The 72,089-nt window shown below is 31.4% G+C and overlaps 3 protein-coding genes across 3 annotated transcripts; 2 read left to right on the forward strand and 1 right to left on the reverse strand.

The window, feature by feature from the left end:
• The first annotated feature begins 7,180 nt into the window (after positions 1–7,180).
• Positions 7,181–38,406, forward strand: LOC145325804 (dnaJ homolog subfamily C member 27-like). The gene is made up of 13 exons (XM_080168763.1): positions 7,181–7,269; positions 7,821–7,886; positions 8,754–8,841; positions 9,874–9,919; positions 10,853–10,903; positions 11,684–11,745; positions 12,333–12,409; positions 12,954–13,059; positions 14,008–14,076; positions 14,261–14,329; positions 15,265–15,362; positions 16,791–16,827; positions 38,272–38,406. The coding sequence occupies exons 1-13, from the start codon at positions 7,190–7,192 to the stop codon at positions 38,341–38,343; spliced, it is 921 nt and encodes a 306-aa protein (XP_080024889.1). The 5' UTR covers positions 7,181–7,189; the 3' UTR covers positions 38,344–38,406.
• Positions 27,658–29,339, forward strand: LOC145325349 (uncharacterized). The gene is made up of 2 exons (XM_080168350.1): positions 27,658–29,117; positions 29,224–29,339. Exon 1 carries the CDS (start codon positions 27,810–27,812, stop codon positions 28,395–28,397), a length of 588 nt encoding a protein of 195 aa, XP_080024476.1. The 5' UTR covers positions 27,658–27,809; the 3' UTR covers positions 28,398–29,117; positions 29,224–29,339.
• Positions 30,347–33,173, reverse strand: LOC145325350 (uncharacterized). Its single transcript, XM_080168352.1, has 3 exons — positions 31,291–33,173; positions 31,011–31,085; positions 30,347–30,667 (listed from the first exon to the last, which is right to left on the reverse strand). Exons 1-3 carry the CDS (start codon positions 31,327–31,329, stop codon positions 30,446–30,448), a joined length of 336 nt encoding a protein of 111 aa, XP_080024478.1. The 5' UTR covers positions 31,330–33,173; the 3' UTR covers positions 30,347–30,445.
• Positions 38,407–72,089: the final 33,683 nt, after the last annotated feature.

The following is a 72,089-nucleotide window of genomic DNA, read 5'->3' on the forward strand; positions in this document are numbered from 1 at the left end:
ACGTTTTTCAGCTGTCGTTGGGGGGCAACACATCGTAAAGTTGACGACCGTTCTATTTGCCCCACAGATATTATTTTAGATTTATTTAGCTTGTTGGCTATATCTTATTATAGTGCCTATAAAAAAGGGAATAAAATTAAAAACTTTTGCCCGAAACATCCTGAATTACCTCATATTAATATAATGGACTATTATAATATGACGTCATTTCTTAGGAACTATAAAGAGGTTCCTAAAATGAAAATATGTCCTTTAACTATACCCTGTACTTTTGCAATTTTGCAACAAATTTATAAAACAACTTTGTTTAGACTTACAGATTAATATTCTGGTTATACTTTACAAAAGTATTCATTTGTTTTACGTCTGATTTTAGGCTTCGCTTTAAGGATGTTATTATCCTTGTTTTGGGAATCGAGTATGGGAAATATGTCGGATACCCATTGTTACATACTATTTTGACATTAGTAGCATATATGGTCAAAAGAAAACTTTCAATAAAAATGTGTGTTTATAAATGTGGGGTTATGGACATCAATAAATCTTAAATAAATCATTTTTAAAACACATCATTGTTTAATATCCTCAAATCTAATACATATTTTTCTGTTCTTGTAATTTTAATCTTTGCAATATTAGGAAATAAAATAATGATTTAATAAGTATTTTAAAAGCTAGTAAATTTTAGTCATATGATAAAAAGAAATTATTTTTTGTAGACATACAGTTTAAAAAGAAATATTTGATTATAGTTACCAAAAGAAAACATAACTGTTTGGCCATCAAAAAACCTTACAATTCATAGCCACATTTTAAGGCTTCATAAAGTTTAATCTTGTAACAAAATATTATTATTATTGCTTCATATTTATGCAATTCATTAAAACAAAACAAAAATATTGTTTTTTAACAAAAAGCATCTTAAAGTTAAAGGTATACTTATTTTCTTGTTATTTAATTTTTTGAAATAATATGAATCAAAATGATTATTTTGCAAGTATGCTCAAAGCCCTTACATTTTAGTGACGTGTCCAAAATAATTTCTAATGAAAATGAAGTAAACAAACAGCCAAACATAATTTGAAAAGAATTCTTGATTAAATTTACCAGATGCAATTCATAGTCACTTCATAAAGTTTAATCTTGTATCAGAAAATTATTTAGCTTGATAATATATATACAATTCAATTTTTAAAAAATTGTTATTTAACAAAAAGCCATAATAAAGTTTAACATTATAATTCTATCTGCTGCAATTTTACTTCTTTTCTTTATATTTATTTTATGAAATATGAATAAAGAATTATCATTTTTTTACTATGCTCAAAGCTTGTACTATACATTTTAGTCACATGTTAAAAATGATTCCTAGTGACAAGGAAGTAAACAAACAGTCAAACATAATTTCAATAGAAATCGTTGATTAAATTTACTTAAAGCAAACATGATTGTTTGCCCATCAAATAACCAAACAACTAAAAGACACACAATTAATTTTTAACCTTAATGTTAGAACTTAGGCTTGTGAAGAAATCTTAAACTCCAAATAATTTACTTCAAAAAGTTGTAAGGTTATAAATAAAAGAATAACTTGAATCTTTATCTGTTAGGTATATTCAAATAATAACAGACAATAAATCATATAGTTGGAAACACAAAAGGTGACAAACATGTTATATTCATATATTTAGATTTTATCTTAGCTTAGTGATTAAATTATATCCTATTATAATGCGTTTTGAGAAGCCTATGTGGTAAAGGTACAACAAGGTTATTAACTTCTATGTTTGTTTATTTAATAAAGTGCTAGGTATGTCAAATTTATTAAATTTGTTATAAGGATTTAGTATGAATGTAACCATACCATGAGAACCTTCACAATTTGAAGGTTCTAAAATCAATAACAATCTAAAATCATAAATTTTGATACAATAAGAATCATGGAGGTCCTAAAGATTTTTAAGATCATTGTCTTTGCACTTTCTTTTGCTATGTTCTGTTATCAGCTGAGGATTGCAACAAACAGTTTGATTAACCCACCTATGGTTGATTCAACATATGAAAGAGATATTACTGATGATGAAATCCCTCTCATAACTATGTGTCCTTCAAATCAGATAGATTATAAAAGGCTTAAAGAGTTTGAGTACAATGAATATGAATATTTGCTTGATGGACAGAATCAATGGGATTTCAGTTCTTACATGATCTCGTGGGGAGCACATCTAAATCAAACGTTTAAAAATGTTTTGAGATATGTAATGGATTTGGATAGAGATTTTGATGGAGCTTTTTTAACTGAAAGTGAAAAGGACGAATTGGTTTACATACCAAAATATGGCTTTTGTAAAGAAATGGACAAATTCACTAGCACACTTCTTTTTTCTTTGGATCGTATTGAATCATACAGGAATGGTGATGCCCGGATATTGATTACAAACAAAAACTACAGAAGCTTTTTTATGCCTGACATTTCTTCTCATGTTGGAAGCAAAGTTCTAATGAAACATTTCATTAGTCATGATATTGATGTCAAGATTCAAGTAAAATATTCTTGCCTAAATGATGAAGAACCAATGAAATCTGACGAATTTGAAAAGTGTGTAGATGATAAGATCCAAACTGAATTTGCCAAGTACAAAATTGAGTGTGTTCCACCTTGGCTATCAAGAAACAAACAATGCAACGAAACATATTCCAAAAGTTTTGTTGAATTCTATGGAAATTTAGATACAGACTTTATGCGCAAAATTCTGCAACTGAGAAATACTAGATTTGAAGAAGATTGCAGACAATCATGCAAAGAAACTATGTATATTGTCAGTGAATATGAAGAATCAGCTAGCGAAATCAGTGTAGCAACTATCTCAGTAGGCCAGAAAGTTGTGGTTACAGAAAAGGTGCCAAACTACAGTATGTTCCAGTACATCATTGATGTTGGCAGCAGCTTGGGACTCTGGTTAGGGTTATCTGTGTTTGGACTTCATGATCTGGTTGTTGATGCTGTTCAATTCATCAGAAACAGTTTCCTTATCAAAAAGTTTACTTCTGTAATGTCAAAATAAGGTATTGTATTTTAAATAGTAATATAAAGTCAGTTAATCAATCCCTTAAAATAAATTTATAAATAGGAACTTTCTGTGGGATCAATTCAACCACATTAGATGTAAACAAAGTGTATATATTTTATTTCCAAAGGGCTTTATAATATCATCCATACAAAAATGTGTATATATTTTATTTCCAAAGGGCTTTATAATATCATCCATACAAAAATTAGGTTTATATCATTGAATTTATCAGGATAAACTTAGCTTCAGGGAATTATGTTAAAAAATTGCATGGCTTATACAATGGGATTTTATAACATGTGACCTAATATAAACAAGTCTTTGTAAGTTAGAAATTAAAAAAAATGATGTCAAGTGACCTTCATTAATAAAATTATCTTATTATTTCATTGAGAAACAATCATAAGTGAAAAAAAAACATTTATTTCTGTTGATAAATTTATTTTTAGGCAATCTCTCAATAAAATGAAGTTTAACTGTCAACAGAATATCGATACTGCTTCAATAGTTTCTTCTGTTATTTTTGAAAATTTAATGTATAATTCATATAATGTATATCTTTTAATTAGATGTTTTAATCTTAAAAAGCTATATATCATACAAAGAATGAATACTATCAAATCTATCTAACCAAAATTCTCATTTTATCTAAGCAACTTAGCAAATTATAATATTTGATCTAAAAATAATTTCATTTATTTGCTGTAGTAATAAAAGTAAATTTTTAGTTATATTCAAAGTTGTACTTTAAAAATATTAATTAAGTTATAATAAAAGACATATAGGACACCTAAAATTTTTACATAAAATCTAATCGTAATTTCATATATTATATGTTTTTTTCTAGATGTAATAATCAATAAGGTTTAAGATTTTGCAAGTATAAGATTTGGAAAATTTTAATTAAAAGTAAATCTAAACTAGAAGAATTTGGAAAATATCTAATTTCTCGATTATTTTCTTTAAAGTTGTAAAAGATTTTTAAAAAAATATCTGTATTTAATATTTTTATCTTTTTCTTTCTTTTTGCTTTTTATTTCTAAATAATGCTACATGAAACAGACTAAAACATTAACTCAAGTTTTTAAAATTAATATTAAATAAGAAAATACTTTTTATATTGAATTTAGGTACTTTTTAAAGTAAAAAAAAAATTCCTTTGAAATTTACTTTTATCTGTTTAAAATTTTGTTTTATTAATGTTTTACAATTCTTTATATTTTGCTTCGGACATATTTCCTCAAAATGCTTAGTTGAGCACAGAAATCCCCCCCCCCCCCTCCTATTTTGAGTAAGGAGGAAATGTTATTTCATCTGTTTGCTTATAATCTAGATCAGGTTAGGTTAGGTTAGATTAGGGCATCAAATGTATAGGCCACTCACAAGATTAAGGCAATATAAAAAACCTTCTCTTTACCCCCTTAATTCAATATTCATGAAAAGATAAGGAGAGGGAGGGGGGGTCACTGTTTGTTGAATAGGCTAAGCAGTTGTAATCAAGATATATTATATTTAATGTATATTTTCTGAGAATTTAAAAATGAAATAGTCAAGAACTTATAATTGTATCAAATATGTATTTTTAAAAGCGAAGTTTTCTATAATTAGGGTCGGTCCGTCCGTCCGTAACGGATAGCTTTTTTCGTTAATTTATGGCATGTTAGAATTGTCCTATTGATTTCAAACTTTGCATGGTCATTCCTGTAGTAGTTAGGTACGATTTAGAAAGAGTAGCAACTCTATAATCATTACCAAAATGTCCGTAAGTCCATTTTAAACATGTTGATTTTATTACTTTTTTAACAACAAATTTTGATGTAATCTAATCATCCGATTGATCTGATTTTTTGTATACTGATTCCTGGGACAACAAAATACAATATTGTAAGCGAAGCAACTCTATAATCAAGTCCTAAAAATGTTAGTATGTCCATAAACATTATTCTGTATCAAGCATTTTTTCAACAAATTTACTTACATTTTTGCATCGACTCTTATACATTTATACTCTGTTTATTCAGTTCTGACACTATACAAGTGTTAATGTCCGTTTGTCCTACCGTTTCGGCGCTTCGCTTTTATGGATGTTTTCATCCTTGTTTTTTATTCATTTAAAATGTGCGATTTCTATATGTACTACTATGTGATTGCAACTGTTCATGAACTACCCCTAAGATTAGCTATTTAGGCAATTCCTGGCTAGGTTAAGTTAGTAAGGTTCATAATGGCTAGTTTAGGTTAGGTTTCTGTAAGTTTAGATATCATTGTTAGGTATGGGGCTTTTTATAAACAAATGCAATTTTATAAACGTTTTTTTTAGGTTTGAATTCAATTTATCTTTGTGAATTATTGTATTTAATGTTAACTTTTTAATAAATCCTTTCAATTTAGAATTCTATTAATTTTTAAACGGACAATACGCAATCGTGTCTGCACCGAAAGATCCTGATAACTGCTGGTCCAATATGGATCTTTTCTACATTATAGTATCTTATAGGTTTTTATGACCAAAAGTGTAACACCTAACTTTCTGTAACACAAACAAAACATTTTGATTAATACTCTATATTCATTGCGTAAATTATAAGTTACTTTTTTTCTGGAAGTCTTACAGTAACTCAACTTTAAATTTTCTAGAGTTTTCATTGACTAAATATAACAGAAGGATTTCTCATAATTTTAAATGTTAGTGTTAGCTGCGCTTGGTATTGTTATAATCGGCCTTGTTTTTATTTTCTTTTTCAAGGGACTAGGATTCTGACAAACAATTCTATGTGAAAGTTATTCAACAACCCACTTCTCTTTAGTTACACCACAAAACAAATTTTACGCCAATATTACGCAACTCAAATATAAAAACTTCTAGCAATTTCAAATCGCATTAATTTGCTGAATCATGGACCCTGAAAAACTTAGCAAAACGAAAGCTGTGCAAGTGTATATTTACAAGCCCATTTGTAGGCATGTGTTTGTGTGAGTGTTTTTGGGCGTGTGTAACTGTGACTGTGAGTGTTTGTGTGTGTGTGTGTGTGTGTGTGTGTGTGTGACTGAGAGTGTCTATAGCCAGTGCGGTCAACTTGCTAAATGAAAAGTTTGCTTTAAAATCAATAGAAAATGTTAAAAAGAATTTTTAATCTATTTTTGAGAATGTATAATATCAAATAGTCTGAGGCTAAATAACACCTAAATTGTTGGTTTAAATGGGTTTTATAGGAAAGTTTCATAAATATTTTAAAGTGGTTTTATAATATTCTTAAAGCGTTTAGTGTACACTTATATGTAGGGTTTTCATGAATATAATGCAGGGTTAAAAAATTATATTTTTAATATTAAACTCCACTCTAAATTACAAGTCAATTGTATTAAAAATGAATATTAGGCAAAATAAGGAAAAATGAAAAAAAAAAATTTAAAAAGAATGTTTATAAATTATATCCTTGTCTGTCATCCCTAAGATTAAGTTTTCTGAGTCAGTGACTTACTTTCACAGATAATTTTCCCTCAAAGACATAAAAATCAAAGAATAACAGTCGAATTACAAGCTTACCTGACTTTAACTGTTATGTAAGACAGGTATAATTGGGACTTTGGGACATTATTGAGTGTCCTTAAAATCAGCTGGGAGTGGAAAGTGAAAATAAGATTAATTTTCATATAAAGTTTGTTTTAGTTTCTTATTTTTCAGTTTATTAAAATCTATAAGTGCTGCCTGTGTAATTATTTATTTTTTGTTTCAATTACAACTACAGACAAAGATCTGTAGAAGTGCTTGACTGTTAATAACACTGATACCTAAAGTGCTCAATCATATTATCTTGTTAACGGGATCAAAAAGTTTGGGTATCTTTATTGATTCCTAATCAGTTATATATATATATAGGAGTATTTAATTTATCTCAATTGGGATATATTCTACATTCAATGTCTTTAAAAAGTGAAAAGTGTAGCTGGCTAAAATAACGATTAACCCCTTCCACCCCCCTTTACCCCATCCTCTTTCCTCCTACTGAATGAACAACAAATCAATATGATGCCCATATTACCAACCTGTATTAACGACAATTTTTCCCCCTGTCATAATATCCATGTTTATTCTACATCCATTGTTTCAGATGTGAATGGTAGAGATGGGTGAAATGCCAGTTTCCAGTTCTAAACAAAAGTCAAAACGACTGTCGGGCATCCGTTTTGATGAAAGGTCAAAATCTTATAGTCTATACCCGCCCATATTTTCATAGACTTATAAATGAGATCAGTTAAAAGCTTTTCCAGTTGTGTTGCAATCTGAATATTATATCATTTGCTTCAGATTTTTTTTTAGAAAAAGTGTTTGTTTCTCTCTGCATGTCGGTAAAGTTTGTGGCTATGCAGATGGGGGATGTATCAACCTCCCTGACAAAATTAAAAGGTCAATGTAAAAAAGCAATACCTCCTATATAAATGAGCGTGTTAATAAATTGCTCCGTTTGTGCATCTATTTAACATTTCAGGAACTTTTTCCTTTTTTGAGTGGAGGGTTAAAGAAACCTAGGGGGGGGGGGGGTAAAAATACCCATTTGACACAAATAAACACATTTTTTTCGCCTTTAATACACCTCCATCGGGTTTGATTTAAAGTTTTTATTTTTTTTCTCGTTTGTTAGAAATTTTAAAAATCACACTTTGTCATTTGTGCTTTTTTCCTTATAACTTAAAATAATATTGTGTGCTTCGTTCATAATCAAATTTGTCATCCTTGTTTATTTGTAGGCCTTTGCGAGTTCGAATAATGATAGTAGGAGATGAGGGAGCAGGAAAATCATGTATTATCAAAAGGTTAATCATTTTTATACATTTTCAGTATGACTTTGAAACCGATTAATATCCGGTGGATTAAAAACGATTTTCAGCCATATTGAAAAATCATGTATAGCATCGTATTATAGACAATTTTCGACTAATAACAAAAATAAAATCATAAAATACAAACTAGTTTTGTTAGCTCCAAAAAAAGTTGTCTATAATACTTTGCAATTAATATTAATTTATAGAAACGAAGATACTCTATAATTTAAGATGTTTTTAAAAGGTTTCGTGATTTTTTAGCCATCCAGGTACTTTGTTTATGCCACTAAACTATAAAACAATAAAAATTTTCTGAAAATAATAAAAAGATCATCATATTTGTTTTTGATATCTTAGCGGCCAAAAAAACAGATTAACAAACATCCCATTTATTTTAGTTCATAGAATGTATTTGAACTATAAACACGAAACCTCTGCTTGGAGCCTTATTAAATCAGATATATGGTCTAAACCCCAAATTAATTAAAATGGAAGACGAAGAGAGTCCATCAATGACGTCATGAAAATGAGGGATGAGGAGGGGAGGAGTGGGAAAATAATCCTAAAAAAAAAGATGGATAATCCCTCGTTTTTTTTGACGTAACATGCTGATTTTTTTAAGGACTTTCTTCATCTACATTAAAATGTATTTTTTTCAAACGTCTATCTTTTTTTAAATTCTAGCTATTATTATATAATTGGTAAAACAGTTATGCACTGGACATTCAAAATTTTGCATTTCCAAAGTTTACTAGAGACCTGGAGGATCTCTGACTACCTAAAACCTAAAACAAATTATTAGTATTTTTTCTTTACATCTTAATATAGTTGTGGTGACTTGTATAGCTAACTTTCTAGATATTGTGAGAAAAGATTTGTCAATAAATACCTCCCAACCATTGGCATTGACTATGGAGCTACCAAAATTTATGTCGACAAAAAACAGGTAAAATGTGACCATATTTGTATTTAAAGAGAAGATTGCAATAATGTATTTTCTCTTATTCATTCGAATCCGGTGGATAGGAACCGGCACCTCGGGGGTAAAAAACTGGTTTTAATCTCATAATTGTACTTTCTATATCCGCGGAAAGCCGTTTATAATACGATGCGAGAAATAACTATTAAAGTATAAATACCAGGAACTTCAATGGATAAGACAATGGCCGATAAATTTATATTAGGGTATTTATATTAGGGAGGGGACAATGGGCGGTTAGTTATACTAGTCCCCAAAGGTTTGTAATAACGTTTCTTGTTTGTTGGTGACTTTTATTGAATTTGATTGGTTGGTTTATTAAGTTTAGTGTCCAAATTAATTCAACTACTGTTTGTAATCTACGGAAGGTGGATTTTTGTGTATCATTATTGGGAATGTACATTTTATTGGCCATTTTCTTATCCCTTTAGATCTCTGATAAAACTACAATATTAAAATTACTTGACATTATTAGTTTATAACCAACCAATCTCAATTTAAAAGAAATACCCAAAGTTTATGAGCAAAGGAATTAGATGAGTTGTTTATAAAACTTTGGGTACCAGTGTAATTTCCATTCCAATGTCCCCTCCCTGTAACATGTAATCATACAAAAGGTAAAGTTACTGCTAACAAGGACAATCTTGTCAATATTAACCTAGGGATCTAAAGGGATAAGACAATTCGGATCTACTGCAGTTCACGGTAAAATATTGCAGGTAAGCAATATTTCCAAAAATCTATGAATTGTAAAGGCTGCTAGCTGCCAAACGGCTTAACGTACAGATCATGCCCGCAAACTGTTTTAAGCGGCATAAGAAGGCCTACAGCTAATCTGGAATGGTCATAAATCAATAATGCATAATTATCTCGCAGTGCAGAGAAATGCGCGAAAAAGACCTATTTTACCAGCAATATTTTACCGTGAACGTCAGTAGATCCGACAATTCTGATATACAAAATAACCCCTTTGTTTATTTGATACTAATTCATTGTTAGGTTAGCGTTCATATATTTGATACAAGCGGACAGAACCTATTTAAAGGTAAACACAACATTTTAAAATGTCGTCTTATTATGGTTTTTCTTTTGATATTTTTATATTTTTCCAATGGATATAAGATATACGTGTATATATTGGCAGGGAAAAATTTGTCGTACATTTTGCTTGCGAATATGGACCTCATCAATTGGTCAAATCGTTCATCAAGTAGGATGGTATATTGGGGAAAAGGAGGGGGATAGGGGGTATCGTTATTTTAGCCAACTGCAAGTATCACTTTACTAGGGTACGTGAAAATCTGGTGTTATTATATCGATTATTTTCTCAAATTACATATGGGCCAAAAAGGGTTAGAAAGCCCATAGATGCAAAAAACACTTCTTCAAAATCAGCCCAAAAAGATGTATTATAGCATAATTTATTTTTATGGTTGATGATACATTTTTAAAAGCGAAGCTTTTCTATAATTAGGGTAGGTCCGTCCGTCCGTCCGAGATAGATAGCTTTTATTCGTTAATTTAGGCATGTTAGAATTGTCCTATCGATTTCAAACTTTGCATGATGATTCTTGTAGTAGTTGGGTACGATTTAGAAAGCGTAGCAACTCTATAATCATTACCAGAATGTCCGTACGTCCATTTTAAACATGTTGATTTTTCTACTTTTTTAACAACAAATTTTCAAGTGCTTTAATTATCCGTTTGATCTGATTTTTGGTATATTGATTCCTGGGACAACCAAGAACAATATTATAAGCGAAGCAACTCTATAATAAAGTCCAAAAATGTAAGTATGTCCATAAACATTATCCTGTTTTTAAGCAGTTTTTCAACAAATTTACCTACAATTTTGATTCGACATTTATACATTTATGTTCCGATTTTTCAGTTCAGATACTATACAAATGTTAATGTCCGTTTGTCCTACCGTTTCAGTGGTTCGCTTTTATGGATGTTGTCATCCTTGTTTGTTTAGAAGTAAGGAATGAGTTTTACAGAGATGCCCATGGAATATTATTTGTAATGGGTAAGATCTTGTGGTTTTTAAATGTGAAGCTTTTCTATAATTAGGGTCTGTACATCCACACGCCCGTCCTTACGTCCAATTATCCTATCAATTTCAAACTTTACACGCTGATTCCAATAATACTTGGGTTGGGTATAATATAAAAAGCGGTCCAACTATATAATCAAGTTCTAAAAATATAAGCATGTAATTTATTTACAATTTTGTTTAGACTTTATTAGTTATTTATCACAGTGTATTATAGATATTTTTAAATGAAAAATTATTAAGTTAAAACTAGTCTGTTCTGACACTCTAAAAGTGTTGTTCTTTGTTTGTCCTACCCTATTATTCTATCCTTATATTTTATGATTATCTATCTATATATCTATCCATCCTACTACAATTATATTTTAAGACTTTGGACTAATTAGATTATCTGTAAAACTTGATCATCTATCTAGAATTTTAATTATCTTCAATCATTATTTTTTCTATCTATCCTTATATTTCAAGGCGTTGGAAAATGGGACTTTTTTGATTATCCATCTCTCTATAAATATCTATCTTTTTATACGAGAGTCATTTTTATGACGTCTCGTAGATGATTTTTGAGTGACTTTATCCCCTTACCTACGGGACTTTTATGATTATAAACTTGATATTAAATCTATCAAAATTTTATTTCTTCAATCCTTCTATCTATTTCTTTACTTTTTAAGACTTAAGGATTCCTTTGATCTATTTATATATCTACCTATATGTCTATCTAAATACTTAACTAATTTTTATATATTTAAGACGTAGGACGACGGGACTCATTTGATTATCTGAATAACTTGATTAATGAAATAAGATCAGAGGTAATTTAGTTGATTATTTTTTTTATGTGAAGCTTTTCTATTATCTATATAAGAACTGGTTCTACGCTATGATAAAAAATCATTAATTCTATCGCGAATAAATTACAGAAAATGTTTCATGAAGATTATTTTTTTATTTCGGTCCCTCATTTAATTTTCTTTTAAATATTTTCATGTTTTAAGTCAGTTGGGACATTTTAACACGTAGCTCCTAAACTAAGCGTAGCACATGAATAGTTCTTAAATTTCCATAAACTAGAACTTGTAGCGGTTCTTGCAAACTTATTTCTTCTATTAACACAAGCCGCGCAATTTAAAGTTTAAAGTCTACGCATATTTCTGCACATACTTTAATACATTAATATCTTGACATAGGGAAATTTGTTGTCATTTTAGGTTGCTAATATATACCTCATTTATTGTTCTTTATTCCAGTTGAATTGGACGGGATGGAGTAAAGGGGGTATCATTATTTTAGCCAGCTGGATCTATCACTTTCTTAAAGGACATAAAATCTTTTTTAACATACAAGAAATTACATATCCATTATGTATCTATTTAACTAACTATCTACCTATTTCGTTTAGCTGTACCATGAAGGAAAAGGATTTGAGAACGTTGTTTTCTTCCTAGCTGCCAATAAATGTGATCTTGATCCATCAAGGTTAGTGTAGACTTACTTTTCCAGTATGGATTCGTAACCAATTGATATCCAGTGGATTAGAACCGGTTATCGGTCATACCAAAACATCATGTAAATATAACATTGAAATACAGATAATATTCCACAAATATAAAAATACAAAATTATGAAATCGGGTCTAATAAATCTGGTTTTAGAAATATATCTTTTATCAAAATATCAGCAAAAACATCACGTATTGGATTGGTCAGTTGTTTCATCTAGTAAGGGGAGAGGAGATGGGAATCATTATTTTAACCATCATCGAGTTTCACTTAGAAAACATAATAATCTGGTGTAAGGTCCAAGTAATATTAAATCCATTTTTATACCTAACTTTTATCCAGGGTTCGGAAGCCGCGCCTCAGCCGCGCATAAGCCTCAGTTTTAAGGATTGTCTGCTAAAGAGCAGTTTTATACATCCAGCTGAATTTTATAGTGATAACATGAAGATTTCACTGAGGCTTACACGCGGCTTACGCGCGGCTTCCGATCCCTGCTTTTATCTACCAAATATTAATTTTAGTCGCGAGGTTGATGATTTAGAAGTGCAGGTTTGGTCTGAAGTTTATGGATTTCCATATTATTCCACCAGTGCTGCTAATGGTACTGGTATTACAGATATGTTTCAGGTATAGTTTCCATATTATTCCACCTGTGCTGCTAATGGTACTGGTATTACAGATATGTTTCAGGTATAGTTTCCATATTATTTCACCAGTGCTGCTAATGGTACTGGTATTACATATATGTTTCAGGTATAGTTTCCATATTATTTCACTAGTGCTGTTAATGACACTGGTATTACTGATATGTTTCAGGAATAGTTTCCATATTATTCCACCAGTGCTGCTAATGGTACTGGTATAGCAGATATGTTTCTGGTATAGTTTCCATATTATTTCAACAGTGCTGCTAATGGTACTGGTATCACAAATACGTTTCAGGTATAGTTTCCATATTATTTCACTAGTGCTGTTAATGACACTGGTATTACTGATATGTTTCAGGAATAGTTTCCATATTATTCCACCAGTGCTGCTAATGGTACTGGTATAGCAGATATGTTTCAGGTAGAGTTTTAATATTATTCCACCAGTGCTGCTGATGGTACTGGTATCACATATATGTTCCAGTTATAGTTTCCATATTATTCCACCAGTGCTGCTAATAGCACTGGTATTACAGATATGTTTCCATATTATTCCGCCAGTGCTGCCAATAGCACTGGCATTACAGATATGTTTCAGGTATACTTTTCAAACTGTTGGTTTTAGATTTCAACATATAAAAGTTTAACAGGATCTTTGTGGCCTTTCTGTCTTTACCAAAGGATCTTGCTAACCTCTAAACCGATGTAGTACTCTTTTAGTAGTAGCTTATCAGAGGTTCTGGAAAGATTTTTTAACTATTTTGAGGTAGAATACCCCTACCCTCTAATGATCAAGCACCCCCAAACAAAAATTTGAAAAAATCTTTTTCCTTCAAAACTAAAATAAAAAATGGATGGTCGATCGTTATTAAGTAGATTTGGTGTTTTTTTTATTGTTTTAACTATATCATCAATTCTTTTTTTGTAGGCATTTTTCTCCCAAATAGTAAAGCATGTAGAAAGTAACAAAGGGCTGGCACACAGACAAAAAAGACAGGTGAATATATTTTTTTTGTTTCACCTAAAAGCCTAGTTAGTACGTTATTTCTTTTATCATATGTTAAATCGTATTTTTAAAATTTTGGTGATGTTTTACACAAAATGAACAAATTAAAAATGTCCTCACTCACAATTAGTATCTATAATATTTTTAATGACTAATTATAAAACAATTCCATTAGCTTGGGACAGTAAGAAGGAGTAGAGAAAGAAGTTCTTCCATTCAGTTACCCCAACCTTCTCAAGAACAGGTTTTACATATTTTTAATCAATTTATTTACCCTGTGTTCATCTATTTATCAGTCCATCTATTCATCCATCTATCTATTAATTCATCTCTTAATACATCTATTAATCTATCTATTGAACAATCTATTGATCTATCTATTGCTTTATCTACATAGTAATCATATTTATTTATATAATCATCATTTTATGATCAATAATCAAGCCATTTATTTTTTTCATCAAACACTTCATCCAAAATTTATTCTATTTATCAATTAATATATTGAGATATAATAGTTGAGAAAACATATTTTTAGACAGCCCCTACAGGGCCCTATCTATTCACGTCATTGTTGAGGATGTGATAGGTTCGAATCTGGGCTTATCACTGCGTCATAACTAAAGATGTTAAAAATTGTTCCTACTGCTGCTATTTCTCATTACTATGCACAGTTGTGACCTCCAGACAAAGAGTTGATTGTCTTCTTGGTGTTTATAACCTAATACCGCAGGTTTTTGGACAAAGAAGAAGATATTTGGCCTCCCTTAGTTAACCTTGGTTATCATGGACTCATCCATATGCGATAAATAATTGGTAATCCATCTGGGGGCGGTGTACTTTAGTTGCCCTTCTAACCTTCACTTAACCTAACCTTTACTAAGATAAAATAAGCAAGAAAAATTTACTTGAATCAAATACAATTTATTCATCTATCTAGCTATGTAGTAAGGTATCATAATACAACTGTCGGAATATAAAGATCATTGGATCCAGCTGGGAATATTATCTATCTATCTATCTAGTTAAGTATCATGATCAGACTATCAGAAAGTAAAGATCCTTGGATCCAGCTGGGAATATTATCTATCTATCTGTCTAGTTAAGTATCATGATCAGACTATCAGAAAGTAAAGATCCTTGGATCCAGCTGGGAATATTATCTATCTATCTGTCTAGTTAAGTATCATGATCAGACTATCAGAAAGTAAAGATCCTTGGATCCAGCTGGGAGTATTAAGAGGAGCTAAATGTGAAGATGTAAACAGAGCCTACAGGTGTTTATCTTTCTTTGTATCAATCCTTATATAGATCATACAGTAAAGTAACAGGATGTTTGTCTGTTTGTTTATTTATTTGTATATTTGTTTTTTTGTACTATTTTGGAGTAGGGTACCACTACCCTTTTCAGAAAAACGCCCCTAGAATCTAGAGGCGTAGCCGGTAGTCTATTATAGAAAGTAGTAAGGTTTTTTTTTTGTCTGTAGCTTGCTAAGCCGGTTGAGTTCTTTATTTCATTGAAGCTTTACATAGGTACCTAGAAAATTTTTATATTTTTAATAAGAAGGTGGCTTTATATTTTTTTAAATAGATGAGAGACCAATAAGTCAAACTTTCTGTTAAAGTAATAGACAAACTTTTCTCTACAGTTAAGAACAATTATTCTGAAGAAAAAAAAACACCACATAATGAAAATAATTCTTGCTTGAAAATATTAAATAAATTATCAAAATATTAAAAAATTGCCAATAAAAAACCTACGAGAAAAAATAGTTTGTAGAAAATGGACAGACAAACAGGTTAAATATGTACAGAAAGACAAATAGACAGAAGATCAAACAGAATAATAGTTTAGCTTCTCAAGATTTTATTGATAATACTGGTTCCTTCATTTGTGTCTCTATTAAGGAAAAGTGGACAGAAATACATAGAATAGTTATTAATCGCATCGTATTATAAACAGCTTTCCGTGGATATTAAAATGAAAAATATTAAGATTAAATCCGTTTTTGTTAGCCCCACGGACCCGAAGGCCCGGCCTAATAAAAATGGTATTATTATTTTTGATTATTTGTGGAAAATTGTCTGTAATACTATATGCTATGCATGGCATATTAGTATGGCTGAGAACTGGCTCTAATCCATTTAATTAATCTGTTTCGAAGCCAAACTGGAAAAAGTTTTGTGTATTGCTAATTATAAAAACACAGAAATAAATAAAAAGAATGTCTCGAAGTGTAAAAATGAAAAAAAAAGTTAAAATATAAAATCTAGAAATTTTAGAATTACCATCACATGTAAATTTCAGGGAAGCTTCTACAGCATTCAATTTTATCTTCCAATTTTTTCGTTGTTTAACATATATTATTGGATAGGAATATCATTCTCATTTAAACAAAAACTCATTTTTATGCTAAAATGTGGTTTAATTTTCATTTATTTCTCCGAAATAGTCCTTTTTTCCCCTGAGTTTATTATGCTTTCTTTTAGTAATTAATAAAAATTCTAAAATTTTCCTAAAAAATTTAAAATCTCCAAAAAAAAATTCAAAATTCTTCTAAAAATATTTTCTCAGATTTTCATATAAATATGTCTGTATAGACATGGGAACTTTAGTCGTGAGAGGCTTGTGGTGCAGAACTGAGATTCTGTTCACTGATTATCTGGAGTGATAAATCTATTCTTTACAATTATTTTTTTTCTAGAAAATTAGCGGTGTTACTTCATCCAGACAAAACCCAGGTATTTTTTATTTTTTAGCTTATTTACTTTGTATCTACTCTTTGCTGTACGCCCATCTAAAAAAGTCTGTCTCGCAATTTAAAATTTATGAGACTTTCTACAAAAAAAGCTTTGATTTTTGTGATTAATTGACGATGTCAATAAAAAAATCAACTAATATTTTTTGTCTGAATTGATTTACTTTTTTGGGGCTTTTCCTCAAAGTACAATGTGGGCACAGAACCTATCCCCTCCCTTATCTTAAAAAAATATATGAATGAAATATGGGTAATGGAAAGTTGTTTTGCGTTACCTCAAACCTTAAGGAGCTACACTATATATTCTAAGCTAACGTGACCTTAAGTAAAAAAAACATAAAAACTACTGCCCTGCTTTTAAAATGGTTTTTAAATGGTTTTCAATTGGAAAGGGGTAGGGCCTACTAGGTTCTTTGACTGACAAAGTCGACTTCTTGAATTAATTTGATTTGAACTTTATAACTCTTTAATCTATAAACAATAAGAGATATAAGTTTTCCGGAATTGTAATGTAGGGAGTAGATTTGAAATCTGCATCAAATTTTAAGGATTTTTTATAAAATTCGTTTTTTTGTATAATTCTTTATCTAAAAGCGGAAATACAAATTAAGTTAATTAATTTTGGCATCTGTGATTGGTGGATTTAAAAAATCTGCGCTCTGATTGGATTTCGTACATCATTCAACCAATTACAGCGCAGGTAGTTTAAAATCCACCTATCCTATTGGTCAAAATTAATTAACTTAAAATGTATTTTCGCTTTTAGATAAAGAATTTTACAAAAAACGAATTTTATAAAAAAAATCCTTAAAATTTGATGCAGATTTCAAATCTACTCCCTACATTAAAATTCCGGAAAACTTATATCTCTTAATAAACAAAGATATAATTGTCAATTTGACTTTAGAAAAGCGTTTAATCATGTGAAATTTTTTTTCAACTATCAGAAAGAAAGAATTATTTTCTCCAAAAATATGGGGTATGTTAAAGTTTTTTTTTCTCTTTTGTATAAAATGATTTTGATTTATAATATTTTTACCCAAATCACGATATTTGTTTTATGCCTGTTTGACCTCATTTTTTGGTCTGTTCGTTCATCCAGTAAGGGGTAGGTAATGTGGTAAAGAGAATGGATGGGAGTATTGTTATTATAGCCAGCTGTAAGTATCACTTTCTCAGAGCACATGAAAATCTCGTGCAACATCCAAGTAATAATATATGTATTTGTTTATTATAACAAGAATATACAAAAAATAAAAAGATTAACTTTAAATTACAAATACCATTCTTAATCTAGAAATATAATCAGATATAATCTTTGGATTTTAAAATGGATAGGCGTTAATAAGTTGGATGTTATATGATTTAAATTGATTAAATCTAAAATATTGTATTATACACATTTCTTCGCAGATATTAAAAGGAAAAATTAAAAATAAAAAGTTAAAACCAGTTTTGTTATATAATTGTGGTTGTATACTTAATTTTAGTCAATTGCTTATACCTTAAGATCCCTGTTATATGTAGTTGACTTTGCTACGTCTATTCTCTCTACAGGATGATTTTGTTATTATTATTGAGGGTGTGTATACTAATTCATTGTCCATTGTCTTATCTCTTAAGATCCCTGTTTTTAAGTTCTTTGTACGTATTACGCATGCATTTTGTTGACCGCGTTATGTCAAATCTCTCATTTTTAATCCCCCTGCAGCCTTTCACCATTTAAATGGATGGACAGTAATAAAATGCCGTTTCTTGATATCGTACGCGGTCATACGCAAAGTTGGAAGGCTGATGTAATTTTCAGGTCTTAGTTTTGCAATTTGAGAAAAAATCATCATTATATCAAAGCGAATTAGATAATCTTATCGTTTATCTTATCGAGAAATAAGTACATCAAATAGCAAAAACTGAGATCTGAAATTTGCGTCACCCATACAACATTGCGTATGACCGCGTACGACCGCGATAAATGGCATTTTATTATTAGTCATCTTTAACTGTCAGCCCAGCTATTTTAACCCATATGAACATATTGATATGGTTATACAATATTTTATGTTTGGGTTGCTATTATTTAGCAAATATTAAAGGGTATTTAAGGCATTTTACAATCTGAATGGGTTGTAGCATCTGGATGATCTTTGTTCCAGGGCAAAGCAGGGTTTAATAGCCTAAAACCATTCCATGAAAAATGAATAGTTTAAGTCAATCTAAGGTCCTCCATTAAGTTTTCCTTAAATAGAAATTCCATCCGATTCAATGGGTATCAAGATACTAATGGTAACTCCCTACTTTGTATGATAGGGGTCCAGTATTCGAATACTGAAAATAGCTAAAACCATCGAAAGACTGTGATATAATAAGTAAATAGCCGAAAACAATTTTGATACCTATTTAAATCTTCAAGGAAAACCCTATCCACAAAAATATTGTGTGCAAAATTCTACTAGATTATGGAGACACCCCACATATTGGCATGCTATTATATCAAGTTATACATGAGCTACAAAATTCTGCTGGATTATGGAGACACCTCACATATTGGCATGCTATTCTATCAAGTTATACTTGAGTTCCAAAATTCTACTGGATTATGGAGACACCTCACATATTGGCATGCTATTCTATCAATTTATAATTGAGTTCCAAAATTCTACTGGATTATGGAGACACCCCACATATTTGCTTGCTATTCTATCAATTTATACTTGAGTTCCAAAATTCTACTGGATTATGGAGACACCCCACATATTGGCATTCTATTCTATCAAGTTATACTTGAGTTCCAAAACTTTTAACAAAGTTAAAACTTTTCTCAGCCTGCAATATCAAAGATTTTGTCAATATAAATTTATCTATCTATGTTAAGTCTGTCAAATTATTAGCTTTTACAATTAAGGATTGCTTGTCGATCTATCTTTGTGTGTATAATTGTATCCAGGGATTGAAAGGGTCAAGACAATGGTAGATAAATTGTTGTACATAACTAATTATGGCGCAAAAAAATTACCCTTATATAGATTACAATAAGTGGCTAAAAGTTTGAAAACTCAACCTAATGAACCAACCAATCCAAATTTAATAAAAAGTCCCCAAAGTTGTTATAAAACGAACAAAGGTAGAATTTGTTGCTTGGAAGGAACAAAAATACTTATAATATGATCAACCTATTGCTGGATGTTAAATGTCTATTTATCTATGTTTGTTTTAAAAATCATAGAGCAGCCTTAACCCTTTACGGTCAAGGGGAAGGGGGAGGGCTTTAAACGCCCCCCCCCCCCTCAGTTTTTTTTTATCTCATTTTCTGTGTGACTTTTTTAATATGGGTATTACACATAACTGGGAGTTATTTTTTTGTAATATCTCCATCCTGGCGGGAATAGGATGCAAGCAACTGGCAGGGTCATCCAGGTAAAAAGTCAATTTTTTTGACTTAAACAAAGCATTTTAGCTTAAAACTAAAATATCCTTTAGTAGTAAATCCTTATCAGAAATATAGATGTTTAAGTAAATTTCAGGTTCCAGTTATGATCCTGAGGGCCTGATCCTCCAGGACTCCAGAAATCTTTAAAAGCCTCCTGTGACCGCAATTTTTGATTTAGACACTCCAGATTTAAACTTAAGCTTTTTCCCGCTGACCCCCAACTGTTGCGGCTTGCAGCTGCCAATTACAAATGCGGCCGCCGAAATTTATGATTTGAGATTTCTAATAATAAATTTACATAAAGATAAATGTCTCGGTAGGCGGTTAAGACTCGCCGTATCTGATATCTTAAGGTCAATTAGACCGAACATCCTCTTACTTTCCCAGAGTGAAATTAGTACAGGTTACGAATGAGAATTTATTGAATTCCATGAAACTGGTGGTACTGAAAAATATAACAAAATTAATACATAATTTTAATATCATTTCAGAACAAAATAAGTTTTTTAAAAGATTAATTTTTTGGAAATCTTATGCGATAGGTTTGGTGATTTTCATAAAAATTAAACAAACAAAAATGTCAAAAATCTGCTTTTTCATGGCTAAAACATAATAGAAATTTATAATTTTTAGATAGAATCATTAAAAATACGTGTTTAAACGTTCGTACATATAAATAAATCAATTTAAATTGGTTTTTTCAATGAAAATTAAAGAAAACAAAATTATCAGTTTTGCTGCTAAAAAAATCATTCAAAAAATCAAATATTCGTTCACCGCGAAAAATAATCTTACCTAGAACATACACTCATCAAGCAGGAAAGCATGCGAGGGAATCTAAGCAGCGCTAACACACATATCAATTGACAATACATGAGTTTTCACAACCAAACATGGCTATAAACAAAAGAATGAAGCTTTGTTTGTTTGGGACGCGCTCTCAAGGGTGTATGTTGCGTTCACAGACAGCACAAAAGTCGTCTTCGATTGACTTAATGATAAGGAAAAAATGGTTTTAATGAAATGGAATTAGACAAGGAAACATACACACATTGTTACCAAGACAATAAACATTTTCGGAAAAAATATTTTTTAAAAAATTTAAATATTCATAAAAAGAAATTAAATTAAAAGGACCTAAAAACAAAGGTTATTAAATAAAAGGGTTAAGGTAGCAAAATTGACTTTGAATCACTTATAGTCAGGAATTCATTATCAAACATGGGACATGCACAAATTTTTTCAGCCCTCTAGCTCTAAAAGGAGCTAAGATAAAAGGGGGGGGGGCGTTGAATGCCCCCCCCCCCCACCTGACTGACAAAGGTGCGGCAAGGTGCCCGAATGTTAAGGGTGGAGGTGTAAGATTTGTTAGTACATCTATTTTTTTTTGCTACTAAATAACAATTCATTCACAAGATTGCATTAAGAAAAGTTTTTATCTATTAATCTATTTACTGAATTTTGTGGCATTAAAAGTTGTTCCTACTTATTAACATGCACAGTAAAACTGGTCCAATGAAAGCGCTCGGTGTTTAATGGGTGTAGGACCATATAATTATGCACAGCAATTTAGCAAGATTTATGCCTTTATGTTTAGCTTTTGGTCTATTTTTGTAAATTTAAAGTAATTTTTTAAAATTTATTTAAGTCAATATTTTTTTAAAAATCATCTGTTTTTTTATCTTATTTGTCTTATTATTATCCTGTCGTTTATTGATTTGTGAATAAATTTATTGACAGTACAGATTTGAAAATAATATTTCTATAAACTCAATGTAATATTAATCAATCAAGTTTTATAATATACAAATTATATGAAAAAATAACTTTAATCAATAACTTTAATCCATAACCCTATACATTGATCTTTAAAAAAACATCTTACTTTTTATCCAAATTATGCAAAAGTATCCCAAAGTAAGTTTGTGTATCGCCTTAATTGGTTTGGAAAAATAGACCAATGACTTCCCGACTAACTGTATTATTTATAGTTGGAAAAAATGCTCACTTATATTTATAATAATGTTTTTGATTATGATTTGTTCCAGACTCACAGACAGTAACACTCTATAACCCTATATATGTTAATTCTTTTACATATATAATCAGTATATGTTTTGATAACTCTGTATATGTTAACTTAATTTAAACACTATATGTCTATACTAGCGGCTATGCCCCTAAAGGGATCTAGGGGCACTTTTAACTTTAGTTTATTTTTTTTTGGGGGGGGGTAATTTTTTTCTAGGGGCGATTTCACTTGGGAGGGTGGTAGTACTCTCCCCCAAAATATTTGTAAACATTCCCAGGACCTATGAGAAGCTATCCTGTTAAGGAGAACCCGATCGGTTTAGTGGTTAGCGAGATCCTTCGGTACAAACACACAAACAGTCAAACAGACATCCTGTTACTTTAGTATAAGGATATATGTATGTATATTTAGTTTAAATTTTGATATCCTTATAATAAAGTAACAGGATGTTTGTGTGTTTGTGTGTTTGTGAGTTTGTGTGTTTGTATGTTTGTACCGAAGGATCTCGCTGATCCGATCGGGTTCTCCTTAACAGGGTAGCTTTTCATAGGTCCCGGGAAGGTTTATAACTATTTTCTTGGGGGGTGGGACACCCCCAACCCCCCCAAAAGATGAAAAATCCCCCCTCCAAAAAAAATTTTTTTTTTACTAAAATTGAAAATGAGGGGGGGGGGCACCCCCCCCCCCCAAAAAAAAAAAAATTTTTTGGCCACCCCCAAATTTTTTTTTTAATTCTTCTTTTAAAATCTAAAATAAGAAATTCAATTTTTAAATTCGACTCTCTCCTCCTCAAGTGCCCCTAGAGGCCTCTAGGGGCGTAGCCACTAGTCTCTATATATGTTAACTCTTTTATATGCACTATATGTCTATCTATATGTATATTTAGTAGATGTTTTGATATCTCTATATATGTTAACTCTTTTATATGCACTATATGTCTATCTATATGTATATTGAGTATATGTTTTTGCATAAACTTACTATGTAGGCCTTGGCCTATAAATATTAAATTTCTTTGGACTGATTGGATATCTAACTATCTTTCAATAAAACTATTTGATAACTGTCTATCTATACATTTGTCGTGTCTAAATACATTTATTTCACCTGTCTATATAATCTTACATTTACTTCATCTAATTTTTCTTTAAATAGATGCCTATGATAATGAGGCAAAATGTTAAAAGAAAATACTTCATACTTTTTGCAGACATAAGATTAATTGTAAGAATTATTTTTTACTTATTTTAATTCATTTTTAGTTTAAAATTGAATAATATCAGTTTTTTTAAACAAAAAATCTACTTGCTTCTTATACTTGGAATTCTTTGCTTTAATGTATTTTTTCTACGCCAGACATATGTCTACTTGAAATCTATTCAATAGATCTTTGACGATGGAAATTTGAAACTCTCGGGTCAATATTTCTTTAATATTCCCCCTATTTTCTAACTGTCCAAAGACGTTTATAATAATTAGGGAAAGGGTTGAATTTGGACAGGAAACCTAAATATTAAAATCTTTTCTAAATTTTTACGATCCTGAAAGTTAATATTTACTGATATTTTCCAATAAATTTTTTCGTTTCGTCAAAATTTGGAAAAATAGCCAATATGGCTGTCTAGAAAAAACACGAAACCTCTACACCTAATATTTTCTCAGTGTTTTTTTTTACTTTTTATACAATTTTTTTTAAAAATTAAATATTGATGAGTTTTTTATTTTTATAGAATGAATTATAAAAAAAATAATATTGGTTGATTGGTTTTTGCGATATCAGAACTCAGAACCATATCAGTTTTACTTTTAAACAATTCAATAAATATGAAAACTTTAAAAATTAAATATTGATGAGTTTTTTTTATTTTTTTAGAATGAATTATAAAAAAATAATATTGGTTGATTGGTTTTTGCGATATCAGAACCATATCAGTTTTACTTGTAAACAATTCAATAAATATGAAAACTTAGAGATAAAATTTGTATAATAGATAAGACTTTTAAATAATTTATTCTCCCCTTTCTTTATTCCAAAAATCTCGATTTTTCTTTCATTGTCATATCCTAGTATTTATTATGTGTATTTGTATTGTCGTGTGAGTATGTGAGAGGGTTGTAAAGGATAGATAAATTACCACCCCCCCCCCTCTCCCTCACATAGCTGTTAAGACTTAAGATTTTTTGTTTCAGGCTTTCAGCGTATCTACTCTATAATAATCCACCTTCCAAAGATCCAACACCCTACATTATCCAACCCTCCACCCTGCTTACTGTCTTCTACATTTCAACTCAACCATATATCAAACTTGCTAATATCATAAAGTGAAAGAAAAGTTAAAAAATAAACCACCAATAACCATTAAATAATGTATTAATCATTCTAACTCAAGTAATATGTACTAATTTATTATTTAACCTAACATACTAACAAAACAATAATCATAACTTTTTTTACTTTAATGAAATAAATAATCTAAATAAATAAATAAACTATGTTGACTTAAATAAAATGAAAATAAATATTTTTATTTTATTTGGATTGGAGTTAGTTTTGTAAATTGTAACGATTTGTCCTTGTTCTCTAAGGTCTCATATTTCCTGTATCATGAGTTGACCCTTAGCTTTATGCGGTCATAAATGTTCCCCCCCCCCCCAAAAAAAAACGCTTTTATCAATATACCTTGTATATTGGGGAATATTAACAAGGATTAAAACATCCATAAAAACTAGTACTGAAACTTTATGACAAACGGATACAGGAAGCAAATGCCTACATTACCAGAAATGAAAAAAGCTATCTGCTTTCTTACGGAGATTGACCAGCCCTAATTATAAAAAAGCTATTGTTCTGTAAGATTAAAACGATTTCTGAAACTGTATAACAAACGGATAATAACACTTAAATAGTTCAGAATAGTCGACAAATAGTCGACGGACAAACTGACCCTAATTATAGAAAATTATTGTTCTGTATGAAGATCTCATATTTCTCATGTGAGTTCAGTTAAGTTGACCCTTCCAGTTTCCCTTCCTTAATCAGGTGACATAAATTTTTCCTCCCCGCCCCCCCCCCCAAAAAAAAAATATTGTACAGCGATTAAGCGAAGATATGTTAATTTTATTTACCATAAAAACGAGATTCAGATTTCAATTTGAGATCCTTGGTAGAGAGATATTAACAGACATCCTATTATTTTATTTTTTGGTTTTCAATGATAACTATGACATATATAGAGTAGACAGAACAGAAAAAGAGTAGTTTTTATTGCAAATCAAATATAATTTTTTTCATTTGTTTTTTATCCGTGGAGATTAACAGACATCCTATTATTTTATTCTTTGGTTTTCAATGATAACTATGATATATAGACAGAACAGAAATGTACAATCGTTTGATTATTAAAACCAGTTTTTTTAGCCCCGAGGAGCCGTTTAACTATGAAAGAAATAGCTATCTGTCTTAAAGAACGAACGAATTAAAAAGTAAAAACTTTGTATATTTGTTTTATTCAAAAAGAGTAGGTTTTATTGCAATTAGAGTCTTCCAACTAATTCACTTACAATTTTGCTTCATATCCGTGTCATGTTATTTAGTTGACCCTTTTTAAAAAATTTAAATTTCCCTTCCTTGCGAAAGAATGTTTTTAAAACTTAAAACATATGAAATGATATTATCAGATATTATCATCAATCTATAATATAATTGGCCAAAAAGCCTTCATAAAGTGTTATAAAGAGAATATAGTATCACTGAAGATATCTATATTCCAACTTTCAATATGTAACTTTGAAGCAATTTTGTTTGTTTTCTACATTACCGAATACTTTGTGAAATCAATTCGTCTCAAATGTAACTTTTCTTAAAAATAGGTTTCTAAAACTTGAAATATAATTTTTAACTTTTCTTACCAATGAATGATGAAAGTATAAATTTAAGAACAATTTGAAATATTTACCCTCTAACGGCTAATTTATTTACTATAATTTCATCGTATTAAATCCAAATTTAATCTTGTTTCTCCCCCCCCCCCCCATCCCAATTATTACCATACCATTACCAGGTTGGTTACGATATTATATATTTGTTTTTTATCCGTGGACCGTGTGACATGAAAGATTAAGCATCAAATCCTCCCCCCCTCCTCAAAGGGGAAATTAGCAGAATTCTTACATGTCTACCTAATAAAACATACATAAGTAGCGAAGCTCTAAAATTATGAATAATAAATAGACCATTTGGAACAATGTATGGTTGTCTTTTGAAGCATTAAGCTAATAGAAAAACGTTAAAACTTAAACAATTGAATTTACAATTACATAATCCTAAATTTGCCTAAACTTAAAATTGTTTATTAATTATTTCTTATCAGTTCAGCATTTTGATTATTATTTATTATTGTCAACTGTCCTATCCCCTCCTAATATTTATGTTTTTCCCCCTTTTTTTTGGGGGGGGGGGGGGAGCTAAACAGATATCCTATTACCTCCTAATATTTATTACATACAACACCAACCCCAATTTTAGGGGGTTACATGGAGAAAATGTTAAAAATTATGAGATTTTTTGGGGGGGGGGGCGCGCATTACCACTCCGCCCATATTCATAATGAGCGGTGAAAATGGACAAAAAAATTGTAAAATACGTGATAAAACATTTATAACAATCTTTTTCTATATATAACAATATAGTGTATTTCCGTAAAAAGACTCGGACGGAGGGACGTATGGACATACCTTAATTATAGAGTAACAAGGATTCTTATAATTTCATTTTCACTATGTTTATATATATGAGAGGGGGGGGGGGTCACGATTAATTTTTAACTTGGGGAGTGGGTAAGATTATAATTTATTATACTAGTGTAGTCTCACCCCTCCCCTATTTGAAGGTTGACCGTTACAACTTACGATACAAATATTGACCCCTCCCCCCCCCCCCCCAAGAAATAAGTTAACAATTCAAAACATATGGAAAATAGGAATTAGCGAAGCTTTTCTATAATTTGTGTTGGTTATAAACGTCAGTTAGTATTACTATTTTATATAATTTATAGACAGAATACTTACTTTATAATTATACTTATGCATTTATGTTAATGTTCCCCCCCCCCCCCAAGAAACAAAACAAAACAAAACATATGGAAAATTCAAAATACTAGGAATTAGCGAAGCTTTTCTATAATTTGTGTTGGTTATAGACGTCAGTATGTTAGTATTTATATAATTTATAGACAGAATACTTACTTATAATTTTGATTATACTAATGCATTTATGTTAATGTTTTGCTTTAATGGATATTGTCATCCTTGTTAAAAATATTTCACACATCCCATTCCCTTCATATTTGAAGATATCTAGAATATTATAAATCTTAATAATTTCTTGGAAACCAACAACAAAGAAAAATTTGTAGGGGGTAATTAATGATTCCTTGAAATTTCATTTGCTTACAGACCTTTGAAGTGACAACATTTGAACATTTGTTTTATTTTTGCTATCGTTATTATGGCGGAACAAGGACAGAGAGTCAGAGTTGGGCGCAGGCGCAAGCCGGTAGCGATGGATGACTTGGTTCCTTACTTCCCCCGTACTCTTACCTGCACAGATCCAGAACCAAGTTTATACCCCGACCTGATGCCTGGATGGTACGCCCATTATCAGGTCCTACACAGATCTTTTAAAGATATATCTAACCTGCTTTACAGGTCGGGGTTTCAGAGTGTTCGTAATATGCAGGCGATCAGACTATTTAGTGAAGGAATTGGTATATACCAATTCCTTCACCAAGCCCTTCCATCTTCTCAGCGTACACGCGAAGAAAATGAACTTGTTCTGCAGCAAATGGAAGCCAAATGCAACGGTTACCGTGACGACGTTATCCAGGCGTTAGCTGTCTATGACCGTGCGATTAATTTAGATGGCACAGTAGATCTATCATCAGATGAAGACGAATATTCCGATATCTCCGGCGATGTAAATCCATCTTCCGATGATGACGATATTGACGCCATCCTGGAAGTTCTGGAACACGAAGGTGGCGCGAGCGAAGGTGAAGGTGATGACTCTGATGAGTCTGTGATCATTATCGATTGATCATTGATGTTGCGTTGAGTTGAGATCGCATTCCTGTGAATATTTAGTTAGATTCCACATAAATAACTTGACATATATATGCTATAATAATAAAACTATGAAAAATAATTTTCTTATTTTTATTTAATTTAATTTGTAATTGCGATGCTGCTCTATAATTTGAATTATAATTGAAGAAGTAAGCTCTGTTTGTCTGTAGCTAAGGATCTCGCTAACCACTGAACCTATATGGTTCTCCTTTACAGTACAGCTTCGTATAGGTCCTTAGATGGTTTTAGGCTAGAGAGACGTTTGATATAGTTAAAGTTTAGTTAGGTCGTTAATTAATATATGTTTACGAAATACTTATGTTTCTGCCGTGATTATTTGTGTACTTATTTTAACTTTGAATTGAAGACATAAATTTAAAATTATCAATAGCTATAGTATTAACTTTAACAAACAAAAACATTTAAAGTGCCACTAGAGGCCTCTAGGGGCGTAGCCGCTAGTAAACTTATAAAGAAGTAAGCTCTGTTTGTCTGTAGCTAAGGATCTCGCTAACCACTGAACCTATATGGTTCTCCTTTACAGTACAGCTTCGTATAGGTCCTTAGATGGTTTTAGGCTATTTTTCTGCCCTTTCATATCCCTTCGAATATAGAGCCTCTAAATGCTAGGGGCGCAGCCGTTTGTATCCAAGGAAGAGAGACGTTTGATATAGTTATTTGATATACTTAGGTAGGTAGGTAGGTAGGTTCGAATATAGAGCCTCTAAATGCTAGGGGCGCAGCCGTTTGTATCCAAGGAAGAGAGACGTTTGATATAGTTATTTGATAAAACTTAGGTAGGTTAGGTAAGCGTTCCACGTATTTAAAATTATCAATAGCTATTTCTTGCATCGTTAACGAATAAAAGCTAACTATCTCGGACGAAAAATCAACATGTTTAAAATGGACGTACGGACATTCTGGTAATGATTATAGAGTTGCTACGCTTTCTAAATCGGACGGACCGACCATAAGAATGAATAAAAAAGTGTATTATTTCGAGTTTCTTATCACATTTATTTTTATCACGAATATGAATATGAAATGAAATGAATGAAATACAAAATGAAAATGAAACAATGAAATTGAAAAACGAAAAAAAAACAGACAGACAGACAGACAGACAGACATATTTACATTTAGAAATATAAAGTAGATTTGCTACTAAAAAATGAAAATGAAACAATGAAATTGAAAAAAAAATTAAATGAAAATATTAAAACTAAAGAAAAGGGGTAGTTTCACGAAATGCATTTGAACTTAATTTAGTGAACCGCATATTTTATCCTGGTTAAATGGGTAAACTACATTTATATGGCATATATTTGAAATGAATTCAATTTTCTACCACGTAGTTTTTAAAATATCAAGACCTTAAAATTGTCTTTTTTGTGATATATGCAATTTAAAAAGACGATTTTCAAGTCTTGACATTTTAAAAACTATGTGGTAGAAAATTGAAATTTTTTCAAATATATGCCATATAAATGTAGTTTAACCATTTAACCAGGATAAAATATGCGGTTCACTAAATTAAGTTTAAATGCATTTCGTGAAACTACCCCTTTAAAAAATCTGCAAATTTAGTAAATAAAGTATAAATATATCAAAAATAGTATATACAAAATTTGAAAATACAAAATAGATTTTTACAATTTTTATCCCCCCCCCCCACCAATAAAAATAACCGCGGGCGCTCGGCCCCCTAGCCATATAACCTAACCTAGCCTAACCTAATCCAGTCATTTAGTCGGGGGGGGGGGGGGGGGGAGGGGGGTATAAATTTGAGAAAAGCCTAACCTAATCCAGTCATTTAGTCGGGGGGGGGGGGGGGGGGGGGATAACACCACAAAATAGAAAAATAGTTAAATAGTATATACAAATTGAAATAATATTGCAAAATTAACAATAATCAATTTGAATTCTATTATGAAATAATATTACAAAATTATAAATATTAATTTAAATAGAATTCAAATTGATTATTGTTGATATTGACTGTTGCGTGCGCACCTATAGTTAAATTAAAAATAGCCGGTACGACACGCTCACGACGCTCACGAGGTTCTTGCTGTGGGGGGGGCTGTTGGGGGGGCTGTTGGGGGGGGTTTGGAATGGCGTCTGGTTGTTGTGGGGGGTCCGGCTGTTGTTGCGGGGGCTGTGGTGCTTGATGGGGAGCCGGGCCCGGAGCAACACCAACATTATTATGGTTCCCCATCTGGTAAACCTGTTGAGCATGACCTTAATAAATTAAATCAAAATTAAAATTAAAATCTCTCAGGAGGGTGGTCGATAGATCGATGTACATCCCCAGTGATTTTCCCTTCTGTAGATTACAATTAGTTCCATAAAAGCCAAAAAAAATACATTTTAATTAAAGAGCCAAAAAAAATACATTTTAATTAAAGATCCAGCTTAGATTTTTTGACGCATTTTTTTGGAGCTTCTCTTTTATGCATGTTTTCATCCTTGTTTTATAATAATCATGTAAGCAATTCTGTATGATATTTACTATTAATTTAAATGGTTAATTTTTCAAAATCATAAAATATCTCAACGCAGGAGTCCCAATTATATATAATACCTTGTCCTCTTGGAGCATTACGGCGTCCTCGACGATTCCCATCAGGCTGGGGTTCAACAGGAACGGCAGCCACACCTTAATGAATTAAATCTTATTTATTATTTCAAAGTAAGGGGACTGGACAAACGCAGGAGTCCCAAACGTCGGAGTGGACAAACGCAGGAGTGTTAAATTAAAATATTAATTTTAAGTATTTCTGTACAGGTTAGGTTAGGTTAATATGTACAAGATATATAAGACTTGGAATAGGTAATAATAAAAATATGATTATATATAATACCTTGTCCTCTTGGTTGAACAACCCGTCCATGGCCATCATCAACAGCAACAGGAGGAACAGCTGCCACACCTTAATAAATTAAATCTTATTTATTATTTCAAAGTCCCAAACGTCGGAGTGGACAAACGCAGGAGTCCCAAACGTCGGAGTGGACAAACGCAGGAGTCCCAAACGTCGGAGTGGACAAACGCAGGAGTGTTAAAGTATTACAACAGCCACACCTTAATGAATTAAATCTTATACACTAAATAAATTTATTAACTTAGTCCTATAGTTTATACAAACGGACAGTTTAACTTTAAAAAAGTTTAAACTTTACTACAGTAATATAATTAAACTAAAGAGTAGCTATACTTAAAACAACGATGACAACATCCATAAAAGCGAAGCACTGAAACGGTAGGACAAACGGACATTAACACTTGTATAGTGTCTGAAGTGAATAATTTAAATATAAAGTATAAGAGTCGAAGCAAAATTGTAAGTAAATTTATTGGAAAACTGCTTCATACAGGATAACCGATAATGTTTATGGTTATACTTACATTTCTAGGACTTAATTATAGAGTTGCTTGCTTCGCTTATAATATTATTCTTTGTTGTCCAAGGAATCAATATACCAAAAACCAGATCAAACGGATAATTAGATCACATAAAATTTTGTTGTTATAAAAGTAGAAAAATCAACATGTTTAAAAGGGATTTACGGACATTCTGGTAATGATTATAGAGTTGCTTCGCTTTCTAAATCGTACGTAACTACATCATGCAAAGTTTGAAAGCGATAGGACAATTCTAACATGCCTAAAATTAACGAATAAAAGCTAACTATCTCGGACGAAAAATCAACATGTTTAAAATGGACGTACGGACATTCTGGTAATGATTATAGAGTTGCTACGCTTTCTAAATCGGACGGACCGACCATAATTATAGAAAAGCTTCGCTTTTAAAAAGGTAAATTAAAAGGTAAAAAGGAGAACCCGATCGGTTCATCGGTTAGCGAGATCCTTTGTATAAAGATTATTTATTCATTATATTACACTTGGAATAACTAAAAATAAATAGAATTCAATATATATTATACCTGGGTCAAGTCGTTGACGTCGTTCAAGTATTCGCTGGCTCCTTCGTTTCGTGCTGCTGGGTCTAGATTTCATTATTCGTTCGGATATTTATACTGAAATAAATTATTAAGGTAATAAATAATAATTTAATAATTAGTATTTTTCATAATGCAAATGCAGATATAATTAATTTCAATTTCAATTCAATTTCAAAACGTTCACAATATACGTATAAAAACACTGCAAAATCAAATATTAAAAAATAATTAACTTTATAAGTTTATTTTATGCGTATATAAAAACTAATTACGCATTAAAAGAAAGAGAAAGGCGGTCAAAAGGTAGAGAAAGCCATTAAAATAAAGGGGTTGTATGCAAAAATGTAATTTCCTCATTACCTTCCGATAAGCCGCTGAAATTTATTTTGCCTTTTCTCGGCAGTTTTCGGCGGTTGCGCCGCCGTTTCTTCTCCCCTTAGTATCCAAGTAACTTGAAGTTGGCTGGCCCATCTCTCGTTCGTCGCCAACCTACAATTTAACTTTAAATTACAAATTTGTAAAATGTAAATTATCTTTATAAACCAACCTAATGCCGTAAAATCAATCTTCGAATAAACCAACCTAATGCCGTAAAATCAATCTTCGATATTTATTATTTAGAAAATGTTAAGATTTTTAATTTGTTAATACTAATAGTCTAATAGCATGAAAAAATTTTATCTTTACATACCCTTTAAAATAAGTGGCATCCGCATTTAGAGCCTAGAGGTCAATATCATCAAACATATATGGGTGGGGGAAAAGGGTTTTACATGTAAGTAACAGTTAACACCTTTATAGTCCCCCCCCCCCCCAAAATAAAGGGAAGGGCAATGGGCTGTTTATTTTACACTAGTCTCCCCCCCCTCCCCTATTTAAGAAGGGTTGCTATATGAAAAGAAAGGGTTGAACTTGATTTTGAATATAACCCCCCCCCCCAAAAAAAAATACAAAGAATAATCCCTTTATTTATTTAAATTTTCCTTTATAAAAATTTTCCATAATATATATATGACACCTTTATTATAACCCCCCCCCCCCAAAAAAAAATACAAAGAATAATGAATAATCCCTTTATTTATTTAAATTTTCCTTTATAAAAATTTTCCACTAATGCTGGGTGACGGGAGAGAGTTTTTTTTTTAACTTTTAAGAAAGGTTTATATATATGACACCTTTATAAATTATAACCTTATATTATAATGGCCGATAAATTGATGTACACTCCCAATGATGATGCACAAAATTACCCCTTTTGTAAATAACAATTAATAGTTGAAACGTTTTTACACTCAACTTAATGAAGCAACCAAGTCCCAAAATTCCCCAAAATTGTTGAGCAAATAAAAAGAAAACGTTGGTATAAAACTTTGTTTTTAAAAGATATGAAATGATACAGATATTCATCATATCATTATCATCAATCTATTCTATAATTGGCCAAAAAGCCTTCATAAAGTGACATCAAAGCTGACAATAAAAATGGTAATCCTTGAATGTTATGTAACTTCCAATATGTAACTATGAAGCAATTTTGTTTGTCTACATTACCGAATACTTTTTTAATTCTATTCATCTCAAATGTAACTTTTCTTAAAAATAGGTTTCTAAAACTTGAAATATAATTTTTAACTTTTCTTACCAATGAATGATGAAACTTAAGTATAAATTGAAAAACAATTTGAAATATCCAGCCTCTAACGGCTAATTTATTTACTGTTATTAATATTGACAGTGAGGTTGTCCAAGCTATGCCTGACTCTTCAGTTACGCGTACTCGTAGTTTGCGTGAACGTAAGACGATCGACGATGCAAGCATACCCGATTTTTTGGATGAGGTTGACCTTGATATGTTGGAGGAAAAGGAGGGTTTGGGGTCCCCCCCAAAAAAAATAACCCCCAGTGATAACATTAGGTAATAATAATATTTTCATTTTATATTTAATAATGTTATAAAAAAACTAAAAGGGGTAGTTTCACGAAGTTTATTTATTAAGCTCAAATGCATTTCGTGAAACTACCCCTTATAAAATTAGTGGGTTTCGTCGTATTTTTACTTTTTATTTACTATTAAGCTCAAATGCATACCCCTAATAAAATTATAATAAATGGGATTATGAAAAGTAGTGGGTTCCTTTGTATTTTTACAGTAACTTTTTATCTTAGGGTAGGTAAATGTTATTTATTTATTTAATTTTCAGTTGCACTCCAGGGTCGGTAATGTTGGAGGAAAAGGAGGGGTTGGGGACCCCCACAAAAAAAATAACCCCCAGTGATAACATTAGGTAATAATAATATTTTCATTTTATATTTAATAATGTTATAAAAAAACTAAAAGGGGTAGTTTCACGAAGTGCATCTACCCATGCTATAAAATAAATGTTGTAATAAAACCCAAAAAACTGTTTATTGATATATTTATTTTTTTTGCAGTATTGTTATTTAATTTAACAAGGATGAATAATCAATAAGTAGCGAAGCCAAAAACATTACTCAAATCATACTTGTCTTGTGTCTTTATGCGTGGATGGTCTCTTGCTCGAGGTTCTAGAGTAAATAAGTTGGACATCAAATGAAAGTAAATACTAAATATCCAAAAATAAATTTGAATTTCAATTAAAGGGTGATGGAAAAAAATAAAAATGCGTACTTGCCGCTTCGCTTATATTATTGTACATTCAAACATCAGTAAACCAAAAATCAGACCAATCGGATAATTAGGTCACATAAAAATTTGTTGTTAAAATGTAAAAAAAATACGGACATTAATGTCAGAACTGAATTATCAGAATGCGAATATATAAGAGTCTAAGCAAAATTGTAAGTAAATTTGTTTAAAAACAGCTTGATAATCAGGTTTAATATGAGCGTACATTTAAAACCGAGTTTCAACGCAAAAAAACGCGGAGCCGAATCTAGAAATACGGCTGCGGATGTGTGTATATTTGGTAACATATGGTTTTTAAGTTTAATTTAAGGAAATAGACCGTTAAATCATATTATTACTGTAAAAACTCACTTTTAACTAATGTGGAGCCGAGCCGTTCTGAACGACGTAAAAAAATGCACGGAAATTCTTTTCGAACACAGGGATTCAATATTTTTAGGTAAGACTTATCGATAAAACACACCCGATACTTTGTAATTTTGGAACGATATAAAAAAATAAAAAATAAACATAATTAAAAACAAAGTATGGAGCTTGCCGAATTATTCACAGTATAAAATCTGTGCGTTTAAAATTGAAATTACCAAAAGGCAAAATAAGAATAATTAAGTTATAACGAACAGACTTATCACTTTATATTTACAAATTATTACAAAATCCTTACCTTAATATACAGTAAATGATTATGTGTACTGCCTTCCGAAATAGAAAACATAGCCTATTATTTTGACGTGTATGTACTCTTATGACATTCACACAAAACAATAGACTACAATAATTTTTTTCGGACGACAGTACAGAATTAGATCTTCTTGTGTTGACACTTGACTTTGTTTCTTTCTTCTTTTTTTTATAACTATGCAAATAATATTTATCACTTTATTTTATTGTATTAATATAATTCCATTTGAAGTTTTCACATTGAATATTAAATTTTTTATTATTTTTCACTTTTCTTTGTATCTAACTAACGCGTAGTATGACGTGTCAATACACTCTGAAATTCAAATAAGGACTGAAGAACTATGTGTGTGTGCACGAGGTGCACGAGGTAGAAATGTACATGGGTAATTAGAAACTTCAATATAATTTATTTTGTTATATTTACATTTTTTAAAATAAGATTTTTTAATATGTTTTGACCACGGTAAATAATAAAAATTTGTTGGAGGAATTTTTGTGTATATATTTATCCCTGATATAACAGCATACACCGGAAACGGATGATATCAAATAACAGGGAATCTATAAATATATTGTTACAAATACAATTACAAACTATTATAAGTTAACTTTAATATATTTCATTATCGTTATATACTTTTTTTACGTAATGCAAAATTATCCTTTTTTAATATTAGGAAGAATTTTTATTTTACCCTGTAAAAAAAGCAATGAAAAAAGTAAGACGTCTAAAATGTCGTATTCTTAACAGGTAGACTTTTTGGAGTAAGGAAATTATGTCATCACATTAATTTCATAGAAAGAACCTAAAAGTCTAATATATCTAGTAAATTTTATTTCGGAATTGTTTAACGAACATACTTAATTTAAGATTGCGTGATTTATTTCGAAATAGAAATATAAAACGTAAAAATTTATTATTTTTCAAAATCTTCTATTTATTTACCAAGTACTTCGTATATAAATATTAAGAAATTTGAATATTTAGAAAAATAGAAATAGGGATGTATTTTTGAACGAAGGGAGAGGGGAATAAATATCCTATTTTTGAAATAGAATTCTTGCACACGTATATAAATATTCCCCAATTTCAATATTTTCATATCTCTAAATTCCCTTCCAAATTTTCTCGAAATACGATACGTTTAGGGTTTAGAATAGTTAATATTTTAAATATCTAGTAGACACATCATTGTTTCTACCTAATATTTGTTCAAAAATATCAATCTATCTGACTTACTACTATCTATCTATCAATCTATCTGTGAAAGTAAATCTACTTTTTGCATCCATTTTTGGTCTGGGGGCGATTTATCTGTCGCTCTGATGCATCCAGGGCAGGGATCTAAAAGGATAAGACAATAAATGATGTATTGATGTACTAAACAAAATAAACACTTTGATTAAAATTGTTAATGTTCCGTCCAGTCGAGATTTAAGGCAACGAATGAGAGTTTATAAAACTTTGGGTACCAGTATATTTTACAGTCCTCCCTGATGGAAAAGAAACAAATCCTAAGATTGTTGTATAATTAAAGTGTCACAGTGTAATATCGTTTTGGTCTCTTTATTATAATCTTGTAGTAAAGAATTGAAGAAAAGTTTTAGAAATAATCAAATTGAGTATAACCAAGAAGGGGTTAACTCTTAGAAAATCAAAGCATTTGTTCCAAATGTATTTTTCTTAATTGTCTTATCTATTTTCTATTCTATTCTTTTATAATCTCTCTTTCTCTTTCTCTCTCTCTCTCTTCTCTCTCTCTTTCTCTCTCTTTCTCTCTCTCTCTCTTTCTCTCTCCTCTCTCTCTCTCTCTCTTTCTCTCTCTATCTCTTTCTTTCTCTCTCTCTCTCTCTCTCTCTTTCTCTCTCTCTCTCTCTCTCTCTCTCTCTCTCTCTCTCTCTCTCTCTCTATCTATCTATCTATCTATCTATCTATCTGTCTTTCTCTCTATCTATCTATCTATCTATCTATCTAACTATCTATCTATATATCTATCTTTCTCTCTTTCTATCTATCTACCTATCTCTCTTTTTTTTACTCTCTACACCTTTTTGTGTTTGTTAGCCTAATATAAATGTTTGATAAATTTATGGGTTGCAGCAGCAGTGCATAAGTCAATGCGGTGAAATAGATAGATAGATATGTTAAGAAGATTGATAGATAGATAGAAAGTGAGGATAGATGAACAAATTTAAGTTTAAATCATATTATTAATGAAGTAAAATTAAGTGTTTAACTCTTGAATCCTAAATTAAAAAAAAAACTTTGCTTTTAAAACAAACCTGTTTTAAGTCCTTATCTACCTAGAACCGCTAGCATTAGGGTATTCGGAGGTGTAGAGAAGGGCATAAAAATAGCATAAATCCATACCGGTACCTAAATAAAGCTTCCCTGTAGAACTTAATTGGTTCACTAGTTATCAAAATCACTTAATCTACCGACAAAACACCTTATTACTTGTATATAGAATAATTCCCTACAAGAGTTTTATTATAAAATCTATCAACCTATTTATTTTTTTAGGCTACAGGAACAGCAGAAGCGTTTATGGTCCTCAGCAAAGCAAGAAATCAAATATTGAAATCTTTAGAATAAATTTTTCACTATGGCCTTAAAACTCATTCATATCCGCTGGATTAAAACCGGTTCTCAGACTTACTGAATAATCGTGTATGACATCGACAATTTTCCACGAATATTAAAATAAAAAAAATTAAACCAACATTGTTAATACCATGTTTTTAAAAAAAGTACATCGACAATTTTCCACAAATATTAAAATAAAAAAAAAAATTTAAACTATCTTTGTTAATACCATGTTTTTAAAAAAGTACATCGACAATTTTCCACGATTTTTAAAATAAAAATAAATAAATTTTAACCATCTTTGTTAATACCATGTTATTAAAAAAGTACATTCGTGATAATTTATGTATGACTAGCGGCTACGCCCCTAGCTTCTAAGAGGTGATAAAAAAAAATTTGGACGAAATACGTAAAAGGACCAAGGAAATCCCCTACAAAAAAAGGGTAGCCTAAAACCACCAGAGGACCAGTAGGTATATTCCCTGAAGAGTAGAATCCGATCGGTTAAGTGGTTACCGAGATCTTAAAGGACGGACGGTCGGACAGACAGACAGACGGACGGACAGACAGACATACAGATGGACAGACAGACAGACATCGTTTTACTTTGCAGTATAGATTGTCAGGAAGGAAAGGAACATTGGACCGTAGATACTGGTACCCAAAGTTTTGAATATAGTTTAATTCATCTGTTGCAAGGTAAATGTTGGGGACATGTATTGAAATTTGATAGGTTCGTTCAAACTAATTTCAAACTTTTTGCCCAATAATTTCACTGTTATTTTGTATTATAATGATTTGCTATTTTTGGAAATTGTCTTTGATGTGTGTACCATATTTAGTTAAAACTATTAATAGAATTAATTGTCTAAAAACTTTTTTTCATAACTGCAAATACATTCTAATGATTTTACTTTTATAAATTTAGTTTAGATCATGTTCACATAAATAAAACGATTTATTCTATTTATGAATGATTTTAAATGGTTTGTTACATAATACTTTTTAAAATAAATAATTATACTTGTATTGTTTATTGATTACTTTTTTTGTCCAATTGTAGCACAGTAAATTTTCATTGACTAAAAAACTGGAAAATCAAGGCATATGACCAAGGAGGGGAGAGAAAAATGGACTTTAATTTGCACTGGTACCAATGGTTTTATTTATTATTCGCTGGCTTAAAAATGTTGGTAATTGATAGCTCATATTGAATTTTATTAATTAGTTCTAAACTAGTTGTGTAAATTTAGCAATTTTACTCTAGAGAAAGGGATTCCGTTGTTTATCATTATCAGGGTTGTATATCCATCAATGTCCATTGTCTTATCTCTTTAAAACCCTGTATGACTCCTGATTTTAGATGTTAATAATTTTAAATGAATGGACGTACGTACATTGGTACCTCTAAAGTGTAGCAGGAAAACTTTAAAGAATGGACATAAGTATTTAGGAGTGGCTACACAACTATAAAGAATGTATTGTCAACAAAGTTTTAATATTCCCTGACCTTCCAGTAATAATTTTAGAAAACCAAGGCTTATCAAAAGTTTCTTTTTACAATCCCTTTCCCCTTTCAGGAATTCTACGATTGGTAAGTTGTGCTCTTAATTGTAAGTTGAACACAATTAATTTTATTTTGTACCAGAATTTTGTAAAAATCTTTGATATTGACTAACTACTATTCAAAAATATTATTTATGAGTAAGTTTGTTATAAAAGATTTAATCCTTTTTTTGAGTTCAATATGTATCCCTTTATTCCTGGTTAAGCAAGAAATATTTAAGAATTCTCCCCCTTCCCCTGCTTGCAATGCACTGTCAATAGTTTTCTTGCTAGGCTTGTAACAAATATCGTGAAATAAAATATTTACTTCCCCTTTTGCACTTGTAATGGGTTACCTCAAAGGAGTGGGATTCTATTTTAATTTAAAGGGAATATCTAGAGCATCATATGCTTGCTATATGATGCAATACTCAAACACTCATGGTAATAGGTTAAGTAACATCCAACTGGGATTGGTAATGATTGCGCTTTTCTTACTATTAGATTCATGTTCTGTGCTAGACCTAGCAGCAGTAGGTATCATTTTTAATGTCTCTAGTATAACACGGTGTGGATTCTAACCTGTCACCTCCCCAACAGCAAGCAGACTTGCTTTCGTTTACTAATGCTGTGGGTGCTAATATATAATACTAGTTTGGTCCCTTCCAAACTTTTGAGATAATTGCCTACCCCACACTTTTTTTTTTGTTTGAGTAAAAAAGATATTTTATGCTCTGTTGTACATTTAGCTATGTTCTATTTCAACAAAGGCAAAACTATGAAAATTAAAATTTTAAAAGCATAAAAAAAATGTTTATCTCATTTCTATAGTAGTATTACTAAAAATATGTATTTTTCTATACATGTGCCAATACAAAAAAATAATGATTAAATTTTGAAAAATATCCAGAAATAAGTTGTTTTTTCTTAAATTTTTTTATGAAATATTTCTTCTGATTCTAATAATGGTGCTAAATATTCCTAATCTGTCTTGAACGATAGAGGAAAATGAAACACATTGAATCATGAAACTAAATATAATACACATGGATAAAATATTATAATTTTATGTTGTTTAATTACCTGATAATAGAAAACAATAACTGGTTAATCAGTTAGATTTTTATATTCAAATAGTTTTTCAGGAAATAACAAATCAAAGAATCTTACTCAACCACTTGTTTTTTCCCTATACAAACTAAGAAATAATTAGATGGAATTTGGTATTTTGACAAACTGGACATTAAAAAACTTAAGATTTTTTATAATATGGTAATAATATGCATATATAACTTCAAAAAATTTTATATAAAGGCAGGTCTAAGATAAAGCTTATTTGTGAGAGGGAAAAACTAATTGAAACAAGAAAATATATTTATATAATTCATCCACTTTTAATAGGTTAAATGTAGCAAGAATAATTCTAGAATTGGAATGAAGGTATTGTATAAATTATCAAAGGATCATGTGGTTTAAAGAGATCTTCAATATACAGACTTTACATTCACTCACTACATATGTAGTAAAAGAGGTTTGATATCACCTCATTTTATCTTTAATCAACATAATTATAATGGAAAAGTATTACAATCAATTTAACCCTTAACAGTCGCGCCCCTTGCCGCACCTTAATCAGTTGGGGGGGGGCGTTCAACGCCTCCCCTCATTATCTCAGTTCCTATTAGAGCTAGAGGGCTAATTTTTTTTGTGCAAGTCCCCTGTGTTATGGTGAATTTCCGACCTTAAGTAAGTCAAGGTCAATTTCCGCTTCCTTCACCCTTTTATTTAACAACCTTTGTTTTTAGGTCCTTTTTTACTTAAAAATTTCAAATGGCTGTAATTTTTTTTTTTTTTTTAAGCTAGAAGAAATTTTTTTTTGCAGAAAATGTTTATTGTATTTAAATTTTATATTTGAAATATCAAAACATAAGTTTCAGCAGCCGCAGCTGTACTTGGCAGCTGACAGCCACCGCAGTCGGCGGTCGGCGGGAAAACGGAGCGGATCTTTATGAAATTTTAATGCATTATGTAGACATGTAAGACAAGCTTAAGTTTAAAATTTGAAGTCTCTAAGCCAAAAATTGCGGCCACAGGAGCATTTTAAAGATTTCTGGAGACCTGGAGGATCAGGACCTGCAGGATCATACCTGGAACCTAAAATTGACTTGAACACCTGTATTTAATATGAGGATGTACTACTAGAGGATATTTTAGTATTTTGGTAAGATAAAATGCTTTGTTTAAATCAAAAACAAATTTTTGTTCTTTACCTGGATGACCCTGCCAGGTTTGCTGGCATCCTGTGCCCGCCAGGATGGAGATATTCAAAAAATTCCAACTCTCAGTTATGTGTCATACCCATACTTAAAAAGTCAAGCAGTTTGGGCTCTTTATCTTTTACACACAGAAAATGAGATAGAAAAAAACGGATGGGGGGGCGTTCAACGCCCCCCCCCCCCCGACAGTTAAGGGTTAATTTACCTACTTGATTCTAAAAATTTTAGAATTTAAGTCAATGACAAATGTTGATTTTTAAAGCAAAGTTTTTTTTTATAAACAGTGTCTGTTCGTTCATCTGTCTTTCTATATATACATAGATGATAGCTTTTATTTTAAAAATCCTATCACATTCAAACTTTGTTCAGTGATTTCTGTAACCAGATAGTAAATTAAAAATTCAGCAACTATTAAATATATTGAAATTTTTACCTAAATATTTTTTATGATTTTATTTATCTGATTTTCGGATAATGATATCTAGGAAGATTAAGTATTATTTTAGGAGTAAAATATCTTTATAATCAAATTATAAAATGTAAGTATATCTGCATTATGTATCCTGTATTTTTGTCTAAACTTATATTGTAGAATAATAAAGCTGTAGACAATCATTTGAATGATGAAATGTCTTTTTTTCCCCTAAGTTAAATGTCACTAATGTCTCAAGAACATTTTACTTTATAAGTAATGTTTTTCATAATATTTTCTTTTATCAAATAATTGTGAGAACCCTAGTGTTATTTTGGCTCCAAAGAAATGTCATATATTTTTTGCGTACATAAAAGATTCCCTTAATGCAGATATTGAAAGGTTAACCCCACCCCAATTATTATTTTCCTTTTCTCTCTTTCTCTTTTTATCTATCTATCTATCTATATTTTCTTTTTCTATTTTGTTGACGTCATCCGCTTTTTTCTATTGTTCATATTTGATTGGTCAAAATTACTTGACAGATTTGAAATTTTCTCAGCTTCTATGTCAGATATAAGTCTAACTTTTTGTGGGAAGATTATCAAAACCCTTAGGAATGCTACTTTGAAATAATGATTCCTTGGGGCTTTAGGCATAAATGTAAAATTTGAGTATGTATGATCATGTTTTTAAATGTTAGTATATTCATCTCAAGCATCCTGTATTAAAATAATGTAGATAGATTTATCCGGAATTTTAGTTTTAAAAAAGTTGATTATTATAATCGTTTGTTCTTCTATTTTTTGTAAATGTTTGATTGTCTTGAATTATGATTTGTTAAGCTTTGCTTTTATGGATGTTGTAATCCTTGTTTGTTAGAATAATAATCCAAGTTTCTGATGCTGAGTGTCTCAAGAAGTGCAATGACAATCAAAACATTTTTACATCCCATCATTTACAGCATAGTTATTCTTGTAAAACATAATTATCTATCTATCTATCTATCTATCTATCTATCTATATATATCTATCTATCTATCTATCTATCTATCTATCTATCTATCTATCTATCTATCTATCTATCTATCTATCTATCTATCTATCTAACTATCTATCTATCTATCTATCTATCTATCTATCTATCTATCTATCTATCTATCTATCTATCTATCTATCTATAATTCTATCTATCTATATATCTTTCTATCTATCTATCTATCTATCTATCTATCTATCTATCTATCTATCTATCTATCTATCTATCTATCTATCTATATATCTATCTATCTATCTATCTATCTATCTATCTATCTATCTATCTATCTATCTATCTATATATATATCTATCTATCTATTAATCTATCTATCTATCTCTCTATCTATCTATCTATCTATCTATCCATTGAATAAGTTAAATTATTGAATAGATACATTGTATTTGTCAATTGATGTGTAATTATCAATTTGGGGGAATTTTTACCTTTATTTCCCCATTATTACATTAGAAGCACAGCTTACATATAAATAGGATTTACGTTAGTACGTCCAAAGTTAAATAACGAATAAAGTATCTATGTATAATCCAGACAACTACCTGCCACTAGTGGTGCAGTCCCTTATCGTCTGTTAGCTCATTTCAAAGATCTAAAAATCTAAAGAAGGTTTTCGCTTCGTGGGCAGAGCTATATATATCTCATAGCCCTCTATTCTTTTACTTTAATAACTAACAAGATTATCACAAAAATTCCTATATTTACTAATTATACCTAATATACATAATTGTCCTTGATTTTTTATACATTATATTATAAGTCACTAATGCATCAATGTACAGAATGTGATCGTTCGAACTAAAAAAATCTACTTACTTAACCCTTACAGATCGGGGGGGGGGGCTCAAAGAGCTCCCCCCCCCCCTCTAGTTTTTTCAATCTCATTTTTTTTGTAGGTAAGATGGAGAGCTGTAACTTCATGACTTTTTAAGTTTAGTAATTATACATCGGCAAGATGATTTTATTAGGATATCTGGTCTGTGTCGGTCGTGGTGTCCGGTCAAAGTCGGTTGGGTAGCAAAAAAAATTAGAAAAAATTCTAAATAAATCTTAATTTCTACATTATGACTTTTGTGTATAAGGTAGAAACCTAAAATATCAATGACCATCTGAGAAAAGTGGTGTTATGACCGTTTGACCGCTCCCTGACAGACTTTATGACCGATTTTTGTCCGGCTTTTACTACAGACATATATCATGAATATCGTGGCTTCTATTACAGCTAGAGACCTATAATTTTTTTTTGGTAAATCCTTGAGCAATAATAAACAGATAAAAATATTAATTTGCGCCGCCAATCGCCGTTTTACCGCCGTAACCGCCGAAAATGGCGGTTTCCGTTATTTGCCGTTTTTCGGCGATGATCAGAAAAAGTAATTTTTTTGTTATGAAAAATAAAAGTTCGTCCTAAAATTTGGTCATCCTAGCTGCAAAATTTGCCGCTCTACAGCTGTTTTAAAATTTAGCGGCTGGCCGCTAAAAAGCGGCTAAGAAGCGGTCTGACTGCTATGACTAGAAAAAGTAATTTTCTCTAAAAATACACATGAACCACCAGAAAAAATTTTTACGTCTTTATCTTTACCAGGAGCCGAGATAGAGGGGGGGCTCTTTGAGCCCCCCCCCCCCCCCCCCCCCCGATCTATTAAGGTGGGAATTGGGGCCCGATCTGTAAGGGTTAAATTAAAGTATGTAATCAATTAAAGCTATGGACTAGAGTCGTAGCTAACACAAATATACAGGGTGGGGCAAATAAGACCGGACAAATTCTAACTTCTAAAGAAATGAACATAAAATCGTCAATTTTAAAGATTTTATTGAATTTTAAAAACTGGCAAGCAAAATAGGTATATGACTATTAGATTATTCAATAAAATCGCCGCCAGCCTTAATCACCGCCTCTACCCGCCTCCTCAACCGCCGGCAGGTCCAGGTCAAAATGTACCTGTCCAAGCTGGCGTAGTTCTCCTTGATAGTGACAATGAGGGAGGTCTTTGTGGTATGGGCACGTCTATTGGAGCATGCTTCAAAGTAGCCCCAGGCCCAAAAGTCCATTGAATTTAGATCAGGCTGCTGGGAGGCCACATTTCCTTAAGAATGTGAGTAACCGCAGGATCCAAATTCGCCCAACTTTCAAGCTACCCTTATACACAGAGGCTCTTATTTGGACCACAGTTGAGCTAGAACGACGTTCTTTACCTTTTTGGAAATAGCATGAAGTTTCATCTAGGGTTGTCAACGCAACCCATAGTCTAAAATGAGTTTTAAAGTTCAATATGGGTCCCTGGAGTCAAGAACCGAGAAATTTTCACGAATTTTCACGGTTTTTGACGTGTTTTACATCTAAAAATCTGCCCCATTTTACTTTGCTGGAGTACTTTGGCCAAGCCATTTCAGATAGAGAGCTCTAGTCTTTTCTAGTGTCTTACTTATGTATCTAACAGTATCCCCAGCAAGTTACATAACTCTACCTCACCTACAGATAGGCTGAGGTCAGATTTAGTGGGCCCTAGTCGAGAATCCAGATTAAACCACCGGCGCATTTGGAATCTGCCTTGTTGAACATATGCGCGGCCAGCTCGTTGTACACGGCCATCTTCGTCCAAAGATTTTTTTTGTGCTAAAAGGTCATTACCTAAGCTTTTTATAGTGTGGTCAAACGTCCTGATTGGTCAAGTAGTTTTGCCGCAATGGCCGTTTAAAGTTTGTCCGGTCTTATTTGCCCCACCCTGTATATTTCGAATGAGACGTTTAATAATACCGAAATTCAATGTATCCTTATATAAAAATAACGGGATATGTGTATGTTTATACTCTAAGGAAGGTTTTCCAAGAACTGAATCTATAGGGTTCTTTAACAGTGTAGCTTCTCATTAGCCCTGTGAAGGTTTATGAGAAAATAAATAACCTCCTAAAATGGGGGGTTCGAATTCAACTCCCAACCACTTAAAGTGCCACCAGAGGCCTCTAGGGCCGTAGCATATGAAAATATTAGTAACTAAACTTCCATTTTATTTAATATCTTGCAATTTTAAAGCAACACCTTCAATTTTCCGATTGTATGAATACATTTTTTTCTTTAATGCAAAGCTTCTCTGTGAATTAGTCTACCAACACTAAAGTAGCTTAATTATTGTATTGTGTTGAGTCTGCTAAAAGACTCCATTATTTAAATTTTTGTTTAATTTTTAAAAAGAAACTTAGTTTTCTCGGCTTCTATTTGAGATGCAAAAAATATTTTTATTGTGAAGATTCCCTGTACCAAAAAACATCCCGTATATATACTCTGGCTGCAGGTCTGTTCGTCATGCTTATCATTTCCCATTGTCCGTTTGTTTATCCATGATCTATTTATCTTTGCTAGTTATTGCTATGAATGTTTTATTCTTGTTGATTTTACTATTCTAACTACTACCCTGTACCACCTTTTTCATAGAAAGAAAAACGTGTATACAAACTTGTAAAAAATACTTCGTTTTGAAGTGTTTTTGTACATAAAGGAACGAAATTTTAAAAAAGCATAGGTAAATCTATCAAATGAAATCAAATAAAGAAATTTTTTTATAATAGCATTCGCCTTCTATCTTTTTTAATATCAATAATATAAACTGCTGTTTTAGACGGGATAATTTTTGTATTTACACCCATGAAAGTCAACCCTTCCCCATTTTAGTCCCCCCAAGGACCCATCCAACCTTCGGTTTATTGACATTTTTACCCCATAAACAACTAGCCACTGTCTCTAGGTATCTATCTACCTCAACCGCTATCTATAATACAAAGTAGCTTGATGTCTGACCGTCCGTCCGTCTGAAGCTTAAGATCTTGGTAACCACTGAACCGATCGGATTCTACTCTTCAGGGAATATATCAACAGGTCCTGTGGTGGTTTTAGGCTAATTTCTTGAGGGGGTGGCACACCCCCTACCCCCCCCCCCAAAAAAAAAAAAAATCCCCCCTTCATTTTTTTTTCTTTTTTTTTGTAGGAGATATCCTTGGTCTTTTTTTGTAGAAGATTTCCTTGGTCCTTATATTTTTTTTTACGAATTTCACCATAACTTTTTTTATCATCTCTTGGGGCAAAGTCCCTAGAAGCTAGGGGCGAAGCCGTTAGTCTATAATACAAAGTAGTACGATGTCTGTTTGTCTGTCTGAAGCATAAGATCTCAGTAAATACTGAACCGATTGGGCTCTACCTTTTAGGGAATATACCTACTGGTCCTGTGATGGTTTTAAGCTATTTTCTTGGGGGTTGGGACACCCCCAAATCCTCCAAGAAATGACCCCCCCCCAAAAAAAAAAAAAAAAAAAATGTTCTTTATATTTTCATTTTAAATTTAAATAACACAAAAATAGGTTGATCAAACCGCTTGGGGCAAAGCCGTTAGTTTCTATATATAGTGATTACACAATGAAAAAGGATGACAACATCAATAATAGCGAAGCTTAACGTATGAGACGAACAATTGAACATTTACAACTATGTGTATATATGCCTATTTTTGCTTTTAAATGTCTACCCTAAAAATCTCATTAATCTATGCATTTATCTTTATATATTTAGATAGATAGATAGAATTTATTAACTAATTATGTAATTGATGTGTTTAAACTTAAATTTTAATTATTAAATACTATTATTCAGTCAAACTGCATCAAAATATAAATTTTCTAAATCATACTATTAGGCACAATTGTGGAATATTGACAGGGGAAAATTGTCGTCCTCAAGCTTCCTAATATGGACATCATACATTGGTCAGTTCGTTCATCCAGTAAAAGGGGAGTGAATAGGATAAAGGGTGTGGATGGGAGGAATTGTTATTTTAGCCAGCTACGAGTATCACTTTATTATGGAACATGAAAATCTTGTGACACATCCAAGTAATAATATGTCGATTTACAATTTACATATTCAATTCTTTACGAAGTAGATAGATAGATAGAGCAAGATACAAAGATAGATAGATAGATAAAGGTAATAGATAGATGGAAAGATTAAACAACAGTGTTATGTTATAATGCTCTCAGTGGGTTTTGCGTTTTTCTCATAAAAAGCTTGTTTGATATGGGAGGATATGTGAATACAAAAGAGAAAAAATACGATTATTTAAAAAAAATAGAATAAGCCAAATTTTTAATTTGATTATTAGATTTCCAAAGTATTTTTGCTAATTTTAAATATTAACTTCAAAGTATAAACTCTAGTTTATATTATATAGGTCTCTGTACTAGTGTAAGTGAAAGGACACTCTAGACATAAATATTATAATATTAGCTACAATGTAGAAACTCTAGTTTATATTACAGGTCTACTGGTATAAGTGAAAGGACACTCTTGACGATAAACTAATTGTAGAGTAACTACGTTATTTTGTTTCAGTAATAATTTTAAGAGAGGTGTACATTAATTTATTATCAATTATCTATTTTCGGAAATAAATGGAACATAACTCAATCACCACAGGACCAGTAGGTATATTCCCTAAAGAGTAGAATCCAATCGGTTCAGTGGTTACCGAGATTTTAAGGGACGGATGGACAGACAGACATCATTCTACTTTGTATTTTGTCTTTTAAGATACCTCTCTTGATAAAAGCCAAATAGGTCCTTTAGTAATCAAAATCTTAAGGGTTGGGAAGACGAACATCATTACACTTTGTATCAAGATGTTTTATAAATCAAATGCAATTTATCGGGGAGAGAGGGTACATTGGGCTGTAAATTACACTGGTATCCAAAGTATTATATCCATGTTATCTTATTCGTTGGCTCATGATATTAAACACTTTTACTGAATTGTAATTGCTAACTACTAACTTGTTTTGTCCAAACTTTTCAACACATAATTTGGATCAACTGCAGTTCACGGTAAAATATTTCCAAATATCTATGAATTTTAAAGGCTGCTAGCTGTCAAACGGCTGAATGTACAGGTCATTACCGCACACCATTTTAAGCGGCATAAGAAGGCCTACAAATAATCTGGAGAGCTTCATTGAAGAAAAAACGCGTAAAATAGGTCTTTTTCCAGCATTTCTCTGCACTGCGAGATAGTTATGCATTATTGATTTATGGCTATTCATTCCAGAATATTTGTAGGCCTTCTTATGCCGCTTAAAACAGTAAGCGGTCATGATCTGTATGTTCAGCCGTTTGGCAGCTAGCATCTATTAAAATTCATAGATTTTTGTAAATATTCGTTACCAGGAATATTTTACCGTGAACTGCAGTTGATCCCATAATTTAATTAAGCCACGTAGTTTCCCTTTACATAGAAGGAGTAAAATACATTGCTAAACGACATGAAAAGAAATATGTGTTTCAATAGGCTTCACATGGAATTTTCTTTAGTTGTGTTTTTAATAGTTATTTATCGCATCGTATTATAGACAGCTTTCTGTGGATAATAAAATGAAAAATTTTAAACCATTTTTATGATTATTATTTTAATATTTGTATGTTTCACAATCTTACGAGATTAATTGGTTTCTAAGTCAACTGGAAAAATAGATTATTTAATACCAAGAAAAATAACAATAGATTATCATACATTTCTGAAAATTTAAGTTTTGAAGAATAAATCTCTAAATGTTTTCAATAAATTACTGAATATAGCATTTTACTATTTGTTATTAGGCTTAAACAGACGTACGAACATACATAACGTTTTGCCTAGTTAAAATGTAACTGCGCTCCTAAAATGAGGTTAAAATGCTCATTTCCTTCTGTTTGTTTAGCCAAAATGAACAATAATATAAATATTTTTTTGACGAAGCTTTACTATAATTCACTTTGATAGTATGGTTGTTTGTTGTATAATGATATTTTTGGCTGTTATTGAAGATTTAACAGACATATTAGCATCTACTCTACAACTTGTCAGTTCGTCTGTTCGGCTTTCTCAACTCTAGAGTACATTTTGTTTTCTTGAGACATTTTTGGGGGGGACATTGAGCAATTTATTACACTAGTCCAAGAGTTTTATTATTCGACAGGTTAATTTTTTGAAAATTTTATTGAATTTTCATGGGTTGGTTTATTCAGCTGCATGTCCAAACTTTTCAACCACAAGTTGAAATCTACATAATGGGTAATTTTGTAAATCAACATAGGGAATGTACATCAATTTTTCGGCCATTGTCGTATCCCTGTGTTCTCTTTTGTTTAATAGTTTGTTTAGCCAAAATGAAGAATAAAATAAATATTTATTTGCTTATTTCTATTATGTACATTATCACACAATCTTTTATGTTCAAAATTATGTAAAAAAATATTTTCCTTTTACCGATTTTTAAAAAAATCTATAGTTTTACACAAAGCTTTATATTAAGATATATTAAATTTTAAGCAGCTAGTACACAGCGTAAAATATGTCTAAAGAAACTTATTTTTATATTGACTGAGTTTAAAAATATTTAAAACATAAAAAAAATAATAAATTACATTCGTATTTGTATGAACCGAAAGATCTTAAAACTGCTGTAATAATCATTATACTTTTTAATTATGTTCCGGTAAAGATTTTATGTTGTGGGAAGACAAAAACAAATACTTCCCCCAACCCCAATTCTTTAGAAATATTTAATATATCCATCACCTCATAAGACAAAGACCCTAGAATTAAAGAATGCACCATTATACTTATATTTTATATAATTTTATCTACATAGAATTCCAACAAAAAATACTTAGCTCTTCCTATTTTCACTACTTGCGGTTAAGTCCCTAGTCTCTAGGGGCTAAGCTCCAAGATGTAATAGGAAACCCCCAACCTATATAGTATCTTTCATTCGTAATTTGTAAAAAAAATAGGGTTTTTTTAACTTAATTTTTTTCATTTGGTGCGGTGGGGATTCCTCCACCCCGCTAATTTGTTCATGTTTACAAAAAGTAAGAAAAAGATTATTTTTGGTGGAGATTTTTTCTTTTTTGAGAGGTTGGTATTATATCTTACAAGTACAAAACAAAATGTTGGATTGTTGGAATGTGTTTTTGTTTAACATATCATTCCTGCAAGAAATTAATCTTTTTTTACATTTTTCTTTGTTTGAGTATGTTTTTTTCTTCATATTGTAAGGTGTTTGTATTTTACTTTTTGTGGCCTTAAATATATAAGATCTGTAATCAAAATGATACAAGGGGTTATAAAATAGCCACAAACCGTACCAAGACGTTTAATTTATTAAATTTTGTATATATTTCAATAAGTATTAAAGAATGCAAATTTAATGCTTACTACAAGAATTTTAAAAATAATAATACCCTCCTTCAGAAAGAGGGATGTTTCCAGTATTATACTTTATGAGTACTCCCAAGCAGAAATATAAAAATAAAGGGAGTCCTAAGTCCATAAACAATAGATGGTACAGCAAATTTGTTGTTTTATGGGTGCTATGATGGAGAAAAATTAAAGAGAGAAGGTGGGGTGTTAAACAACCTACTAACATATATAGGGATGTTACCAGTTTTTGCTTTATGAGTGCTCCCAAGAAGAAAGATAGAAATGTAAGGCTTAACATATTAAATTAGGGATACCGCAGTTGTTCGTACTTTTTCTATTTTTTTTTATATATCTGTATACTAGTGTACACAATCTAGATTGCTTACAAATTTCAAGTTTGCAATAAGAAACCCGCACAAATAGATTTAACAATTAGCGGTACACTTGTTATAAAATCATGCATATTTCTTTTCTTGGGGGAGGGGGAAGGGGTTATATAGTTGTGATAAAAAATTATCTTTTTAGGAGGAGGTGTTTGATAAAGATCCCCACACATTTATAGTAAACAATTTTTAGTTTAGTTTTATGGGGGGTGGGAGGGGAGTTAAAAAGATCCCCACACAATTAGAGTTAACAATTATCAGTATAGCAGTGATAAAAATCTTGTAGTTGGAACAAAAGTGGGGGGGGGGGGGAGGTGGTTTATATCACCGCACAAATATAGAGTTTTTAGTTCATTTGTAAAAACCTGTATTTCAGTGAATTGGTTGGGGATTTGACAAAGATCCCCTGACAAATAGAGTTAACAATTAGCATTATAGTTGTGTAAAAATCCTGTATTTTGGAGGAGATGGTGATAAGATCCCCGCACAATGAGAGTTAACAATTAAGTTGGAGCTGTGGGAAAAGTCTTGTTTTTGTATGGGGGTAGTTGGGTTAAAAAAAGATCCCCACACAACAAGAGTTAACAATTAGCAGTATAGTTGTGATAAAAATCTTGTATTGCAAGATTGCATGTCTAATTACAGCACTGCCTTTTCATATTTCATATTATTTGCGCCTGGCGTATGCACAGCTTTTCTTAAGGGATAAGACAATGGACGTAAACTTGTTTTTAACCTTTATCATAATGAACAGTACTGCTCACTGACGATTTTTTTCTTGGGCCACTAATAAAAGCAAACAAAATAATCTTATTTGAAATTTCTTTTATCTTCAACTATCTTTTATATATTTTTTGATTTGTTTTGTCTGCTAGAAAATAACATTTTTAATGATATTCTGCGCTAGCACCCGAAAACTAAAAAAAAATGAATTGCTTGATTTGGTTCTAGTACTTAAAATAGAATACAAATAAAAGGATGTATTTCATACCCATTGTCCCATCCATATATACCTGTATACTGTTCTTAGCTGATGAACTGAAAATAGTTGCCGAATGTGTACGCAGTTTCCTGGGTGTTTCCTCATTCTAGCTCAATATTTACTACTAGCTACAAATCTTCAAACTTCCCTTAAAAAAAACAAAATTTGAATGTATAAACGATTTATACATTATACATTATAAATTTGAATTTTTTAAATTTTGATTTTTTTTAAGTTTGAAGCTTTTTTAGCTAGTAGTAAATATTGAGCCAGGATGAGGAAACACTCAGGAAACTGCGTACACATTCGGCAACTATTTTCAGTTTATCTCTTAGCTCTGTTGATGAAGGGTTAAAATAAAACGCATAACAACCACATTGGATAAAACTTTAACCAAATAGAGATATGAAAAATATCTGTTAAACCTAAACCCCAATTACCCTTTAGTATCTTAATTTCTGAAAGAGCTAGAGGGCTCGACATTCAGTGTTATTTTTTAATGTTGGTATTTTTTCTGGTTTATTAAGCTTCACTGTCATGTATGTTATAATCCTTGTTTACATAAAAAACTGGAAAATGGTTAAGAATAAGAAGTGAGAAAATTTCCATATCAAAGTAACAATTTCTTCATACTAATGGTTTTTCATTTTTTCACCATTTTATTATTTTTCACTTATTATCAGGCAAAGCTACTCTAGTATCCCAGATTATAAGCAACATTAACCCTTACAGATCGAATCCCAATTCCCACCTTAACCCTTAACGGTCGGGGGGGGGGGGGGGGGCGTTGAACGCCCCCCCATCCGGTTTTTTCTATCTCATTTTCTGTGTGTGAAAGATAAAGAGCCCAAACTGCTTGACTTTTTAAGTGTGGGTATGACACATAACTGAGAGTTGGAATTTTTTGAATATCTCCATCCTGGCGGGCACAGGATGCCAGCAAACCTGGCAGGGTCATCCAGGTAAAAGCAAAAATATTTTTTTGACTAAAACAAAGCATTTTATCATACCAAAATACTAAAAAATCCTCTAGTAGTACATCCTTATATGAAATACAGGTGTTCAAGTCACTTTCAGGTTCCAGGTATGATCCTGCAGGTCCTGATCCTCCAGGTCTCCAGAAATCTTCAAAGGACTCCTGTGGCCGCAATTTTTGACCTAGAGACTTCAAATTTTAAACTTAAGCTTTTCTTACATGTCTACATAACGTATTAAAATTTCATGAAGATCCGCCGCCGTTTTCCCGCCGACCGCCGACTGCGGCGGCTGGCAGCTGCCAAGTACAGCTGCGGCCGCTGAAATTTATATTTTGATATTCCTAATGTAAAATTTACATAAAAAAAAACATTTTCTGGGAAAAAATTTTTCTTCTAGCTTCAAAAATAAGAAAATTACAGCCGTTTGAAATTTTTAAATAAAAAAGACCTAAAAACAAAGGTTGTTAAATAAAAGGGTGAAGGAAGCGAAAATTGACTTAGACTTATGAAAGGTCGGAAATTCATTATCAAACAGGGGACTTGCACAAAAAAATTTAGCCCTCTAGCTCTAATAGGAACTGAGATAATTAGGGGGGGCGTTGAACGCCCCCCCCCCCCCCCCCCCCCGACCGATTAAGGTGCGGCAAGGGGCCCGACTGTAAAGGGTTAACAGACTGCTTCTTAGCCGCTTTTTAGCGGCCAGCCGCTAAATTTTAAAACAGCTGTAGAGCGGCCAATTTTGCAGCTAGAATGACCAAAATTTAGGACTAACTTTTATTTTTCATAACAAAAAAAATACTTTTTCTGATCATCGCCGAAAAACGGCGGTTGGCGGCACCAATTAATATTTTTATCTGTTCATTGTTGCTCAAGGATTTACCAAAAAAATTACAGGTCTCTAGCTGTAATAGAAGCCACGATATTCAAAGTATATGTCTGTAGTAAAAGCCGGACAAAAATTGGTCATAAAGTCGGTCAGGGAGCGGTCAAACGGTCATAACACCACTTTTCTCAGAAGGTCATTGATTTCTAAGTATTCACCAAAAAAAATTCTAGGTTTCTACCTTATACACAAAAGTCATAATGTAGAAATTAAGATTTATTTAGAATTTTTTATAATTTTGGTGCTACCCAACCGACTTTGACCGGACACCACGACCGACACAGACCAGATATCCTAATAAAATCAACTCTTGCCGACGTAATATTGCCCCCCCCCCCCATCTGTAAGGGTTAAGATGGCGTACAACAGTTTTCTTTATAGATTATTTGATGAAGGCAAATTCCGGGTCCGAATTTGTTTAGTACATGTACTGTAATTAGGTTTTTTTCGGGGTCTTGTACAAATATTTTTAAGATTCATTTACTAAAATGTATAAAAGCTAAACTATTTTATAGCTTTTAAAATTTTATTTACTAAAATTTTCTACATTCTGGGTATATGACACTATTAGCTAATCCAACGATATCTTTTATATAACATACTTTGTCTGTCCTTACGTCCATACTACTATACTTGTGATCATATTTTAAAAAATATGCTGCTACACAAGACCGGTTTTTAAAAATTTCTTAAAACAATTAACAAGAACAAGGATGACAACATCCATAAGTAGCGAAGCTGAAAAATTTAGGATGGATATCCAGAAAAAATGAACCACAGAGCAGTTTCATAAAAAAATAAACTAAAAACTCACAAAACCTTGTAAGATTTATAACGTGAAAATCTAGGAATCGATCTAGTACCTCAACCTTTGTGGTGATATGAACACTGTTAACTTATTCAATCCCTAAAATTATCAGCCGTCTATCTCGAATAGGAGTAAACAAAATAATGAAAACTTAAAAATCTACGAATCGAACTAGCACCCCAACCAAGAAGCAAATCTCGATAAAATTTTATAAAAGTATGCAGAATATGAAAATTTCAATCCCTGAAAATTTCAGCCGTCTATCTTGAATAGGAGTTGAGAAAATCATGAAAACGTTAAAATGTAGGAATCAATCTAGCACCCTAACCAATTGATGAATCTTAATGAAACTTATAGAAAATATGAAGAATGGTAACATAAATAATCCCTGAAAATTTCATCTCTCTATCTTTTATAGGAGCTTAGAAACTCACGTTTCCCCCTTTCTGTCTCTGACGGACAGACGGACGGACGGACGGACGGACATTTCGAATTATAGAGTAGCTTCGCTACTATTAATAAATATCTACTATAAAATGTTTTTTCCCCAAAAAGATCTGATAGAAATAAGCATCTACTAGACTACTATTTATCTTGGTTTAATGAAGGTTTTTATGCCATGCTGGTCATCTGTATAATCACAGTTATAGTTTGTATTCTTTATTATGTGAAAAAAGTCATCAAATATAAAATGAATAAACTCTTGACGTTATCGTCTTTTATTTCTCGATCAGTTTTGTAACAAAAATGCATCTTTGGAGAGATGGCCATAAACCTATTTTACACATAATCAAAATTGTGTAATTTTCATCAATTATCACTTCATCTTGCAAAACGGATAGGCAAAGCATTTCAAATAAGTAATTTGATCTAAAATTTGCCTTGTAACTTGCGTTCTACTATAAAGTTAGTTACAACATAGGGTTTTTAAGGAATAAGACAATGGACGATAAATTGAAGTACATTCCTAATGATGATACACAAAATTACCCCTTCTGTATATTACAATTAGTGGCTAAAATGTTTTGACACTCAAGTAAATGAACCAATCAATCAAATTTCATAAAAGGCCCCAGGGCGATTAAAGCAACGAAGAAGAAAACGTAATTATAATACTTTGGGGACAAGTGTATATAACAGCCAAAAGTCCCCTCCCTCCCTAGGTCCAACAGCCAAGGAAAACTAAAAAGAACAACATCTTAGACATCCGGGACCTTATTTTTATCTTTAACTCCAACCACCAACTCTTAACTGTTAATGGTAAAAAATTCTGCCTTTTTAAGGACCAAGGCATTCTCCCTACTTTGTCTAAAACTACCAGGTGACTGAAGTAGCATCAATATCTAGCATTTTTAACGACTCTAGTATGATGTGGTCCCGACTCTAACAAAATACTTTTATTTCTTTTAAGACGGTCTTTACCATAATTGTCCTTGTTTGTTAAACTTATAGAATGACTTTGACTGTAAAATACGACTGGGCCATAAAAATGCACAAAATTTAGGTTTCTATCCATTCATGCATATAGAAAAGATGATATATCTATCATTCTTCTTACATCTTTATTCATTGTTAATATTTGGTATCTATTTTTCTATTTATCTATCTATCTGTATATTTAAGGATGACAACATCCATAAAAGCGAAGCTCTGAAACGGTAGGACAAACAAACATTAATACTTGTAGTGTGTCAGATCTGAAAAAAATCAGAACATTAATGTATAAATGTCGAATCAAACTTATAAGTAAATTTGTTGAAAAAACTAGTTAAATACAGGATAATGTTTAATGACATACTTACGTTTTCGGGACTTGATTATAGAGATGCTTCGCTTATAACATCATACTTTGTTTTCCTAGGAATTTATTGTTAAAAAAGTTAAAAAATTAACATTTTTAAAATGAACGTACGGACATTCTGGTAACGATTATAGAGTTGCTACGCTTATTAAATCGTACCTAACTACTACTGGAACCACCGTGTAAAGTTTGAAATCGATAAGACAATTCTAACATTCCTAAATTAACGGAAAAAAACTATACGTTCCAGACGGACCGACCCTAACTATAGAAAAGCTTCGCTTTAAAAAAATCTATTTTTATATCTGTTTTTGACCATGTTGTATATATGTATCTACCTATGGGTCATTGTGCATTATTACTAAAATGTTATATTTATCATTTATTTATCTATCGATCTATCTGTATACCTATATATCTATCTATATATTTGTTTTTAATCTTGTTGTATTCATTGATAATAATCAGCTATTTTTATTTCTAATTATCTGTATTCCTATAAATGTATCCATATACCTATAAATCTATTTATATATCTTTATTTTAACCATTTATTTATTAGTTAAAAGTTAGTTGTATTTTACCAGGGACCAAAAGGGATAAGACAATGGCCAATAAACTAATATACATCCTCAATGCTATTAAACAAAATTACCCCTTATATAGAATATACAATCAATGGTTGAAACGTTTGGACACTAAACTTAATGAACAAAGCAATTAAAATTCAATAAAAGTCCCGGAAGTTGTTAAGCTAAAGAATAAGAAAGCTTTGGGGACTACTGTAAAAAAAGCCCAATGTGCCTTTCCTCCCTTGTATCTTACTATCTATCTTTCTATCCAGCCGAGACTTAAAGTTTTGGTTCTGAATATCTTACATAACATTTTCTTCTTCTATAGTTCAAAGTTAAAAAGGTTAAAGAATGTTGAAATTGGGAAATACGTAAGCATTCTTTAATAAAGATAACTAATGTCAATTTAAATTGGTTTGAATTAGTTTTGAAGGGATAGACAAAATAATAGGGATCTAAAGGGATAAGACAATTGCTGATAAATTGATGTATATCTACAATGATGAAACACAAATTTAACAATTCTGCATATAACAATTACTGGTTGAACAGTTTGAACACTATATTTAATGAACCAACCAATTATGATAAGTCCTCAAAGTTGTTAGGCCTACGAATAATAAAAAGCTAATTAAAAACTTTGGGGACTAGTGTTATAAACAACTGCAAAAATCCTGATTATAGGTTGCCACATTACTTGTAAGGATAGTGAACTAATAAATCAAAGCCCCCCAAAACATTGAATATAATAGAAAAGCATCTGGATATATAGACCTTGGTAAAGATTATGGAGTTTTGATTTTAAAGGACAATCTATAAATTCATTCGGGCGGGATTCTACATCGATTTAAAGTGATCTTTTAGAGGAATCAAAGCATCATCCGCTTGCAGAGATATCCCTAGTTCAAAACTAATATAATATTTGAAGACGTTGGACTCAAATTTCACACATGGTCAATTATTTCTAGATTTCCGTATATTTTGAGACGGGGGCAATTGTTCTATAGAAAGGGGTTAAGGATAATAAACTTTAACTGTATTATTACTGGACATTAACCTATCGTTCTGATATATTAAATCCCTACATTATATTCCAAGCCTAGCATTCCATTTTATTGTGACCCAAAAAAAAAAAGAATAAATAATAATTTGATGGAATACCTTTACTTCTTGATAAATCACGAAACCTTATACAATCTTTTTTATTTTCATAATTTTTTTTAGTTACTAGCGGCTTCGTGCACCCCAAGCATCTAGGGGCTATATATATTCAAAGGCATATGGAAGGGCAAAAATAGCCTAAAACCACCTCAGGACCTTTAAGAAGCGTCACTGTAAAGGAGAACCATATCAGTTCAGTAGTTAGCGAGATCCTTCGCTACAGATAGAAAAAAGCTTACTACTTTATATAAAACTAGTGGCTACGCCCCCTAGAAGCCTCTAGGGGCACTGGCACTGGTAGGAGGAGGAAAAGTCGACCTCATCCCATTTTAGATTTGAGTTTCAAAAGAGTTAAACAAATACTTTTTTGGGGTTCAAAAATAGTTTAAAACCTTCCCAGGACCTTTAATAAGCTTCACTGTAAAGGAGAACATTATCGGTTCAGCGGTTAGCGAGATCCACACACCCCACCCACCCCACAACCCTCACTTTCCAAAAGAGAGCAATAGAGATTTGTTGTTTCAGCATATCTTCTCTATAATTCATATGTCTGCCTCAGATCTGGTCTGCCTTAATAATTCAAAATAATTTAAAGAAGTGGACCTTTGTCTGTAGGCCTTAGTACTTTAATAAAAAATTTTCTCGTCTAGCATCGTATTATATTTAGTTTTCTACGAAAATATCCGCATAAAGCCGTTAATAATACGATGAAAGAAAAAACTATTATAAGAATTTATCTTAGGAGTGGACATGTTTGTCCTTTTTCTGTAAGATCTCATGTTACATGAATGATAAGTTGACCCTTCCCCTACCCATGAGTACAAACAACAAATGGAACAAGGTTGACTAGATCCAAAATCGTTGATATAGAAATACATTCAACAAAAATATTTGTATATAGTTATACTGTATTGTAGTTTGAGTTATTTAATCTAGAAGGTAATTTTGTGTATCATACAACATCCATAAAAGTGAGCACTAGAAACGGTAGGACAAACGGATATTAATTAACACTTAAATAGTGTCAGAAGAGTCGAAGCAAAATTGTAAGTAAATTTGTTGAAAAACATGCCTAAATTACCAAAAAAAGCTATCCGTTTTTGTCTGACGGACGGACTGACCCTAATGTATTTAAAATGTATTATCAATTATGGCCCAGGATATAATCCCCCTCCCCCCCCCAAAAAAAAACCCAATGGAAGGGCATCGTGTTATATTACATGTAAAACTTGAAAGAGATTTAACTAGATTTCTTAAACACAGAAAAAAACAAACTCACTATATATTTTTTCACGGATATTAAAATAAAAATCCAATGACTGTTTTCTACAAATATAGAAATGTACATACAATCATAAGATTTAGAAATAATAAAAATAACCTTACGATGCTATATATAATTTAACATGCGATTTTTGGACAGCTTTCCACAGATTTTTAAAGCAATTTAATAACAAACCGGAAAGAAAATCTAAGTATGTTACATAATAATCATTAAGAATCCGAACAATTTTTTTGATGGACTATTGATGCATCCTTGCATAAAAGATGTTCCGGTTTGTTATTAGCTTAAATTTCTTTTTAAAAAGTATTGAAAACAAAACAAAAAACAAAATTATAAGTGAATATTATAGAGTTGCTATGCTTTCTAAATTGTACAATAGAACAATACTAACATGCCTAAATTCTAAAAAATCTATCTGTTCCAGATGTACAGACGGACGGAAGTAATTTTTTTAATCTTTCAAAACTTAATATTAAAATGGGATGAGGTCGACTTTTCCCCCTCCTACCTTAAGTACCCCTAGAGGCTTCTAGGGGCGTAACCGCTAGTATATACAACCGCATGTAAAACTACAAAAACATGTGTTAGGTGTGATTGGGAGAAGGTTGGAACTTGCCCTGATTAGTTCTGCTAACAAAATATCACGTAGGTTTTTGGGGTTGTTGATGGTGTCCCCCCCCCCACACAAGAAAATAGCCTATAACCACCACAGGACCAGTAGGTATATTCCCTGAAGAGTAGAATCCAGCAGTTACAAAGATCTTAAGGGACAGACAGACATACATCATTCTACTTTGTATTGTAGATTGTGGGGGAGGAAAACTTTTACTTTTATTTATTATCCCTTCATTCTTCTGGGTTAGACTTAGGAGTTGACTTTCCAAACTTTCGAAGCTACTCTATATTTTGAAATGTCCTTCTGTCTTTCTATTTTTGGTGTTTATGGTCGGAATATCAAAATAAGCATAATTTAAATGTACAAGTGTACATCTAAATCACATTAAATGACCCGTGTATACATGTCATTCCCCCCCCCCCCCCCCCAAATAGACGTCATATTGTAATTTGATAATTATAACATGACCTCCCCTCCCCTCCCCCATCCTTTCATGCAACAATGGAACAAGGTTGACTAGATCCAAAATCATTGATATAAATACATACAACAAGAATATTTGTGTATTGTAGTTTAAGTTATTTAATCTAGAGAGTGACATATTCATAGAAGGTAATTTTGTGTATCATTGTTGAGGATGTACATCAATTTATTGGCCATTGTCTTATCTCTTAAGAACCCTGATTTTTCTTAATGTTGATTGCAAGATATTTTGACTTTTAGACTGACCTAACCTAGTTATAGAGTAGCTGTGCCACTAAAAAAGGGGAAAACAATTAGTGAGCAAAACTTAAAAGAATTTTGTTTTTTGTAACTAAAATTTGTTAGGGGAAGGAGGGGAAACTTACTAACTTACTAGTAGCTTCGTCCCATGTTCCTAGGGATACCTTATATTTTATAGAGAAACTAGCTTAAAACCTGACCATTGATATTATTTATCTTCTCAATATTTCAACTACATATTACTTAACTTTTTAATAGCAAAGCTATTCCACAATTCTATAATGTATAACTCCTAACATTCGTCTATAAAAAGGTTACTATTAAAGATTTATGTCGGATTTTTTTACGAAGATTTTCATCAAATATACTTTTCAAAGTTCAAAGAGATAGGGGACAATGGGATGTTTATTACACTAATCCCAAAAGTTTTATAATATTTTCTTATTTGATGGCTTAACAACTTTGGGGACTTTAATGGTTTGTTCATTAAGTTGAGCATCAAAATATTTCAACCACTATCAATCTTTGGGGATGTAAATAAATTTATCGCTCATTGTCTTATCCCACAAGGACTCTGGAAGGAAATTGACAACTTATTCATACGTACTGTACTAAATCAATCATTACTTGGACTAATTTAACCAAATTAGGTTTTTTTTAGGTTTTTGATATTTCATACAACCCCCTTAAGTTATTCATTACAGTAAAATACAATTTTAAAATTTATTTACTGTGTAAATATGCATAAATATGACGTTTTTACTGACAATTATGTTGATTTTTACTCAAAGCATATATCTTGTAGACAATAAAATGATTATAACTTTCGTTCTATTTAAGATAAATTGATGAAATAAAAAGTACATTCAATTTTATTAAGCTGAAAAGTCACTTATTGATATTAAGAAATAATAAACCCCTTTGAGTGGGGGAGGGGGGGGGGGCGTTGAGTATCGAAATAAGAAACTAATGTAAATTTCTTTTCTACGGTGGGTTTTAATGATTCATATAGCAGCCAAACTGTTTTAGGCAATACCCATTTGTCTGTCTGTCCCTCTGTCTGTCTGTCCTTTTGTCTGTCTGTCCCACCACTTGTCTGTCTATCTGTCTAACTGCCTCTCTTTTGAATTTCAATGAATCATCTAGCATAGACTAATTGTAATTTGTTAATGCCTCAAAGACTGTCTGTTACTATTTACCTGTCCCTCTGTCTGTCTGTCTGTCCCTCTGTCTGTCTGTCTGTCCCTCTGTCTGTCTGATCATTCACAGGTTCTCTATTGGATTTTATCTAATTAATTGTCAATTTTAGTAAAACTTATGACTTTTAACAGCCCCCTTTAACTAAAATCAAGGGTGATTTTATTAGTATTTTACCAAACCTACTTTACATAAGAAATTTATTAAATTTTAAAATTTTTTTTATAAAAAGAGGATTGGGATATATCTCCCTCTCAACATTAACTTTAAAAACTATTGTAAAATATATTAAAAGTTATAAACATATATCTATCAAGATCATTTAAGGAATTAACTCAAGTTTGAGGGGGGGGGGGGCTTAATGCAACCATCTTGTAATCAATGCACAAATTGCACTTAGAATTCGAATTTTGTTACAAAACTTGGCATGAGTAATCCTTGGTACATCTATTTTCCCAAAATGGAACAAAAAGTTGCAAAAGTGACGGCTAACAGCTGGCAGCTCAGTCATTTAGCTGTTTTTGGGCTATATTCAGGGTGAAACTATCATTAATTGCATAGGAATCAACTTTTTGAAACATATTTTTGCTTTAAATATCCATTTTTAAAATTTCTTGTACCAGCTGCTAGAACTGGCTGAAAATGGCTGGGAGCGACTAAGAGTATGAAGAGTATATAGGGCTTGTAACATGTCTAGGGGTAGGTTTTTATTGGTACTGAGCTCAAAAATACTACTATAAATAGTGGGGGTCCATCCATTTGGCAGCTGGGGCTGTTACACAGACTGTTAAAAACCTACCTAGAGACACGTCACAAGCCCTATCTACTCATTCTACTCTTGGCCGCTCCCAGCTGAGCTGCGGCCATTAGCAAGCTGCCAAATGAATTTTTTGTGGTATTTTAAAAATTAATGGTCTTCTTATCAATAAAGGGGGGTTTGGTGCTGGAAGGTGGGCATAATTGATATATATTGAGCTAAAATTTTTAAACTACCTGGTCCAGTAGTTACTGCATCTAAAAGAAAAACAAAATTAAATTTTTTTTTAAGTTAGGTAAGAAAAACTGCAAAAATGGAATTTGACTTTGCAGATTTCTTGCTACACCTTCATATGTTATTATTGAGACTGCTCCATTTTTTTGGTAAATTTTAGGTTTATATTTACATACTAGAATTGAAATTTTGTAAAATTCTTTTAAATTGAGATCACACAAAAGAACCAAAAAAACATTCTTTTTGCAGATTTCAAAAACTTTGAAGTGCTCGTAAGGTCACAATTATTGCATCACAGAAAAAAATATTTAGCATGGGTCATTATTTTGCTTAAATCAACCAAATTTTTACTGGGGGCAAAAAATTTTTCAAAATTTTTTCATGGTGGGATGATTTAATCTACAATATATACTTTTGGCTGTTGACAGCTGTTCTCAGCCATTTTTGGCAGTTTTCAGCTGTTATGACAGCGAAATCTAGAAATTAAAAAAGTGTTTTTAGTAATATGGGATCTACTGCAGTTCACGGTAAAATATTGCTGGTAAGCAATATTTCCAAAAATCTATGAATTTTAAAGGCTGCTAGCTGCCAAACGTCTGAACGTACAGATCATACCCGCACACCATTTTAAGTGGCAAAAGAAGGCCTACAAATAATCTGGAATAGCTAAGATCCAATTATGCACAGGGAAAGCTTCACTGAAGAAAATGCGCGTAAAATAGGTCTTTTTCGCGCATTTCTCAGCACTGCGAGATAATTATGCATTATTGATTTATGGCTATTCTAGATTATTTGTAGGCCTTCTTATGCTGCTTAAAACAGTGTGCGGGCATGATCTGTAAGTTCAGCCGTTTTGCAGCTAGCAACCTTTAAAATTCATATATTTTTGGAAATATTGCTTACCAGCAATATTTTACCGTGAACTGCAGTAGATCCGTAATATGTCCTTGTCCATGACATAACGTTATAATGTTAATTAAGAAAAGTTTAATTCCATGGAAATATTCAATTTTTATATCCTTATAAGCCATTACCCAGCTGCCACTATTTTTGGTAGTATTTTTCAGCTCAACACCCCTTAAAACCTATCCCTAATGGATGATTCCTACGTAATTATTGCTGGATTTGCCCTGAAAATAGCCCAAAACTGGCTAAACAGCTGAGCAAACAGCCCTTAGCCATTACTTTTCCAATTTTTTGTTCCATTTTGGGAAAAAAGATCTACCAAGGATTACTCATGCCAAGTTTTGTAATGAAATTCGAATTCTAGGTGCCATTTGTGCATTGATTACATGATGTTTGCCTTAACCCCCCCCCCCCCTTAAGCTTAACTTATTGTTAAATTTGAAAAACAGACCTACTAAGGACTACACATGCCAATTTTCATAACAAAATTTGGATTAATTGATTATGGGATGGTTGCATTAACTCCCCTGCCCCCCCCTACATATGTATGAGAGTTTCCTCATGACTCAATTTACTAATTAAAAGTTGTACAGTACAGTTGTACAGAATATTGCAAGATTTTTTTAGTAAAGTCTGGTAATTAATTTACCTAAAAATAGATAGCATAGAATTATCTGAATCAGTGACTTGCTTAAATACACCCTCCTTAAACACCCCCAACCCCACTTTATTTTAAGGGGTGTAAATTTATTTCCTTTATACCCCCTTGAAATTTATAGAGGGGTGTATCTGAGGGTGTAGGCTCTTGTCAAGAGGGTGGACATGATTGGACACCTAGGGAGGTGTATCCATCCCCCTTTATTTTACAAGGGTGGTGTAAACAACCCCTATACCAACCTTTTGCACGCCTTTGATCTTAACTATACTTTTAGAGAACATAAAGTTGTAAATTCAGTAACTATTCTACAAAAATTATCTTCCTAAATTGATATATGATTTTCAGGGTAATCTCCGGTGGACTAAACATTAAAATTTTATGGAAAAAAAGATATCTTTGGAACATGCATGTCTTGAAATTATCCCCCCTTTGTACTCAATACGCATTTTTAATTCTAAGTGCGTCAATTTTGCGTTTAAAGATACCCTTAGTTTAAGCATTAATTTCTCCAAAAAATGATGAAAAAAGATAAATTATTTTTGATAAAATGATAAAAGTATATGTAAAATGAAATAACCAGCAAAAAAAAATTACAAAATTACATTAAATAGAACGAAAATTAGAGCGTTTTGTATGCCTTATAAAATGCGTATTTCTCATGAAAATTGTAACGATTTAGTGTCTTGAGTAAAATATTTACAAACTTCCCGCTTTTATAAGTAGCTAGAGCCTTTGTGATCCCTTATGGTTTGCCTTAAACTATACGGGGACCTATATGAAGCTTACCTAAGATGGATAACTTAATTTAAAGGAAGCTGTTTAATAATTAACTGGCTAAACCTAATTATAGAGGAGCTTCGCTTCTATGAACTATATAAATGTATCATTTTAGATTTTATTGGCCTTGTTTTACCTTTTTTATTATTTTTTCAGAGAATGGTAGTAAACTGTAAAGTAAATCATATTCAATCGAATATGGGGGGGGGGGGGGGGGTAAAATCCCTGTGAACACCGCACCCCCTATAATCCTTTACAATAGGAAGTTTAAATATGAGCATTTAATAAAATAGGTTCTTTCATTATTTTAACTTTTTAAGTGTTAAAACCTAAAAGTCTAATTAGATATATTTTGCAAATTGTATACCTAAATACAAAGTACTAAGCTTTTTTTGTTTGTAGCGAAGGATCTCGCTAGCCACTGAATCGATATGGTTCTCCTTAGCCTTAGCATGGATTTAGGCTATTTTGTTTTTACAAATAAGTCTAATTATGGTTTTAAGCTATTATTAATTTTTACCCTTCCATTTCCCTTCGAATGAAATGCCCCTAGATGCTAGGTGCGCAGCCGCTAGTTTACTAAAAAGCTCAACGGTTAGCAAGATCCCGAACAGACAAAAAACTCTTACTACTTTATATAAATAAACGGCAATTATTATTTGCTAAATCAAATTCCAGTAAACTAAAACAGAAAAATAGGTTGCATGAATATTTTAAACAATATTTATGAGAACGTTCCCAATTAAATTTTCAAAATTTTATTATTTTTCTACGGCCAGCGAACGTTGAGTTATATTCCCTTTTTCAATTATATTAAACGTCCGAATTTAACTGAACGGCTAGATATCGGTCAGAAATAACATATTAGGCTTAAATTTCAACTTCCTGTGCGAAGGGTTATATTAACCCTTTCATTTTTGAATTTTACGGATTTTCTCAAGACGATTCTGGGGTGCGTAGGGGAATATTAATCTTGAATATATATTTATTCAACTAGCGATGTCTCTGTCCGCTTGTAATGAGATGCGTTACTCTTACTCCCAAAGATATTAGGTTAAGTAACATTCACCTGACAACCAACACTTGTACGACCTTTGTCTAAAAAGCCTAAATGTGTATGGTAATTCGTTGTACCCGTTTGTATCTGCTCTCAATATATAAATAAAACTTATAATATAGATAAAACCAAGGATGTCAACATCCATTAGTAGCAAAGCAGAAAGATAACATGGTTGGAAATATTGACAAAGTGATTGCAAAAGCAGATAGTTAGTGGTTATCAATCAGGAATAAATTTATAGAAAAAAAATCTTTTATATTTGATTTATGTATTTATGAATGACAGACTAAATTACGCCTATTATCTTAAATAGCTCCTCCTATAGCGTTACAATAGGACTGGCAGACTGACAGACAAAGTGAATTATAGATAAGCTTCGCTACTAAAAATAAAAAAATATAACATAATATAAAGGCAACTTAGCAAGAGAAGATAAATCTTTGATTTGATGTGGAAATAATGATTCTCACAATTCTAATAAAAAAAACAAGGATAACAAAATACCTATATGCGAAGCTGTCAAATTAACAAAAGCACATTGCAAGAGAGTATTAATAGTTTCATTAAAAATGTTATAATGTTGCTAATACTCTTAACTTATTTAAACTAAAAAAGAGAAAAACCTTTAGAAAATTACAGTCAAATTATCATGTTCAATACATTAATTTTAATTGAAATTAATCAACTTATCTTTTTTTCATTTTGTGTTTTTTTTATGCCTATACACTGCAGCAATTTTCAAAAAAAATATTAACTACAATAAGTCAAATATAAAATCCTTTTTTTGTTTTTTTTTTTAAATGCTATCCGAACAAAGTGTAGAAAAGCTTTGCTTTTAATAAATCATTTTTCTATGAAAATTGTAGGGGAAATTATGAAAGAAAATAATAAATATATAAATAGACTAGACACCTTAAATAGTCCCGACCAAAATGAAGCTTTTGTATAGCACAGCAACTCTATAATCTGCAATAATATAAACCTGCAAAATTCAAACTTATTATACATACTAATATACTTCAGGATCTTGATTGATGTACATTCACAATTATAATAAACAATGTTATCATCGGAAAACTTTGGATACTGTTTTTTTTTGTATATTTTATCAGGATTCAATAAGAGTTACCAAAAGTCTTTTCTGGATATAGTGTAAAACTTGGCAAATTTTATGATACATGCTGTAAATATATTAATGAACTTCCACATAATGACAGGCGAACGTGCATCATCATTTTATTGTGTTTGTGCTCCGAGAAATGACTTTGCAAAAAATATTGCATCAATTTACATCAAACGCTTTGCTATAGTCAAACTGTTATTAAGTAACTAAATTTATTCATAAATAAAATCACTAAACCTTTAAAAATTTAAAAGGATTAGATCATTTAAACCAGTAGTGAGCCATGATCAAGAAAAAACTAAAAAAAATAATCCCTATTTTGTTGGCCCCCGATTGTATTGTTATAATTAAAAGCTATTTTTGACATGTTCTTAATTATTTTGTTTTTAATTATTTTTAGTGACCCTCCAAGTTTATTAATTTCGGGTACAAAGTCTCAAATCAAGCTTGTTAAAAGCGAAGCTTTTTTTATAATTATTAAAAGCGAAGCTTTTCTATAATTAGGGTCGGTTCGTACGTCCGTCCGTCCGTCCGAGATAGATAGTTTTTTTTTCGTTAATTTAGGCATGTTAGAATTGTCCTATCGATTTCAAACTTTGCTTGATGATTCCTGTAGTAGTTGGGTACGATTTAGAAAGCGTAGCAACTCTATAATCATTACCAGAATGTCCGTACGTCCATTTTAAACATGTTGATTTTTTTACTTTTTTAACAACAAATTTTCAAGTGTTCTATTTATCCGTTTGATCTGATTTTTGGTGTATTGATTCCTGGGACAACAAAGAACAATATTATAAGCGAAGCAACTCTATAATCAAGTCCAAAATGTAAGTATGTCCATAAACATTATCCTGTTTTTAAGTAGTTTTTCAATAAATGTACTTACAATTTTGATTCGACATTTATACATTTATGTTCCGATTTTTCAGTTCAGATACTATAGAAGTGTTAATGTCCGTTTGTCCTACCGTTTCAGTGCTTCGCTTTTATGGATGTTGTCATCCTTGTCTTTTTTTGTGGAAAGATGTAAATGATTTGCGAAGCACACCAAAATAATTGTTAATCCATCTATGGGTAAAAACTCCTATTTTGTTGTGAATGTATAAAAATTTCTTATCCTTTATGAATTAATTAAATTTTTAAGGGGTTTAAGATTTTACGGCGGTTAAATTTGTTTCAAAGGGGGCGGAGGGGTGATCATCCATTTCAGCCCCCCGTAACCCTGTACATCTATGTGTCTAAGCTCTCATTTACCATCCCATTTTTTTATCTATTCAGCTTATTCCATTGTATCAGTTCTATCTATCTATAAATCTCTTTATCTATAAACCTCTCTATCTATAAATCTTCTAAAATAATATACATAAAGCGGTGAAGGAAGTACTTTAATACGGTGTAGTAACTTTTAACATTCACGGTCGGGGGGCATACACCGTCCCCCTTTCAAAGCCCCTTACAGGTTGAGAGTATTTCATCATTTGGCGGGAAGGTGGAGCCTTTTACCCCTTTTCTGAAGTGTAAGGGTAATATGACCCAAAATTATTTGATTGAGTAGGGGGAGAGGGGTAAAATGTTAGAGCAAAATAGTTGCAAGATAAAATCACCAATTTTTTAGCAGAAAAAATACTTTGAAATTAGAACCCTTTCATCTTAAAATTCAGTTACGCTGGCTATAATTACAAATATTATAAACTTTATAGAAAAAATTTCATAGCTAGAAGCATATAACAATATCAAATTTTGAATTCTTTGAGACTTTTTGTTAACATTTTCAGAATTTGCTTTCAAAAAATGTTTCTTGCCCTAATAACACAATGTTTGTTTTTTTGCAAAATTGTTGTTGGCTATTAAGAGGCATAACTTTTGGCTGGAATGCATGGACATGTAAGAGGAGCAATCCCTTTGGTTTTTGGTGTTATAGGATCGGTTAGATAGGGTTATATGCTTTTGTTGCATTGACAAAGCGTTTGGAAGTTTTTTTTTGTGGGAAAAAGATGTCAAAACAATACGACAATTGGAATAAATTGATTACAATTAAACAAACCTCTAGTTACAAACTCTACTACCATTAATTTAATGTACACAGGGGGTAATTTTGTTTATCATAGTTGAGAGTATATCAAATTCGTACAACGTTTGTCCCATAACCTCGGTTAGTTTTCTCTGAGAGAGTATACAAAAGACTCCGAAAGAGACTACGAGAGAGATTATATGAGTGCGAGAGAGAGAGATAGAGAGAGAGAAAGAGAGAGAGAGAGAGAGAGAGAGAGAGAGAGAGAGAGAGAGAGAGAGTGAGAGAGTTTAGAGATGGTTATCTAACATTTTTTACAAAAAAAAGGGATAATAATAAGGTGTAAGTTCATATAAATTTATTGAAATTGCAAGAAATATTTATTGATTTAAATATTTTAAAAAAATATTCAATAAATAATTGCAAGTAAAGTAATTTAAGAGAAAATCATTCTAACTTGAAATAGAAAAAACTTTAAATAAAAAGACAAAATTTTAATTTCAATGTTAGGGATTTAGAAGTAAAAAAGCTAAATTGACCTATATTGATTGATTTCATCATAATCTAAATATATATTTAAAACCAAATTAAATTCAGACAAAGAACAGTGTAAGATATCTTAACCTTGCAGAACACATTTTGCATGTTAAAAATACTTTTTTATGTAAGATTGGGGAAACACCGTAGTGACAGAAATAGAGAGAGAGAGAGAGAGGAGGGGGACACTTTGCCCAAAACAGACAAAATTTTCCCTTTTTTAACATTACAATTCCCTCCCCCCCTCACTTTACACGCCATTTTTCTCCGTCTTCCTTCTCTCAATTTGATCTGTAAGAGATATTTAACCAATTTATCCCTCTCTCTTTTCGCTGTCTTTGATCACATTGCTTTCCCTTTTTTCTTTGCCAGAATCTTTCCTAAACCATTCATCCCCCTAATTTCTCTTCTCTTTAATTTAATATTAAGATGCCCTCCCCCCCCCCCCCCCCTGCTCACAACCCTTATAACGGTAAACGGACAAAACAGACAATTATCTTTAATGTTGAATAGCAAGACTGATACTCTTCAGTAAGATCTCGGAAACTGCTTTGTTATTTAGCTGTTAGAGTAATTGATATATTATTACTTGGATGTTGCACCAGATTTTCCTGTACTCTGTTAAAGAAATATTCGCAGCTGGCTAAAATTAGGATTCCCCATTCACCCCTCCCCCCTCCAACTAGATTAACGAACTGCCAAATAATTGAGTTCCCTATTAGCAAGGTAAATTAACTTAAAATTTTCCCTGTCAATATATCCACGTATATCATATATCCATTGGTATAGTAAAG

This window comes from Acartia tonsa, chromosome 8 (assembly GCF_053477335.1).
Source record: "Acartia tonsa isolate MP-2025a chromosome 8, ASM5347733v1, whole genome shotgun sequence".
NCBI lineage: Eukaryota > Metazoa > Arthropoda > Copepoda > Calanoida > Acartiidae > Acartia > Acartia tonsa.

What these genes read in the sequence shown, in the direction of transcription:
- LOC145325349 (XM_080168350.1), top strand. Translation starts at nt 27,810, where the DNA reads ATGGCGGAACAAGGACAGAGAGTCAGAGTTGGGCGCAGGCGCAAGCCG.
- LOC145325350 (XM_080168352.1), bottom strand. Translation starts at nt 31,329, where the DNA reads ATGATGGCCATGGACGGGTTGTTCAACCAAGAGGACAAG. An exon ending in TGTTCAACCAAGAGGACAAG is followed by an intron (nt 31,086 to 31,290) that starts GTATTATATATA and finishes TAATTCATTAAG; the next exon opens with GTGTGGCTGCCGTTCCTGTT. An exon ending in TAATGCTCCAAGAGGACAAG is followed by an intron (nt 30,668 to 31,010) that starts GTATTATATATA and finishes TAATTTATTAAG; the next exon opens with GTCATGCTCAACAGGTTTAC.
- LOC145325804 (XM_080168763.1), top strand. Translation starts at nt 7,190, where the DNA reads ATGGTAGAGATGGGTGAAATGCCAGTTTCCAGTTCTAAACAAAAGTCA. An exon ending in TGGAATATTATTTGTAATGG is followed by an intron (nt 10,904 to 11,683) that starts GTAAGATCTTGT and finishes TATATATTTAAG; the next exon opens with ACGTAGGACGACGGGACTCA. An exon ending in CCCAACCTTCTCAAGAACAG is followed by an intron (nt 14,330 to 15,264) that starts GTTTTACATATT and finishes CTATCTGTCTAG; the next exon opens with TTAAGTATCATGATCAGACT.